The sequence below is a fragment of the Ambystoma mexicanum genome, chromosome 9 (assembly GCF_040938575.1).
Source record: "Ambystoma mexicanum isolate Mex_15411 chromosome 9, UKY_AmexF1_1, whole genome shotgun sequence".
Lineage (NCBI taxonomy): Eukaryota > Metazoa > Chordata > Amphibia > Caudata > Ambystomatidae > Ambystoma > Ambystoma mexicanum.
This window is the reverse complement of record NC_090931.1, coordinates 467,270,517-467,342,247: the sequence shown is the minus strand read 5'-3', so window position 1 is coordinate 467,342,247 and position 71,731 is coordinate 467,270,517.

The window sequence follows — 71,731 nt, the reverse complement described above, 5'->3', positions numbered from 1 at the left end:
CCTGCACTGCTGGGGGGTGGGGGTGATGGGAGACATGAGTGGGGACCTGGTGGAGGCTGCCCATGGTGGCTGGGGGGTGGGGGTGGTGGGAGACATGGGGTGGGGGCCTGGTGGAGGCTGCCCCTGGTGGCTGGGGGTGGGGTGCTGGGAGACATGGGTGGGGGCCTGGTGGAGGCTGCCCCTGGTGGCTGGGGGGTGGGGGTGCTGGGAGACATGGGTGGGGGCCTGGTGGAGGCTGCCCCTGGTGGCTGGGGGGTGGGGGTGGTGGGAGACATGGGGAGGGGGCCTGGTGGTGGGTGCCCCTGCACTGCTGGGGGTGGGGGTGCAGGGAGACATGAGTGGGGGCCTGGTGGAGGCTGCCCCTGCACTGCTGGAGGGTGGGGGTGGTGGGAGACATGGGTGGGGGCCTGGTGGAGGCTGCCCCTGCACGGCTGGGGGGTGGGGGTGCAGGGAGACATGAGTGGGGGCCTGGTGGAGGCTGCCCCTGGTGGCTGGTGGGTGGGGGTGCAGGGAGACATGAGTGGGGGCCTGGTGGAGGATGCCCCTGCACTGCTGGGGGTGGGGGTGATGGGAGACATGAGTTGGACATGAATGGGGGCCTGGTGGAGGCTGCCCCAGCACTGCTGGGGGGGTGGGGTGCAGGGGAGACATGAGTGGGGGCCTGGTGGAGGCTGCCCCTGGTGGCTGGGGGGTGGGGGTGGTGGGAGACATGGGTGGGGGCCTGGTGGAGGCTGCCCCTGCACTGCTGGGGGGTGGGGGTGCAGGTAGACATGAGTGGGGGCCTGGTGGAGGCTGCCCCTGCACTGCTGGGGGTGGGGGTGATGGGAGACATGAGTTGGACATGAGTGGGGGCCTGGTGGAGGCTCCCCCTGCACTGCTGGGGGGTGGGGGTGCAGGGAGACATGGGTGGGGGCCTGGTGGAGGCTGCCCCTGGTGGCTGGGGGGTGGGGGTGGTGGGAGACATGGGTGGGGGCCTGGTGGAGGCTGCCCCTGCACTGCTGGGGGGTGGGGGTGGTGGGAGACATGGGTGGGGGCCTGGTGGAGGCTGCCCATGCACTCCTCGGGGGTGGGGGTGCAGGGAGACATGAGTGGGAGCCTGGTGGAGGCTGCCCCTGCACTGCTGGGGGGTGGGGGTGGTGGTAGACATGGGTGGGGGCCTGGTGGAGGCTGCCCCTGCACTGCTGGGGGGTGGGGGTGGTGGGAGACATGGGTGGGGGCCTGGTGGAGGCTGCCCCTGCACTGCTGGGGGGTGGGGGTGGTGGGAGACATGGGTGGGGACCTGGTGGAGGCTGCCCTGAACTGCTGGGGTGTGGGGGTGGTGGTAGACATGGGTGGGGGCCTGGTGGAGGCTGCCCCTGCACTGCTGGGGGGTGGGGGTGATGGGAGACATGAGTGGGGACCTGGTGGAGGCTGCCCATTGTGGCTGGGGGGTGGGGGTGGTGGGAGACATGGGTGGGGGCCTGGTGGAGGCTGCCCCTGGTGGGTGGGGTGGGGTGCTGGGAGACATGGGTGGGGGCCTGGTGGAGGCTGCCCCTGGTGGCTGGGGGGTGGGGGTGCTGGGAGACATGGGTGGGGGCCTGGTGGAGGCTGCCCCTGGTGGCTGGGGGTGGGGGGTGGTGGGGAGACATGGGTGGGGGCCTGGTGGTGGGTGCCCCTGCACTGCTGGGGGTTGGGGGTGCAGGGAGACATGAGTGGGGGCCTGGTGGAGGCTGCCCCTGCACAGCTGGAGGGTGGGGGGTGGTGGGAGACATAGGTGGGGGCCTGGTGGAGGCTGCCCCTGGTGGCTGGGGGGTGGGGGTGGTGGGAGACATGGGTGGGGGCCTGGTGGAGGCTGCCCCTGCACGCCTGGGGGGTGGGGGTGCAGGGAGACATGAGTGGGGGCCTGGTGGAGGCTGCCCCTGGTGGCTGGTGGGTGGGGGTGCAGGGAGACATGAGTGGGGGCCTGGTGGAGGATGCCCCTGCACTGCTGGGGGTGGGGGTGATGGGAGACATGAGTTGGACATGAGTGGGGGGCCTGGTGGAGGCTGCCCCAGCACTGCTGGGGGGTGGGGTGCAGGGAGACATGAGTGGGGGCCTGGTGGAGGCTGCCCCTGGTGGCTGGGGGGTGGGGGTGGTGGGAGACATGGGTGGGGGCCTGGTGGAGGCTGGCCCTGCACTGCTGGGGGGTGGGGGTGCAGGTAGACATGAGTGGGGGCCTGGTGGAGGCTGCCCCTGCACTGCTGGGGTGGGGGTGATGGGAGACATGAGTTGGACATGAGTGGGGGCCTGGTGGAGGCTCCCCCTGCACTGCTGGGGGGTGGGGGTGCAGGGAGACATGGGTGGGGGCCTGGTGGAGGCTGCCCCTGGTGGCTGGGGGGTGGGGGTGGTGGGAGACATGGGTGGGGGCCAGGTGGAGGCTGCCCCTGCACTGCTGGGGGGTGGGGGTGGTGGGAGACATGGGTGGGGTCCTGTGGAGGCTGCCCCTGGTGGCTGGGGGGTGGAGGTGGTGGGAGACATGGGTGGGGTCTGCTGGCAGGTGCCCCACAGTGCTGGGGGGTGGGGGTGGTGGGAGACATGGGTGGGGGCCTGGTGGAGGCTGCCCCTGCCACTGCTGGGGGGTGGGGGTGGTGGGAGACATGGGTGGGGGCCTGGTGGAGGCTGCCCCTGCACTGCTGGGGGGTGGGGGTGGTGGTAGACATGGGTGGGGACCTGGTGGATGCTGCCCATGCACTGCTAGGGGTGGGCGTGATGGGAGACATGAGTTGGACATGAGTGGGGGCCTGGTGGAGGCTGCCCCTGCACTGCTGGGGCGTGGGGGTGCAGGGAGACATGAGTGGGGGCCTGGTGGAGGCTGCCCCTGGTGGCTGGGGGGTGGGGGTGGTGGGAGACATGGGTGGGGGCCTGGTGGAGGCTGCCCCTGCACTGCTGGGGGGTGGGAGACATGGGTGGGGGTTCTGGTGGTGGGTGCCCCTGCACTGCTGGGGGGTGGGGGTGGTGGTAGACATGGGTGGGGACCTGATGGAGGCTGCCCCTGCACTGCTGGGGTGTGGGGGTGGTGTAGACATGGGTGGGGGCTTGGTGGAGGCTGCCCCTGCACTGCTGGGGGGTGGGGGTGATGGGAGACATGAGTGGGGACCTGGTGGAGGCTGCCCCTGGTGGCTGGGGGGTGGGGGTGCAGGGAGACATGGGTGGGGCCTGGTGGAGGCTGCCCCTGGTGGCTGGGGGGTGGGGGTGCTGGGAGACATGGGTGGGGGCCTGGTGGAGGCTGCCCCTGGTGGCTGGGGGGTGGGGGTGCTGGGAGACATGGTTGGGGGCCTGGTGGAGGCTGCCCCTGGTGGCTGGGGGGTGGGGGTGGTGGGAGACATGGGTGGGGGCCTGGTGGTGGGTGCCCCTGCACTGCTGGGGGGTGGGGGTGCAGGGAGACATGAGTGGGGGCCTGGTGGAGGCTGCCCCTGCACTGCTGGGGGGTGGGGGTGGTGGGAGACATGGGTGGGGGCCTGGTGGAGGCTGCCCTTGGTGGCTGGGGGGTGGGGGTGGTGGGAGACATGGGTGGGGGCCTGGTGGAGGCTGCCCCTGCATTGCTGGGGGGTCGGGGTGCAGGAGACATGAGTGGGGGCCTGGTGGAGGCTGCCCCTGGTGGCTGGGGGGTGGGGGTGCAGGGAGAAATGAGTGGGGGCCTGGTGGAGGCTGCCCCTGCACTGCTGGGGGTGGGGGTGATCAGAGACATGAGTTGACATGAGTGGGGGCCTGGTGGAGGCTGCCCCTGCACTGCTGGGGGGTGGGGGTGCAGGGAGACATGAGTGGGGGCCTGGTGGAGGCTGTCCCTGGTGGCTGGGGGTTGGGGGTGGTGGGAGACATGGGTGGGGGCCTGGTGGAGGCTGCCCCTGCACTGCTGGGGGGTGGGGATGCAGGGAGACATGAGTGGGGGCCTGGTGGAGGCTGCCCCTGCACTGCTGGGGGGTGGGGGTGGTGGGAGACATGGGTGGGGGCCTGGTGGAGGCTGCCCCTGCACTGCTGGGGGTGGGGGTGATGGGAGACATGAGTTGGACATGAGTGGGGGCCTGGTGGAGGCTGCCCTTGCACTGCTGGGGGGGTGGGGGTGCAGGGAGACATGGGTGGGGGCCTGGTGGAGGCTGCCCCTTGTGGCTGGGGGGTGGGGGTGGTGGGAGACATGGGTGGGGGCCTGGTGGAGGCTGCCCCTGGTGGCTGGGGGGTGGGGGTGCTGGGAGACATGGGTGGGGGCCTGGTGGAGGCTGCCCCTGGTGGCTGGGGGGTGGGGGTGCTGGGAGACATGGGTGGGGGCCTGGTGGAGGCTGCCCTGGTGGCTGGGGGTGGGGGTGGTGGGAGACATGGGTGGGGGCCTGGTGGAGGCTGCCCCCTGGTGGCTGGGGGGTGGGGGTGCTGGGAGACATGGGTGGGGGCCTGGTGGAGGCTGCCCCTGGTGGCTGGGGGGTGGGGGTGCAGGGAGACATGAGTGGGGGCCTGGTGGAGGCTGCCCCTGCACTGCTGGGGGGTGGGGGTGGTGGGAGACATGGGTGGGGGCCTGGTGGAGGCTGCACCTGCACTGCTGGGGTGTGGGGGTGGTGGTAGACATGGGTGGGGGCCTGGTGGAGGCTGCCCCTGCACTGCTGGGGGGTGGGGGTGGTGGGAGACATGGGTGGGGGCCTGGTGGAGGCTGCCCCTGCACTGTTGGGGGGTGGGGGTGGTGGGAGACATGGGTGGGGACCTGGTGGAGGCTGCCCCTGAACTGCTGGGGTGTGGGGTGGTGGTAGACATGGGTGGGGGCCTGGTGGAGGCTGTCCCTGCACTGCTGGGGGGTGGGGGTGATGGGAGACATGAGTGGGGACCTGGTGGAGGCTGCCCATGGTGGCTGGGGGGTGGGGGTGGTGGGAGACATGGGTGGGGGCCTGGTGGAGGCTGCCCCTGGTGGCTGGGGGTGGGGTGCTGGGAGACATGGGTGGGGGCCTGGTGGAGGCTGCCCCTGGTGGCTGGGGGCTGGGGGTGCTGGGAGACATGGGTGGGGGCCTGGTGGAGGCTGCCCCTGGTGGCTGGGGGGTGGGGGTGGTGGGAGACATGGGTGGGGGCCTGGTGGTGGGTGCCCCTGCACTGCTGGGGGGTGGGGGTGCAGGGAGACATGAGTGGGGGCCAGGTGGAGGCTGCCCCTGCACTGCTGGAGGGTGGGGGTGGTGGGAGACATGGGTGGGGGCCTGGTGGAGGCTGCCCCTGGTGGCTGGGGGGTGGTGGGAGACATGGGTGGGGGCCTGGTGGAGGCTGCCCCTGCACGGCTGGGGGGTGGGGGTGCAGGGAGACATGAGTGGGGGCCTGGTGGAGGCTGCCCCTGGTGGCTGGTGGGTGGGGGTGCAGGGAGACATGAGTGGGGGCCTGGTGGAGGATGCCCCTGCACTGCTGGGGGTGGGGGTGATGGGAGACATGAGTTGGACATGAGTGGGGGCCTGGTGGAGGCTGCCCCTGCATTGCTGGGGGATGGGGGTGCAGGGAGACATGAGTGGGGGCCTGGTGGAGGCTGCCCCTGGTGGCTGGGGGGTGGGGGTGGTGGGAGACATGGGTGGGGGCCTGGTGGAGGCTGCCCCTGCACTGCTGGGGGGTGGGGGTGCAGGGAGACATGAGTGGGGGCCTGGTGGAGGCTGCCCCTGCACTGCTGGGGGTGGGGGTGATGGGAGACATGAGTTGGACATGAGTGGGGGCCTGGTGGAGGCTCCCCCTGCACTGCTGGGGGGTGGGTGTGCAGGGAGACATGGGTGGGGGCCTGGTGGAGGCTGCCCCTGGTGGCTGGGGGGTGGGTGTGGTAGGAGACATGGGTGGGGGCCTGGTGGAGGCTGCCCCTGCACTGCTGGGGGGTGGGGGTGGTGGGAGACATGGGTGGGGGCCTGGTGGAGGCTGCCCCTGCACTCCTCGGGGGTGGGGTTGCAGGGAGACATGAGTGGGAGCCTGGTGGAGGCTGCCCCTGCACTGCTGGGGGGTGGGGGTGGTGGGACACATGGGTGGGGGCCTGGTGGAGGCTGCCCCTGGTGGCTGGGGGGTGGAGGTGGTGGGAGACATGGGTGGGGTCTGCTGGCAGGTGCCCCACAGTGCTGGGGGGTGGGGGTGGTGGGAGACATGGATGGAGGCTTGGTGGAGGCTGCCCCTGCACTGCTGGGGAGTGGGGGTGGTGGGAGACATGGGTGGGGGCCTGGTGGAGGCTGCCCCTGCACTGCTGGGGGGTGGGGGTGGTGGTAGACATGGGTGGGGACCTGGTGGAGGCTGCCCCTGCACTGCTGGGGCATGGGGGTGGTGGTAGACATGGGTGGGGGCCTGGTGGAGGCTGCCCCTGGTGGCTGGGGGGTGGGGGTGCTGGGAGACATGGGTGGGGGCCTGGTGGAGGCTGCCCCTGGTGGCTGGGGGGTGGGGGTGCTGGGAGACATGGGTGGGGGCCTGGTGGAGGCTGCCCCTGGTGGCTGGGGGTGGGGGTGCTGGGAGACATGGGTGGGGGCCTGGTGGAGGCTGCCCCTGGTGGCTGGGGGGTGGGGGTGCTGGGAGACATGAGTGGGGGCCTGGTGGAGGCTGCCCCTGGTGGCTGGGGGGTGGGGGTGATGGGAGACATGAGTGGGGGCCTGGTGAAGGCTGCCCCTGCACTGCTGAGGGGTGGGGGTGCAGGGAGACATGAGTGGAGGCCTGGTGGAGGCTGCCCCTGCACTGCTGGGGGTGGGGGTGGTGGGAGACATGGGTGGGGGCCTGGTGGAGGCTGCCCCTGCACTGCTGGGGTGTGGGGGTGGTGGTATACATGGGTGGGGGCCTGGTGGAGGCTGCCCCTGCACTGCTGGGGGGTGGGGGTGGTGGGAGACATGGGTGGGGGCCTGGTGGAGGCTGCCCCTGCACTGCTGGGGGGTGGGGGTGGTGGGAGACATGGGTGGGGACCTGGTGGAGGCTGCCCCTGAAATGCTGGGGTGTGGGGGTGGTGGTAGACATGGGTGGGGGCCTGGTGGAGGCTGCCCCTGCACTGCTGGGGGGTGGGGGTGATGGGAGACATGAGTGGGGACCTGGTGGAGGCTGCCCATGGTGGCTGGGGGGTGGGGGTGGTGGGAGACATGGGTGGGGGCCTGGTAGAGGCTGCCCCTGGTGGCTGGGGGTGGGGTGCTGGGAGACATGGGTGGGGGCCTGGTGGAGGCTGCCCCTGGTGGCTGGGGGGTGGGGGTGCTGGGAGACATGGGTGGGGGCCTGGTGGAGGCTGCCCCTGGTGGCTGGGGGGTGGGGGTGGTGGGAGACATGGGTGGGGGCCTGGTGGTGGGTGCCCCTGCACTGCTGGGGGTTGGGGGTGCAGGGAGACATGAGTGGGGGCCTGGTGGAGGCTGCCCCTGCACAGCTGGAGGGTGGGGGTGGTGGGAGACATAGGTGGGGGCCTGGTGGAGGCTGCCCCTGGTGGCTGGGGGGTGGGGGTGGTGGGAGACATGGGTGGGGGCCTGGTGGAGGCTGCCCCTGCACGCCTGGGGGGTGGGGGTGCAGGGAGACATGAGTGGGGGCCTGGTGGAGGCTGCCCCTGGTGGCTGGTGGGTGGGGGTGCAGGGAGACATGAGTGGGGGCCTGGTGGAGGATGCCCCTGCACTGCTGGGGGTGGGGGTGATGGGAGACATGAGTTGGACATGAGTGGGGGCCTGGTGGAGGCTGCCCCAGCACTGCTGGGGGGTGGGGTGCAGGGAGACATGAGTGGGGGCCTGGTGGAGGCTGCCCCTGGTGGCTGGGGTGTGGGGGTGGTGGGAGACATGGGTGGGGGCCTGGTGGAGGCTGGCCCTGCACTGCTGGGGGGTGGGGGTGCAGGTAGACATGAGTGGGGGCCTGGTGGAGCCTGCCCCTGCACTGCTGGGGGTGGGGGTGATGGGAGACATGAGTTGGACATGAGTGGGGGCCTGGTGGAGGCTCCCCCTGCACTGCTGGGGGGTGGGGGTGCAGGGAGTCATGGGTGGGGGGCTGGTGGAGGCTGCCCCTGGTGGCTGGGGGGTGGGGGTGGTGGGAGACATGGGTGGGGGCCAGGTGGAGGCTGCCCCTGCACTGCTGGGGGGTGGGGGTGGTGGGAGACATGGGTGGGGGCCTGGTGGAGGCTGCCCCTGGTGGCTGGGGGGTGGAGGTGGTGGGAGACATGGGTGGGGTCTGCTGGCAGGTGCCCCACAGTGCTGGGGGGTGGGGGTGGTGGGAGACATGGGTGGGGGCCTGGTGGAGGCTGCCCCTGCACTGCTGGGGGGTGGGGGTGGTGGTAGACATGGGTGGGGACCTGGTGGATGCTGCCCCTGCACTGCTAGGGGTGGGCGTGATGGGAGACATGAGTTGGACATGAGTGGGGGCCTGGTGGAGGCTGCCCCTGCACTGCTGGGGCGTGGGGGTGCAGGGAGACATGAGTGGGGGCCTGGTGGAGGCTGCCCCTGGTGGCTGGGGGGTGGGGGTGGTGGGAGACATGGGTGGGGGCCTGGTGGAGGCTGCCCCTGCACTGCTGGGGGGTGGGGGTGGTGGGAGACATGGGTGGGGGTTCTGGTGGTGGGTGCCCCTGCACTGCTGGGGGGTGGGGGTGGTGGTAGACATGGGTGGGGACCTGATGGAGGCTGCCCCTGCACTGCTGGGGTGTGGGGGTGGTGGTAGACATGGGTGGGGGCCTGGTGGAGGCTGCCCCTGCACTGCTGGGGGGTGGGGGTGATGGGAGACATGAGTGGGGACCTGGTGGAGGCTGCCCCTGGTGGCTGGGGGGTGGGGGTGCAGGGAGACATGGGTGGGGGCCTGGTGGAGGCTGCCCCTGGTGGCTGGGGGGTGGGGGTGCTGGGAGACATGGGTGGGGGCCTGGTGGAGGCTGCCCCTGGTGGCTGGGGGGTGGGGGTGCTGGGAGACATGGTTGGGGGCCTGGTGGAGGCTGCCCCTGGTGGCTGGGGGGTGGGGGGTGGTGGGAGACATGGGTGGGGGCCTGGTGGTGGGTGCCCCTGCACTGCTGGGGGGTGGGGGTGCAGGGAGACATGAGTGGGGGCCTGGTGGAGGCTGCCCCTGCACTGCTGGGGGGTGGGGGTGGTGGGAGACATGGGTGGGGGCCTGGTGGAGGCTGCCCTTGGTGGCTGGGGGGTGGGGGTGGTGGGAGACATGGGTGGGGGCCTGGTGGAGGCTGCCCCTGCATTGCTGGGGGGTCGGGGTGCAGGGAGACATGAGTGGGGGCCTGGTGGAGGCTGCCCCTGGTGGCTGGGGGGTGGGGGTGCAGGGAGAAATGAGTGGGGGCCTGGTGGAGGCTGCCCCTGCACTGCTGGGGGTGGGGGTGATCAGAGACATGAGTTGGACATGAGTGGGGGCCTGGTGGAGGCTGCCCCTGCACTGCTGGGGGGTGGGGGTGCAGGGAGACATGAGTGGGGGCCTGGTGGAGGCTGTCCCTGGTGGCTGGGGGTTGGGGGTGGTGGGAGACATGGGTGGGGGCCTGGTGGAGGCTGCCCCTGCACTGCTGGGGGGTGGGGGATGCAGGGAGACATGAGTGGGGGCCTGGTGGAGGCTGCCCCTGCACTGCTGGGGGGTGGGGGTGGTGGGAGACATGGGTGGGGGCCTGGTGGAGGCTGCCCCTGCACTGCTGGGGGTGGGGGTGATGGGAGACATGAGTTGGACATGAGTGGGGCCTGGTGGAGGCTGCCCTTGCACTGCTGGGGGGTGGGGGTGCAGGGAGACATGGGTGGGGGCCTGGTGGAGGCTGCCCCTTGTGGCTGGGGGGTGGGGGTGGTGGAGACATGGGTGGGGGCCTGGTGGAGGCTGCCCCTGGTGGCTGGGGGGTGGGGGTGCTGGGAGACATGGGTGGGGGCCTGGTGGAGGCTGCCCCTGGTGGCTGGGGGGTGGGGGTGCTGGGAGACATGGGTGGGGGCCTGGTGGAGGCTGCCCCTGGTGGCTGGGGGTGGGGGTGGTGGGAGACATGGGTGGGGGCCTGGTGGAGGCTGCCCCTGGTGGCTGGGGGTGGGGGTGCTGGGAGACATGGGTGGGGGCCTGGTGGAGGCTGCCCCTGGTGGCTGGGGGGTGGGGGTGATGGGAGACATGAGTGGGGCCTGGTGAAGGCTGCCCCTGCACTGCTGGGGAGTGGGGGTGCAGGGAGACATGAGTGGGGGCCTGGTGGAGGCTGCCCCTGCACTGCTGGGGGGTGGGGGTGGTGGGAGACATGGGTGGGGGCCTGGTGGAGGCTGCACCTGCACTGCTGGGGTGTGGGGGTGGTGGTAGACATGGGTGGGGGCCTGGTGGAGGCTGCCCCTGCACTGCTGGGGGGTGGGGGTGGTGGGAGACATGGGTGGGGGCCTGGTGGAGGCTGCCCCTGCACTGTTGGGGGGTGGGGGTGGTGGGAGACATGGGTGGGGACCTGGTGGAGGCTGCCCCTGAACTGCTGGGTGTGGGGTGGTGGTAGACATGGGTGGGGGCCTGGTGGAGGCTGTCCCTGCACTGCTGGGGGTGGGGGTGATGGGAGACATGAGTGGGGACCTGGTGGAGGCTGCCCATGGTGGCTGGGGGGTGGGGGTGGTGGGAGACATGGGTGGGGGCCTGGTGGAGGCTGCCCCTGGTGGCTGGGGGTGGGGTGCTGGGAGACATGGGTGGGGGCCTGGTGGAGGCTGCCCCTGGGGCTGGGGGCTGGGGGTGCTGGGAGACATGGGTGGGGGCCTGGTGGAGGCTGCCCCTGGTGGCTGGGGGGTGGGGGTGGTGGGAGACATGGGTGGGGGCCTGGTGGTGGGTGCCCCTGCACTGCTGGGGGGTGGGGGTGCAGGGAGACATGAGTGGGGGCCTGGTGGAGGCTGCCCCTGCACTGCTGGAGGGTGGGGGTGGTGGGAGACATGGGTGGGGGCCTGGTGGAGGCTGCCCCTGGTGGCTGGGGGGTGGTGGGAGACATGGGTGGGGGCCTGGTGGAGGCTGCCCTGCACGGCTGGGGGGTGGGGGTGCAGGGAGACATGAGTGGGGGGCCTGGTGGAGGCTGCCCCTGGTGGCTGGTGGGTGGGGGTGCAGGGAGACATGAGTGGGGGCCTGGTGGAGGATGCCCCTGCACTGCTGGGGGTGGGGGTGATGGGAGACATGAGTTGGACATGAGTGGGGGCCTGGTGGAGGCTGCCCCTGCATTGCTGGGGGGTGGGGGTGCAGGGAGACATGAGTGGGGGCCTGGTGGAGGCTGCCCCTGGTGGCTGGGGGGTGGGGGTGGTGGGAGACATGGGTGGGGGCCTGGTGGAGGCTGCCCCTGCACTGCTTGGGGGGTGGGGGTGCAGGGAGACATGAGTGGGGGCCTGGTGGAGGCTGCCCCTGCACTGCTGGGGTGGGGGTGATGGGAGACATGAGTTGGACATGTGTGGGGGCCTGGTGGAGGCTCCCCTGCACTGCTGGGGGGTGGGTGTGCAGGGAGACATGGGTGGGGGCCTGGTGGAGGCTGCCCCTGGTGGCTGGGGGGTGGGTGTGGTAGGAGACATGGGTGGGGGCCTGGTGGAGGCCTGCCCCTGCACTGCTGGGGGGTGGGGGTGGTGGGAGACATGGGTGGGGGCCTGGTGGAGGCTGCCCCTGCACTCCTCGGGGGTGGGGTTGCAGGGAGACATGAGTGGAGCCTGGTGGAGGCTGCCCCTGCACTGCTGGGGGGTGGGGGTGGTGGGACACATGGGTGGGGGCTGGTGGAGGCTGCCCCTGGTGGCTGGGGGGTGGAGGTGGTGGGAGACATGGGTGGGGTCTGCTGGCAGGTGCCCCACAGTGCTGGGGGGTGGGGGTGGTGGGAGACATGGATGGAGGCTTGGTGGAGGCTGCCCCTGCACTGCTGGGGAGTGGGGGTGGTGGGAGACATGGGTGGGGGCCTGGTGGAGGCTGCCCCTGCACTGCTGGGGGGTGGGGGTGGTGGTAGACATGGGTGGGGACCTGGTGGAGGCTGCCCTGCACTGCTGGGGCATGGGGGTGGTGGTAGACATGGGTGGGGGCCTGGTGGAGGCTGCCCTGGTGGCTGGGGGGTGGGGGTGCTGGGAGACATGGGTGGGGGCCTGGTGGAGGCTGCCCCTGGTGGCTGGGGGGTGGGGGTGCTGGGAGACATGGGTGGGGGCCTGGTGGAGGCTGCCCCTGGTGGCTGGGGGTGGGGGTGCTGGGAGACATGGGTGGGGGCCTGGTGGAGGCTGCCCCTGGTGGCTGGGGGGTGGGGGTGCTGGGAGACATGAGTGGGGGCCTGGTGGAGGCTGCCCCTGGTGGCTGGGGGGTGGGGGTGATGGGAGACATGAGTGGGGGCCTGGTGAAGGCTGCCCCTGCACTGCTGAGGGGTGGGGGTGCAGGGAGACATGAGTGGAGGCCTGGTGGAGGCTGCCCCTGCACTGCTGGGGGTGGGGGTGGTGGGAGACATGGGTGGGGGCCTGGTGGAGGCTGCCCCTGCACTGCTGGGGTGTGGGGGTGGTGGTATACATGGGTGGGGCCTGGTGGAGGCTGCCCCTGCACTGCTGGGGGGTGGGGGTGGTGGGAGACATGGGTGGGGGCCTGGTGGAGGCTGCCCCTGCACTGCTGGGGGGTGGGGTGGTGGGAGACATGGGTGGGGACCTGGTGGAGGCTGCCCCTGAAATGCTGGGGTGTGGGGGTGGTGGTAGACATGGGTGGGGGCCTGGTGGAGGCTGCCCCTGCACTGCTGGGGGGTGGGGGTGATGGGAGACATGAGTGGGGACCTGGTGGAGGCTGCCCATGGTGGCTGGGGGGTGGGGGTGGTGGGAGACATGGGTGGGGGCCTGGTAGAGGCTGCCCCTGGTGGCTGGGGGTGGGGTGCTGGGAGACATGGGTGGGGGCCTGGTGGAGGCTGCCCCTGGTGGCTGGGGGGTGGGGGTGCTGGAGACATGGGTGGGGGCCTGGTGGAGGCTGCCCCTGGTGGCTGGGGGGTGGGGGTGGTGGAGGACATGGGTGGGGGCCTGGTGGTGGGTGCCCCTGCACTGCTGGGGGTGGGGGTGCAGGGAGACATGAGTGGGGGCCTGGTGGAGGCTGCCCCTGCACTGCTGGAGGGTGGGGGTGGTGGGAGACATGGGTGGGGGCCTGGTGGAGGCTGCCCCTGGTGGCTGGGGGGTGGGGGTGGTGGGAGACATGGGTGGGGGCCTGGTGGAGGCTGCCCCTGCACGCCTGGGGGGTGGGGGTGCAGGGAGACATGAGTGGGGGCCTGGTGGAGGCTGCCCCTGGTGGCTGGTGGGTGGGGGTGCAGGGAGACATGAGTGGGGGCCTGGTGGAGGATGCCCCTGCACTGCTGGGGGTGGGGGTGATGGGAGACATGAGTTGGACATGAGTGGGGGCCTGGTGGAGGCTGCCCCTGCCACTGCTGGGGGGTGGGGGTGCAGGGAGACATGAGTGGGGGCCTGGTGGAGGCTGCCCCTGGTGGCTGGGGGTGGGGGTGTGAGACATGGGTGGGGGCCTGGTGGAGGCTGCCCCTGCACTGCTGGGGGGTGGGGGTGCAGGGAGACATGAGTGGGGGGCCTGGTGGAGGCTGCCCCTGCACTGCTGGGGGTGGGGGTGATGGGAGACATGAGTTGGACATGAGTGGGGGCCTGGTGGAGGCTCCCCCTGCACTGCTGGGGGTGGGGGTGCAGGGAGACATGGGTGGGGGCCTGGTGGAGGCTGCCCCTGGTGGCTGGGGGTTGGGGGTGTGGGAGACATGGGTGGGGCCTGGTGGAGGCTGCCCCTGCACTGCTGGGGGGTGGGGTGGTGGGAGACATGGGGGGGGGGCCTGGGTGGAGGCTGCCCCTGGTGGCTGGGGGGTGGAGGTGGTGGGAGACATGGGTGGGGTCTGCTGGCAGGTGCCCAACAGTGCTGGGGGGTCGGGGTGGTGGGAGGCATGGTGGGGGCCTGGTGGAGGGCTGCCCCTGCAACTGCTGGGGGGTGGGGGTGGTGGGAGACATGGGTGGGGGCCTGGTGGAGGCTGCCCCCTGCACTGCTGGGGTGGGGGTGGTGGTAGACATGGGTGGGGACCTGGTGAGGCTGCCCTGCACTGCTGGGGGTGGGGGTGATGGGAGACATGAGTTGGACATGAGTGGGGGCCTGGTGGAGGCTGCCACTGCACTGCTGGGGGGTGGGGGTGCAGGGAGACATGAGTGGGGGCCTGGTGGAGGCTGCCCCTGGTGGCTGGGGGGTGGGGGTGGTGGAAGACATGGGTGGGGTCCTGGTGGAGGCTGCCCCTGCACTGCTGGGGGGTGGGGGTGGTGGGAGACATGGGTGGGGGTTTCTGGTGGTGGGTGCCCCTCCACTGCTGGGGGGTGGGGGTGGTGGGAGACATGGGTGGGGACCTGGTGGAGGCTGCCCCAGCACTGCTTTGGTGTGGGGGTGGTGGTAGACATGGGTGGGGGCCTGGTGGAGGCTGCCCCTGCACTGCTCGGGGGTGGGGGTGCAGGGAGACATGAGTGGGGACCTGGTGGAGGCTGACCCTGGTGGCTGGGGGGTGGGGGTGCTGGGAGACAGGGGTGGGGGCCTGGTGGAGGCTGCCCCTGGTGGCTGGGGGGTGGGGGTGCTGGGAGACATGGGTGGGGGCCGGTGGAGGCTGCCCCTGGTGGCTGGGGTGTGGGGGTGGTGGGAGACATGGGTGGGGGCCTGGTGGAGGCTGCCCCTGGTGGCTGGGGTTGGGGGTGCTGGGAGACATGGGTGGGGGCCTGGTGGAGGCTGCCCCTGGTGGCTGGGGGGTGGGGGTGATAGGGGAAATGAGTGGGGGCCTGGTGGAGGATGTCCCTGGTGGCTGGGGGGTGGGGGTGATGGGAGACATGAGTGGGGGCCTGGTGGAGGCTGCCCCTGCACTGCTGGGGGTGGGGGTGCAGGGTGACATGAGTGGGGGCCTGGTGGAGGCTGCCCCTGGTGGCTGGGGTGTGGGGGTGGTGGTAGACATGGGTGGGGGGCCTGGTGGAGGCTGCCCCTGCACTGCTGGGGGGTGGGGGTGGTGGGAGACATGGGTGGGGGCCTGGTGGAGGCTGCCCCTGGTGGCTGGGGGGTGGGGGTGCTGGGAGACATGGGTGGGGGCCTGGTGGAGGCTGCCCCTGGTGGCTGGGGGGTGGGGGTGCTGGGGGACATGGGTGGGGGCCTTGTGGAGACTGCCCCTGCACTGCTGGGGGGTGGGGGTGCAGGGAGACATGAGTGGGGGCCTGGTGGAGGCTGCTCCTGGTGGCTGGGGGGTGGGGGTGCAGGGAGACATGAGTGGGGGTCTGGTGGAGTCTGCCCCTGGTGGCTGGGGGGTGGGGGTGGTGGGAGACATGGGTGGGGGCCTGGTGGAGGCTGCCCCTGGTGGCTGGGGGGTGGGGGTGGTGGGAGACATGGGTGGGGGCCTGGTGGTGGGTGCCCCTGCACTGCTGGGGGGTGGGGGCAGGGAGACATGAGTGGGGGCCTGGTGGAGGCTGCCCCTGGTGTCTGGGGGGTGGGGGTGGTGGGAGACATGGGTGGGGGCCTGGTGGAGGCTGCCCCTGGTGGCTGGGGGGTGGGGGTGGTGGGAGACATGGGTGGGGGCCTGGTGGTGGGTGCCCCTGCACTGCTGGGGGGTGGGGGGGCAGGGAGACATGAGTGGGGGCCTGGTGGAGGCTGCCCCTGGTGTCTGGGGGGTGGGGGTGGTAGGAGACATGGGTGGGGGCCTGGTGGAGGCTGCCCCTGCACTGCTGGGGGGGGGAAGGGAGACATGAGTGGGGGCCTGGTGGAGGCTGCCCCTGCACTGCTGGGGGGTGGGGGTGGTGGGAGACATGGGTGGGGGCCTGGTGGAGGCTGCCCCTGCACTGCTGGGGGTGGGGGTGATGGGAGACATGAGTTGGACATGAGTGGGGGCCTGGTGGAGGCTGCCCCTGCACTGCTGGGGGGTGGGGGTGCAGGGAGACATGAGTGGGGGCCTGGTGGAGGCTGCCCCTGGTGGCTGGGGGTGGTGGGAGACATGGGTGGGGGCCTGGTGGAGGCTGCCCCTGCACTGCTGGGGGGTGGGGGTGGTGGGAGACATGAGTGGGGACCTGGTGGAGGCTGCCCCTGGTGGCTGGGGGGTGGGGGTGGTGGGAGACATGAGTGGGGGCCTGGTGGAGGCTGCCCCTGCACTGCTGGGGGGTGGGGGTGCAGGGAGACATGAGTGGGGGCCTGGTGGAGGCTGCCCCTGGTGGCTGGGGGGTGGGGGTGGTGGGAGACATGGATGGGGACCTGGTGGAGGCTGCCCCTGCACTGCTGGGGGGTGGGGGTGGTGGGAGACATGGGTGGGGGCCTGGTGGAGGCTGCCCCTGCACTCCTCTGGGATGGGGGTGCAGGGAGACATGAGTGGGGGCCTGGTGGAGGCTGCCCCTGCACTGCTGGGGGGTGGGGGTGGTGGGAGACATGGGTGGGGGCCTGGTGGAGGCTGCCCCTGCACTGCTGGGGGGTGGGGGTGGTGGGAGACATGGGTGGGGACCTGGTGGAGGCTGCCCCTGAACTGCTGGGGTGTGGGGGTGGTGGTAGACATGGGTGGGGGCCTGGTGGAGGCTGCCCCTGCACTGCTGGGGGTGGGGGTGATGGGAGACATGAGTGGGGACCTGGTGGAGGCTGCCCATGGTGGCTGGGGGGTGGGGGTGGTGGGAGACATGGGTGGGGGCCTGGTGGAGGCTGCCCCTGGTGGCTGGGGGTGGGGTGCTGGGAGACATGGGTGGGGGCCTGGTGGAGGCTGCCCCTGGTGGCTGGGGGGTGGGGGTGCTGGGAGACATGGGTGGGAGCCTGGTGGAGGCTGCCCCTGGTGGCTGGGGGGTGGGTGTGGTGGGAGACATGGGTGGGGGCCTGGTGGTGGGTGCCCCTGCACTGCTGGGGGGTGGGGGTGCAGGGAGACATGAGTGGGGGCCTGGTGGAGGCTGCCCCTGCACTGCTGGGGGGTGGGGGTGGTGGGAGACATGGGTGGGGGCCTGGTGGAGGCTGCCCCTGGTGGCTGGGTGGTGGGGGTGCTGGGAGACATGGGTGGGGGCCTGGTGGAGGCTGCCCCTGCACTGCTGGGGGGTGGGGGTGCAGGGAGACATGAGTGGGGGCCTGGTGGAGGCTGCCCCTGGTGGCTGGTGGGTGGGGGTGCAGGGAGACATGAGTGGGGGCCTGGTGGAGGATGCCCCTGCACTGCTGGGGGTGGGGGTGCAGGGAGACATGAGTGGGGGCCTGGTGGAGGCTGCCCCTGCACTGCTGGGGGTGGGGGTGATGGGAGACATGAGTTGGACATGAGTGGGGGCCTGGTGGAGGCTGCCCCTGCACTGCTGGGGGGTGGGGGTGCAGGGAGACATGAGTGGGGGCCTGGTGGAGGCTGCCCCTGGTGGCTGGGGGGTGGGGGTGGTGGGAGACATGGGTGGGGGCCTGGTGGAGGCTGCCCCTGCACTGCTGGGGGGTGGGGGTGCAGGGAGACATGAGTGGGGGCCTGGTGGAGGCTGCCCCTGCACTGCTGGGGGTGGGGGTGATGGGAGACATGAGTTGGACATGAGTGGGGTCCTGGTGGAGGCTGCCCCTGCACTGCTGGGGGGTGGGGGTGCAGGGAGACATGAGTGGGGGCCTGGTGGAGGCTGCCCCTGGTGGCTGGGGGGTGGGGGTGGTGGGAGACATGGGTGGGGGCCTGGTGGAGGCTGCCCCTGCACTGCTGGTCGGTGGGGGTGCAGGGAGACATGAGTGGGGGCCTGGTGGAGGCTGCCCCTGCACTGCTGGGGGTGGGGGTGATGGGAGACATGAGTTGGACATGAGTGGGGGCCTGGTGGAGGCTCCCCCTGCACTGCTGGGGGGTGGGGGTGCAGGGAGACATGGGTGGGGGCCTGGTGGAGGCTGCCCCTGGTGGCTGGGGGGTGGGGGTGGTGGGAGACATGGGTGGGGGCCTGGTGGAGGCTGCCCCTGCACTGCTGGGGGGTGGGGGTGGTGGGAGACATGGGTGGGGGCCTGGTGGAGGCTGCCCCTGCACTCCTCGGGGGTGGGGGGGCAGGGAGACATGAGTGGGAGCCTGGTGGAGGCTGCCCCTGCACTGCTGGGGGGTGGGGGTGGTGGGAGACATGGGTGGGGGCCTGGTGGAGGCTGCCCCTGGTGGCTGGGGGGTGGAGGTGGTGGGAGACATGGGTGGGGTCTGCTGGCAGGTGCCCCACAGTGCTGGGGGGTGGGGGTGGTGGGAGACATGGGTGGGGGCCTGGTGGAGGCTGCCCCTGCACTGCTGGGGGGTGGGGGTGGTGGGAGACATGGGTGGGGGCCTGGTGGAGGCTGCCCCTGCACTGCTGGGGGGTGGGGGTGGTGGTAGACATGGGTGGGGACCTGGTGGAGGCTGCCCCTGCACTGCTAGGGGTGGGGGTGATGGGAGACATGAGTTGGACATGAGTGGGGGCCTGGTGGAGGCTGCCCCTGCACTGCTGGGGGGTGGGGGTGCAGGGAGACATGAGTGGGGGCCTGGTGGAGGCTGCCCCTGGTGGCTGGGGGGTGGGGGTGGTGGGAGACATGGGTGGGGGCCTGGTGGAGGCTGCCCCTGCACTGCTGGGGGGTGGGGGTGGTGGGAGACATGGGTGGGGGTTCTGGTGGTGGGTGCCCCTGCACTGCTGGGGGGTGGGGGTGGTGGTAGACATGGGTGGGGACCTGGTGGAGGCTGGCCCTGCACTGCTGGGGCGTGGGGGTGGTGGTAGACATGGGTGGGGGCCTGGTGGAGGCTGCCCCTGCACTGCTGGGGGGTGGGGGTGATGGGAGACATGAGTGGGGACCTGGTGGAGGCTGCCCCTGGTGGCTGGGGGGTGGGCGTGCTGGGAGACATGGGTGGGGGCCTGGTGGAGGCTGCCCCTGGTGGCTGGGGGGTGGGGGTGCTGGGAGACATGGGTGGGGGCCTGGTGGAGGCTGCCCCTGGTGGCTGGGGGGTGGGGGTGGTGGGAGACATGGGTGGGGGCCTGGTGGTGGGTGCCCCTGCACTGCTGGGGGTGGGGGTGCAGGGATACATGAGTGGGAGCCTGGTGGAGGCTGCCCCTGCACTGCTGGGGGTGGGGGTGATGGGAGACATGAGTTGGACATGAGTGGGGGCCTGGTGGAGGCTGCCCCTGCACTGCTGGGGGGTGGGGGTGCAGGGAGACATGAGTGGGGGCCTGGTGGAGGCTGCTCCTGGTGGCTGGGGGTGGTGGGAGACATGGGTGGGGGCCTGGTGGAGGCTGCCCCTGCACTGCTGCGGGGTGGGGGCGGTGGGAGACATGAGTGGGGACCTGGTGGAGGCTGCCCCTGGTGGCTGGGGGGTGGGGGTGGTGGGAGACATGAGTGGGGGCCTGGTGGAGGCTGCCCCTGCACTGCTGGGGGGTGGGGGTGCAGGGAGACATGAGTGGGGGCCTGGTGGAGGCTGCCCCTTGTGGCTGGGGGGTGGGGGTGGTGGGAGACATGGGTGGGGACCTGGTGGAGGCTGCCCCTGCACTGCTGGGGGGTGGGGGTGGTGGGAGACATGGGTGGGGGCCTGGTGGAGGCTGCCCCTGCACTCCTCTGGGATGGGGGTGCAGGGAGACATGAGTGGGGGCCTGGTGGAGGCTGCCCCTGCACTGCTGGGGGGTGGGGGTGGTGGGAGACATGGGTGGGGGCCTGGTGGAGGCTGCCCCTGCACTGCTGGGGGGTGGGGGTGGTGGGAGACATGGGTGGGGACCTGGTGGAGGCTGCCCCTGAACTGCTGGGGTGTGGGGGTGGTGGTAGACATGGGTGGGGGCCTGGTGGAGGCTGCCCCTGCACTGCTGGGGGTGGGGGTGATGGGAGACATGAGTGGGGACCTGGTGGAGGCAGCCCATGGTGGCTGGCGGGTCGGGGTGGTGGGAGACATGGGTGGGGGCCTGGTGGAGGCTGCCCCTGGTGGCTGGGGGTGGGGTGCTGGGAGACATGGGTGGGGGCCTGGTGGAGGCTGCCCCTGGTGGCTGGGGGGTGGGGGTGCTGGGAGACATGGGTGGGGGCCTGGTGGAGGCTGCCCCTGGTGGCTGGGGGGTGGGTGTGGTGGGAGACATGGGTGGGGGCCTGGTGGTGGGTGAACCTGCACTGCTGAGGGGTGGGGGTGCAGGGAGACATGAGTGGGGGCCTGGTGGAGGCTGCCCCTGCACTGCTGGGGGGTGGGGGTGGTGGGAGACATGGGTGGGGGCCTGGTGGAGGCTGTCCCTGCACTGCTGGGGGTGGGGGTGATGGGAGACATGAGTGGGGACCTGGTGGAGGCTGCCCATGGTGGCTGGGGGGTGGGGGTGGTGGGAGACATGGGTGGGGGCCTGGTGGAGGCTGCCCCTGGTGGCTGGGGGTGGGGTGCTGGGAGACATGGGTGGGGGCCTGGTGGAGGCTGCCCCTGGTGGCTGGGGGGTGGGGGTGCTGGGAGACATGGGTGGGGGCCTGGTGGAGGCTGTCCCAGGTGGCTGGTGGGTGGGTGTGGTAGGAGACATGGGTGGGGGCCTGGTGGTGGGTGCCCCTGCACTGCTGGGGGGTGGGGGTGCAGGGAGACATGAGTGGGGGCCTGGTGGAGGCTGCCCCTGCACTGCTGGGGGTGGGGGTGGTGGGAGACATGGGTGGGGGCCTGGTGGAGGCTGCCCCTGGTGGCTGGGTGGTGGGGGTGGTGGGAGACATGGGTGGGGGCCTGGTGGAGGCTGCCCCTGCACTGCTGGGGGGTGGGGGTGCAGGGAGACATGAGTGGGGGCCTGGTGGAGGCTGCCCCTGGTGGCTGGTGGGTGGGGGTGCAGGGAGACATGAGTGGGGGCCTGGTGGAGGATGCCCCTGCACTGCTGGGGGTGGGGGTGATGGGAGACATGAGTTGGACATGAGTGGGGTCCTGGTGGAGGCTGCCCCTGCACTGCTGGGGGGTGGGGGTGCAGGGAGACATGAGTGGGGGCCGGGTGGAGGCTGCCACTGGTGGCTGGGGGGTGGGGGTGGTGGGAGACATGGGTGGGGGCCTGGTGGAGGCTGCCCCTGCACTGCTGGGGGGTGAGGGTGCAGGGAGACATGAGTGGGGGCCTGGTGGAGGCTGCCCCTGCACTGCTGGGGGTGGGGGTGATGGGAGACATGAGTTGGACATGAGTGGGGGCCTGGTGGAGGCTCCCCCTGCACTGCTGGGGGGTGGGGGTGCAGGGAGACATGGGTGGGGGCCTGGTGGAGGCTGCCCCTGGTGGCTGGGGGGTGGGGGTGGTGGGAGACATGGGTGGGGGCCTGGTGGAGGCTGCCCCTGCACTGCTGGGGGGTGGGGGTGGTGGGAGACATGGGTGGGGGCCTGGTGGAGGCTGCCCCTGCACTCCTCGGGGGTGGGGGTGCAGGGAGACATGAGTGGGAGCCTGGTGGAGGCTGCCCCTGCACTGCTGGGGGGTGGGGGTGGTGGTAGACATGGGTGGGGGCCTGGTGGAGGCTGCCCCTGGTGGCTGGGGGGTGGAGGTGGTGGGAGACATGGGTGGGGTCTGCTGGCAGGTGCCCCACAGTGCTGGGGGGTGGGGGTGGTGGGAGACATGGGTGGGGGCCTGGTGGAGGCTGCCCCTGCACTGCTGGGGGGTGGGGGTGGTGGGAGACGTGGGTGGGGGCCTGGTGGAGGCTGCCCCTGCACTGCTGGGGGGTGGGGGTGGTGGTAGACATGGGTGGGGACCTGGTGGAGGCTGCCCCTGCACTGCTAGGGGTGGGGGTGATGGGAGACATGAGTTGGACATGAGTGGGGGCCTGGTGGAGGCTGCCCCTGCACTGCTGGGGGGTGGGGGTGCAGGGAGACATGAGTGGGGGCCTGGTGGAGGCTGCCCCTGGTGGCTGGGGGGTGGGGGTGGTGGGAGACATGGGTGGGGGCCTGGTGGAGGCTGCCCCTGCACTGCTGCGGGGTGGGGGTGGTGGGAGACATGGGTGGGGGTTCTGGTGGTGGGTGCCCCTGCACTGCTGGGGGGTGGGGGTGGTGGTAGACATGGGTGGGGACCTGGTGGAGGCTGCCCCTGCACTGCTGGGGTGTGGGGGTGGTGGTAGACATGGGTGGGGGCCTGGTGGAGGCTGCCCCTGCACTGCTGGGCGGTGGGGGTGATGGGAGACATGAGTGGGGACCTGGTGGAGGCTGCCCCTGGTGGCTGGGGGGTGGGGTGCTGGGAGACATGGGTGGGGGCCTGGTGGAGGCTGCCCCTGGTGGCTGGGGGGTGGGGGTGCTGGGAGACATGGGTGGGGGCCTGGTGGAGGCTGCCCCTGGTGGCTGGGGGGTGGGGGTGCTGGGAGACATGGGTGGGGGCCTGGTGGAGGCTGCCCCTGGTGGCTGGGGGGTGGGGGTGGTGGGAGACATGGGTGGGGGCCTGGTGGTGGGTGCCCCTGCACTGCTGGGGGGTGGGGGTGCAGGGATACATGAGTGGGGGCCAGGTGGAGGCTGCCCCTGCACTGCTGGGGGGTGGGGGTGGTGGGAGACATGGGTGGGGGCCTGGTGGAGGCTGCCCTTGGTGGCTGGGGGGTGGGGGTGGTGGGAGACATGGGTGGGGGCCTGGTGGAGGCTGCCTCTGCACTGCTGGGGGATGGGGGTGCAGGGAGACATGAGTGGGGGCCTGGTGGAGGCTGCCCCTGGTGGCTGGGGGGTGGGGGTGCAGGGAGAAATGAGTGCGGGCCTGGTCGAGGCTGCCCCTGCACTGCTGGGGGTGGGGGTGATCGGAGACATGAGTTGGACATGAGTGGGGGCCTGGTGGAGGCTGCCCCTGCACTGCTGGGGGGTGGGGGTGCAGGGAGACATGAGTGGGGGCCTGGTGGAGGCTGTCCCTGGTGGCTGGGTGGTGGGGGTGGTGGGAGACATGGGTGGGGTCCTGGTGGAGGCTGCCCCTGCACTGCTGGGGGGTGGGGGTGCAGGGAGACATGAGTGGGGGCCTGGTGGAGGCTGCCCCTGCACTGCTGGGGGGTGGGGGTGGTGGGAGACATGGGTGGGGGCCTGGTGGAGGCTGCCCCTGCACTGCTGGGGGTGGGGGTGATGGGAGACATGAGTTGGACATGAGTGGGGGCCTGGTGGAGGCTGCCCCTGCACTGCTGGGGGGTGGGGGTGCAGGGAGACATGGGTGGGGGCCTGGTGGAGGCTGCCCCTTGTGGCTGGGGGGTGGGGGTGGTGGGAGACATGGGTGGGGGCCTGGTGGAGGCTGCCCCTGGTGGCTGGGGGGTGGGGGTGCTGGGAGACATGGGTGGGGGCCTGGTGGAGGCTGCCCCTGGTGGCTTGGGGGTGGGGGTGCTGGGAGACATGGGTGGGGGCCTGGTGGAGGCTGCCCCTGGTGGCTGGGGGTGGGGGTGCTGGGAGACATGGGTGGGGGCCTGGTGGAGGCTGCCCCTGGTGGCTGGGGGGTGGGGGTGCTGGGAGACATGGGTGGGGGCCTGGTGGAGGCTGCCCCTGGTGGCTGGGGGGTGGGGGTGATGGGAGACATGGGTGGGGACCTGGTGGAGGCTACCCCTGCACTGCTGGGGGGTGGGGGTGCAGGGAGACATGAGTGGGGGCCTGGTGGAGGCTGCCCCTGCACTGCTGGGGGGTGGGGGTGGTGGGAGACATGGGTGGGGGCCAGGTGGAGGCTGCCCCTGCACTGCTGGGGTGTGGGGGTGGTGGTAGGCATGGGTGGGGGCCTGGTGGAGGCTGCCCCTGCACTGCTGGGGGTGGGGTTGATGGGAGACATGAGTTGGACATGAGTGGGGGCCTGGTGGAGGCTGCCCCTGCACTGCTGGGGGGTGGGGGTGGTGGGAGACATGGGTGGGGACCTGGTGGAGGCTGCCCCTGCACTGCTGGGGTGTGGGGTGGTGGTAGACATGGGTGGGGGCCTGGTGGAGGCTGCCCCTGCACTGCTGGGGGGTGGGGGTGGTGGGAGACATGGGTGGGGGCCTGGTGGTGGGTGCCCCTGCACTGCTGGGGGGTGGGGATGGTGGGAGACATGGGTGGGGGCCTGGTGGTGGGTGCCCCTGCACTGCTGGGGGGTGGGGGTGGTGGGAGACATGGGTGGGAGCCTGGTGGAGGCTGCCCCTGGTGGCTGGGGGGTGGGGGTGGTGGGAGACATGGGTGGGGGCCTGGTGGAGGCTGCCCCTGGTGGCTGGGGGGTGGGGGTGCTGGGTGACATGGGTGGGGGCCTGGTGGAGGCTGCCCCTGGTGGCTGGGGGGTGGGGGTGCTGGGAGACATGGGTGGGGGCCTGGTGGAGGCTGCCCCTGCACTGCTGGGGGGTGGGGGTGCAGGGAGACATGAGTGGGGGCCTGGTGGAGGCTGCCCCTGGTGGCTGGGGGGTGGGGGTGCAGGGAGACATGAGTGTGGGCCTGGTGGAGGCTGCCCCTGGTGGCTGGGGGGTGGGGGTGGTGGGAGACATGGGTGGGGGCCTGGTGGAGGCTGCCCCTGGTGGCTGGGGTGTGGGGGTGGTGGGAGACATGAGTTGGACATGAGTGGGGGCCTGGTGGAGGCTGCCCCTGCACTGCTGGGGGGTGGGGGTGGTGGGAGACATGGGTGGGGGCCTGGTGGAGGCTGCCCCTGGTGGCTGGGGGTGCAGGGGGACATGCGTTGGTGGGCAGTAGTGCAAGTTGACATGTGAGTTGGCTGGGGGGCATGGCCATGGTGGATGGGGTGCCTGCAGGACATGTGCAGGGTAGGCCCCTGTGGTGCCGTGGAGGGTGTAGAGGGAACACCTGGGAGGGCCCACACGTGCAATTCACGTGTGGTGCTCCCCGCGCACCCCTGAAATACATGTACCCTGCTGGAATCGCGTGTGTAACTTCCCCTGCACCCTGAAATACACGTACCCTGCTGATATCGCGTGTGGAACTTCACGTGCACCCCTAAAATACACGTACCCTGCGGAAATCGCGTGTGTAACTTCCCCTGCACCCTGAAATACACGTACCCTGCTGATATCGCGTGTGGAACTTCACGCGCACCCCGAAATACACGTACCCTGATGGAATCGCGTGTGTAACTTCCCCTGCACCCTGAAATACACGTACCCTGCTGATATCGCGTGTGGAACTTCACGCGCACCCCGAAATACACGTACCCTGATGGAATCTCATGTGGAACTTCCCGCGCACCCCTGAGATACGCGTACCCTGCTCGCACGGGCCCAATCGCATGTGGAAATTCCTGCGCACCCCTGAAATACACGTACCCTGCTGGAATCGCGTGTGTAACTTCCCCTGCACCCTGAAATACACGTACCCTGCTGATATCGCGTGTGGAACTTCACGTGCACCCCTGAAATACACGTACCCTGTGGAAATCGCGTGTGTAACTTCCCCTGCACCCTGAAATACACGTACCCTGCTGATATCGCGTGTGGAACTTCCCGCGCACCCCTGAAATACGCGTAGCCTGCTCGCACGGGGCCAATCGCGTGAGGTACTTCCCGCGCACCCCAGTGATACACGTAGCCCGCTTGCTGTGCTGGTACAGGGTTAGCGCAGCCCTTTGCGCTGGATTGGGTATGTTGATGGCTTTTCCCTGCGCGAGAGGCGTTCTTGGGGGCGTAACTGGCGCTGCTGCAGGGTCGCTGCGCCACTGTGCGCCACGGCTGGTTTTGGTGGCTGGAATCCATGAATACGCTGTGCGCGGAAATGGATTTTGGCACACGCGGCTGGGCAGGGATTCGCACGCGCACACTGTGCGCCAGCCGCGTGCGCCACTTGTGTGCTGAATTCTATGAATTACCCCCTAAGTGGTTTACTTTGCCAGCCTGTTTATAGGGGAGCAACATGGCGAATATCAGAGAGGAGACATGACGCTTTGCCATGCTGGATGTTGGTGTAGGCGTCGTCGCTTGCTTACTTATTTTTAAAAAATGCATTTGCATTGTCGAACTCATAAAGCTCACCACTGTGATGATCAGCTTTGTTGTTTGTTTGTTTTATTATTTATAATGCGCACCAGACCCGAAGGTATTAGGGCGCAGAAGAAGGAAAAGAGGATTGTTCAGCTTAGGTTACATTGCTGTGTGTTACAATACAATATATTAATAAACAGTGTTGGCATATGTCATACAAAAGAACAAATGGTAGCAGGAAACATCAAGCAACAATAATATACAATATATAAAATTAAACACAGTAGTGGGCAGTAGTGTGGCAGTATGGCAGGTGTCAAATGTCATGCTCCTTGATCCATTGGATGAGGTTAGATCTAAAGCGTAGGTAGGGCATGTCTTCTCTTAAAGAGGGTGGGAGTGAGTTCCAATTTTGGGCAGCTTTGACCGGGAAGCTACTACCACCAGTCTTCATACGTTTGAATCTAGAGACTTGAAGTAGGTTAGCAGTAGCTGTTCTGGAGGGGCAGTTGGAGGATTGTCTCCGGAATATGGAAGTGAGGTAGGCTTATTTAAGGAGAATTTTATCTTTGGTGGAGAGCCAGTTGTTGGATCTTCTAAAGTCTGATATGTGGGCTTTCTTGGGAATGTTAAGGGCTGCTCTCAAAGCATTATTTTGTAAGATCTGGATCTTGTTTGTAATGTATTTATTGCAGCCTAAGAATAGGGCGTTGCAATAATCCAATTTAGATAAAAACAAGGCTCTTGCTAGAGTAATGCAGTTGTTAGGTGTAAGGAATGGCTTAGCTGCTCTAATTAACTTACACGTGTAGGCGGTGGCCGAGGCCATAGAGTTTACTTGTTTTTTGAAGGTGAGAGTGGAGTCTAGGTAGAAACCAAGAGTTTTCACTTCCTTGGCTACTGGGTTGTTGTTGTTGTCTATGGTGAAGTTAGAATTTAAGTGGCCTAGTTTATTGAGGTTAGCCGTGGTGCCCAAAATGAGGAGTTCCGTTTTGTCATCATTCAGCATAGTCAATGAGAGGCCATCCATGCCTGGATGATGAGACATACTCTGTTCACAATGGCCAAATCCTTGTTGTAATCTCCCGTCAACGGGATGAGGATCTGTGTATCGTCTGCATAATTAGTGTAGGTGATACCCAGGCCATCTAGATCATCAAAAGGGGCTTCGTGAAGATGTTGTAAAGAGTGGGTGAAACACAAGAGCCCTGAGGCACACCGCAAGTGATAGGAATCGGGTTTGCAGCTGCTGAAGGTGCGAAGACCCGCATAGTTCTATTAACTAAGAACGATTGAATCCAACCTATGGCTTCTTGTTAGAAGTGGGTGGCTGAGTCTAAGTGGTGGCAGAGAGTCTTGTGATTGACCAAGTCAAACGCCTCTAAAAGGTCGAGCAGTAGAAGTAATGCTGTGTTACCGTTGTCTCTCAGGGTGTCTATTTGTGCTTTAAGGTCGATCAGTGTCGTTTCCATTCCGTGTTCCGGTCTAAAACCTGACTGACGTACTCCCAGGAGGTGGTTGCATTCCAGATATTGTTGAATTTGGAGGTACGCTACCTTGTCCAGAATTTTAACCAGGAATGGCATTGTCGTAATGGGGTGATAATTAGTGGGAATGGACGGGTCAAATGTTTGTTTTTTTAGAAGTGGGAGGACCCACGATTGTTTCAGGTTGTTGGGAATGGTACCGGTGGAGAATGAAGCATTTATGAGTTTTGTTATGAATGGGGAAAGGTCCCTTGCAGCATCCTTTTTGATTTGTGCAGGACAGGGGTCGCCGTGGCAGTTAGACGGTTTGAGAGTTAAGATGACTTTTTCAACTTCTAGAGTGGATACTTTCTTAAAGTTGAAAAGGGGTTTAGGTAATTCGGGGGGTGAAGGGTGAAGTGTCCAAGGGCACAGGGGCCATGATGTTGCTGGAGTTGGAGACGAGCAGGAGGGATTCTTTTTTGTTGTTGATTTTAGCCTGCAGGGTTGTTATTTTATTAGCTAGGGCGTTCTGAATGCTAGTGCACCAGGTTTTGTCCTTTAGGCAGGTGTCAGGCAGGTGTCAGGGGCTTGGATAGGTGTTTCCAATTTGCTTGTATTGGAGTTAGCTTGAGTGATGCGCACATTGTAGGAGTCTTGTTTAGCAAGGATTATTTCATTTTTGTATAGGGAGACTAGTTTTAAGAGGTTATTTTGGTTAGTATCAGAAGGGTTTAATCTCCATATCTTTTCATATTTGCGTTTCTCAAGTCTGATGGCTTTTAGATGGGGAGAGAACCATGAGTTAACATGTTTTTTCTGTTTGCATTTTCTGATTTTCAAGGGTGCTATGGTATCCAAAGCGGTTAACATTGCCTTATTGTACTCTTTGACTAAGGTAAGTGGGTCTGCAGAGTCAGGGAGGGAGTTCAAGGTGGAGATGATCAGCGGAATTAGCTTGTCAGCTGTAATGTTCTTTTTATTCCCAGTGGGAATAGCAGGAGCTATACAATGGCATGAAGGGGGGGCTGTGACTTCAAGGGAGAAAGAGATCAGGTGGTGGTCAGACCAGGGCAGAGGCTGCAAAATAGTCTGGTAGCTATGTCAGCACTTTGAAGAAATACGCTTTTACTTCTATGTGGTACTTCTATTGTGCCTTAATCTACAACTAACAGGATCCAAAAATTATTAATGCTCCATGCTTGACAACATGTGCAGATACAGATAATCAATATCAGTATCTCCCAACAACTAAAGAGTCACAACAATATTCGCACTTAGGGGAACATACCCTCTTCCAAGGCACAGCTGTCTGAGTCTTCTCACAATGCCAGACTGAATCGATATGGGATGTGCTCCCCGTCGCACCACTACATACATGACCACACAACCTCACAGGGTACTAACCACTCGTTCGGTGTAGCATCAGCCATCTTGGAAGAATCTTTTCCACGGCCATGTAATATAAGGTCAAGGTCATTATGCCTGCATGGCAGAAATCATGATTTTAAATGGCCTCATGTTGCATGGCTTCATGTCGTAAGGGGCAGCCACTCATCTAGATCATAAAATGTGGGTTTCGCACCTGGCCGTAATACCAAAAGTGCCAATTGTGCAACCTCACATGGGAAAGCCCTCCTCCTCAGTACAGCCTCTGCCATCTTGTACACGTAATTCTATTATGTCCTTGGTATTTGGACCAACCTCATTTGTAGCTTAATAACAGAAGTAATGATTTTCATCCAGTTCATATTCCATAATGTTATGCCACAGCTGGTAGTTACTCCACTACCAAATGAACATTTATCAATGAACAAGAATCATCCAAATGTCCACTTAAATCTTTAGTGCAAAGAATTATGTTAACTAGTCAGCACACCAATGCAACCACAAAACCTATTTTATTGTTGTCTGGCTTAACTAGGACAGGCACGTACATGGCAACAAATGTATTTGTTTTAAATTGCCCTAAGGGACGTCGCATTGGCTTGTGGTCACATCTCTTTTTTTTACTAGAGCCATCGTATAATGGATATCTCTATGCCAACACAGATCCATTCCATAGAATTCCATTACATTTCATTTTGCTCTATGTCTCAGCAAACAGACCAGGGAATCAAATAGTACATTTTTGGTAGATCATAAAATGCAATATATTGCCAATTGGTAACTCTAAGAACGACAGGTGCTGCCCTGGAATCCCCTCATTAAGACCCCCTTGTGTCTGGCTTCAGTTTAACTATCCAATCTTGTGCTCCTAACATCCATAACCTATTGATATCACCTCCTCTGGCAGGGAGTGTTTCACTTTCTCAATGATTGTCCATTTTAGTTTGTTTTGTGAGTGGGATTTCTCAATGAATTGCGCAACCATAGGGACATTTACTCTCTTGGTTCATACACACAACTTTTGTTACACAATCCGTTGCTTGATTTTCCTGGCAGTCATGCACACATATTTTAAGCCACATGGGTATGTAATGAGATAAACCTCGTTTTGGGTGTTACAGTTTGTAATTGTAATTGGTTATTTATAACATGCTTAATACCCAGAGGTTTCCAAGCACGGACCCGGGTATCGGACCTGTGTTGCACTGAGTCGTCTTGCTTCCAAGGCAAGCACATTGCCCCTGAGCTATCCTCCCGGATCTTTGTAAAGGATTTCTGTGCTCATGGTGTCCTCCATCCGTGTCTATTGATTGCCTACAGGATGTTTGGGAACACACTGAGCATGTGCCACACAGTGCGTGACCCAAAATCCGGGGTAAGTACCATAAAGTGGTCTGTTTTTGTGCTTCTTGTTGTGGATCAACTTCATAGCTACTTACAAGAAAGTCACATAGATTGTTTCTTCTCTTTAATGCAAAACATGCGTGACTGATGTTACCTGGACCCATATTTAGTATAGGCCAGAGTCAATGTATTCATTTTTTAAATTGGTTCACTAGAGGGGAATTGCTCAGAACTGCTTTGATGTTATCATCTGTGGTTTATCTATGTGGATGTTTCTGTAAGATAACCTCCTGTAGTATATTGCGGGCCCTCTTCTGGGCTTGATCTTTCTCGTATACCCTCTTGCTAGTAATTTCTGGCTGAGCTCTTTTCATTGCAGCTCATAGTCATGACAATTTTTTTTTTGTTTTTGTTTTTTTTTGTTTTTATAATCTAAAAGATTTTTTAACAAAGATTTGAGGTTGATTGCGCTTAAAAGTTCCAGAGCGTCGAGGGCGTCTCGAGACAGAAAAAGAGAGGTATCCTGCATGTTTGGTGGTCTTGTTGATGGGGCTTATCATGAAGCCTGAAGCGGAAGGAGCACGTTGAAAATGTAAGACATGATATTTATTGTTGCAAGCTGCCATGACTGTTTGTCACCATCTATCAGTTTGTTCCAGCACGATTCTTCGTCTTGCAAGGTGAAGTTTGTGAATATTTCTTTCAGGTAAGTACGGCGGATGACCGTCGTTATAGGGCAAGTCAGGAGAAGGTGCCGTATGGTTTCCTTTGCCGTGGTGGATTTACAGAGCCGGCAGGTGCTGGTAGAGGATAGGTGTCTGATCGCTAAAATTTCATTTGTTTCCAAAAGGTTGAGTCGAATTCTTAAATAGAAGTTTCTCGCAAGCCTATTTGGAAATAATTTCAGGTATGGTTGGACGGAGTCAAGTTTCTTGCAAAAGGCTGGAAGATGGTTAGTGAGTTTGTATCGAGCAGCTGCATCGATGGTGGTAATCCAGTCCAGTTCCTTGATTTTTTTGGTAACTCTGACTGGGTTGTAAATGAGATCCTCCGTGTTGCAGGCAACTGCGTCCAAGATGGATAGGATTTTGGTTTCCCAGCGTGTGAGCATTTGGCAAGTTCCGAGGCGGAGTTCTTTACTTATCAGTTTGTGGGCGTATAAGGCGTCTTTCAGTCATGACAATTCGAACAGTTTCTGCGCAACTGCAGAAACTGGCCAAAGGGAACATGCGGTCTGAGGCTCCAAGGATGGTAACTGGAGTAATGAATTTCAGTCAGTGGGTTTATCGTACACTGTGGTCTGTAATCCTCCCTCACTCATCGTCACCCACAAGTCGCCTGCTTACTCTTAGTTATAGTAAAGTGTAAATGTGCATTACATGTATTAAGCCATTGGTAAAAGAGATTCAGTTGCTGTTCATTGCCCATAAAGATGATAAAAATATAATCAATATAACAATGACTGGCTTCCAAATGATGTCTAAATGGATTATTGGCATATATACAGCCATCTTCAAAGGCACTCACATATAGATTGGCTAAACTGGGGGCAAATGTAGCCCCCATTGCAGTACGTGAGGCTTGCTGGTTGAACTGGTCTTCGAACGAAAAAAAGTTCTTTGTCAGTGCAATTTCCATAAACTGCAAAATCAACTGAGTTGGAACATCAGGTGGAGGAACACATGCTTCAAGACCTTTTTGAATTACTATCAATGTATCCTGCTGGGGTATCTTGGCATATAATGGCTCAATGTCTAAAGTAACCAACCATTGTGTTTCAGAGTCAAAAGGTCTTGCATTCAGAAGATGTAACATAGCCATTGTATCCTTAAAATAGAACCTTCATTTTGGTACTTGTCCTCTCAGAAGGTTGTCCACAAATTGGGATAACCGCTGTAAAAGGGAGCCAATCCCAGACACAGTAGGTCTGCCCGGAGGAGGGTTTATCCCTTGGTGGATTCTTGGTAATGCATACAAAGTTGGATTTAGTCAGCGTCTATGCCCCGGTGCTCTTGTGCCCTGTGCTCCTGTTAGAATATTCCTTGCTGAAATATGTGACCTAAAATCCAAGACATCTCAATGTCAATTAAAATGAAGCATTGGCAAAGCCAACATCTTTGACTTTTCCAAAGGCAGACATGCTCCCTCTAATCAGATATTTGTACCTGTACTACTTTTATATAAAATAATATTACAATGTTTTACAAATGATCCCAATACACATATTAACATGCTGCACATTTTATTTCCCTTGCTTTACAAAGCAATAACAACATGCTAATACAAATTTTATATTTTCCATAAAAAAGAAAAATAAATGAGAACCATGCTTTAATTTAGAGCTGTGTGTTGGAATGCTGTATTGCTTAGCAATTAAGTGGCTCAAGGTCCCTGTGATCAAAACTGGTATTACAACAGAAGCTGTTCGCAGGCAGAGATGGATGTTCAACACTTTTAAATGTGACATAATTCTGGGCAAGGATCACCTGATTAGCTGCAATTAACCCATTACCTTTCAGATAATTCTCTCTGCAGGTAGTAATAACTGTTACACCATGGCCGGCCAATATATCAAGGGCTGGAGATAATAGAAGAGCATGCTTAGAAGTGCCCAATTACAAATAATCAATATAATTTGACAATCAAATGACTTATTACAGGCTAGGTCAACATGCCCAAAGCATTATATCACTTCTCAAATTCCATCAAAGTATCCCTTGTACATAAAGTTTTATATACCATTATTTTTATCTCACAAGGCTGTCCCTAAAGCAACATCTATGAGTCAAACCTAAAAAGAAACCTGCATCAAACTCCAGCTCTAAAAGTCATCCATTGACTCCTAGTAGAACAAAAATTAAGAAATTGTTTTCTGGAGAAGGTTCTCCACCCATCTACAAAAAACTTGGACTGACAGAGTGGAAGGACAAGACAGAAGAAACATGGGGACTGAACCCTCATGTTGTGGACCAATATGAGTCTGAACCTGAACATCGATGTCGATGGTCACTAAGTAGTGTTAGCATGTGAAGTGTTCACAGTTTTCAGATGTGTGTGTCTCTGGGCAACACATATCGTGCATTACACCTTCCAGTGTTTTGAAGAATTGAAGGCAGTTTATTCCTGTAAGTGGATGGTGGGTGGGTGAGGAGTTGATGTGGGCAGTGAAAGTGTTGAACATGTCTTCCTATTAATTTCAATTGTGTATTAAATGAGGACGAACTCTGCTTCATGAAGCTAGGGAGCACTTACTTGGTTATATGGGGATGCGCACATGGATGTGAGCACTAGGCAACGGAGTACAGGCAAATATGCAGCAAGGAATGTTCATGTAAACACATGAAGTCGCAGGGGGATGAGATGGGTCAATGTCAGGTTAGGTGGGGAATGGAGGGTGTGTGGAGGTAGGTGTGGCGGAGGAGCCATTCCTTGTAGATGATGTTATTGGGTTAATTCCTGAGAGGTAGGAGTGTGGTTTGCAAGTCAGATGTGGACAACGAGGGTGTTCCAGGGTTCTGTGGGCATGTATGGAGAAGGCCTGTGTTTTGGTTCCTCCCTTCCTGGCCCAGTTGGGTGGAAGTCTGCACATGTCCTTGCTTCTGGTGGGTTATATGGCTGAAGAGATGCATAGTTTATCTGCAAGGTTGCTTAGGAATTTGAGGGAAGCATCCTTGGAGATGGTGCATGCTATTTTGAAGGCGACATGTCTTTGAGGTGGGAGCCAATGGATGTTCTCAGAGGGTTGGTTTAGCTGTGTTAGACTTATCAGTCCTTTGATGAATAATGCTGCAATATGTAGGACACTTCTAAGGTTTATACAGAAAGTCTTTCCGGGGGCATATACAACATCCAGGTGGAAGTTATGTTATGTTATATGGCACTTGTATAGCACCCAATGCCATCAAAGCACTGTCGGTGAACCAAAGTCCGAAGTATGAGAACTGGTAAGAGGATTTTAGAATGTATGTGTGCATTTTAGCCAGTACAAAGGTAGGTAGGGGCTGAGGTATGGAGATCTGGGTAGTCCATGGGTGCTGTGATGGGTTTTCGGGAAATTATACGTGTCGAGAAAGACTTATTATGTGCCCAGCTAGACCAAATTTATTCATGGTACTCAGCTGCATTTCAGTGCCAGAGGTGATATGCAATATGAGTTTGAGCAGTGGATTGTTGCAGATGTATGCGGGTGGGTGACCATGCCCTAGAATGGGTACGGCTATCTACCATTAAAATGGAGTGTGAAACATACCAGTGAGTCAAGGCTGATATGTCGCTGTGATGAGGGGTTGTAGATCATATCATACGTATCGGCTGGAATCCTTTCTGTGCGTGCTCGGTACTGTCTTATTGACTCCTTACGTGACTCATCGATATCGCCACCTACCTGTCTGGGAGTGATAGTTCACCCATGAGGGAGAGTCTGGTGGAAGGTCTTAGTGGGAGGGCAGGGGCATGGTCTGGGAAGGTCAGGGGGGTGTGATCTCCAGGGGAGGCCAGGTACAGGAGGGAGAGGTGGTAAGTAGATATGGGGTCTGGATGATGGTGTGGAGAGGTCTATGGTGCACCAGAGCACCTCTCTAATGTTGTAGCTGCTCGGCATGGCAGAGGACCTGCAGCCTCAGCCCAAAGGGACAGAAAGGTATGACTGTTGCAAGGGAGACGCAAGTAGCTGCAGTCAAATATGATGTCTGAGCTGGCTGAATGAGGGTGCAGGTGGATCTCTTATACGAGTACAGTGTAGGCGGGCGTAGGGAGGAGGAGAAGGGAAGGGATGTGAGTTGAGAGAAAAAGCGCCTAACTCCAGTGGAAGTAAAAGCAAGCATACGGCACTATCCGTGTGGAAAAAGATACAAGGTGGTGGCACAAAAGAGTAGCTTGATTTGAAATGCGGGCCTATGGCACTATAATTGTGGAAAAGATGCAAGGTAGCAGCACAAAACAGTAGCTAGATTCGAAATAAATACAGGCCTATTGCACTATATATTCCTCAAATGCCTACAAGAAATACTGGTACCAGTCCTGTGGAAAAGGAATGCAAGGTAGCGGCATAAAACAATAGCTAAATTCAATTTACAGACCTAGAGCACCAAACAGTTGCTAGGTTTGAATTACAGGCCTACAAATGGGGCACCTTGGTGAACAGGCAAACAGGTGATGGAGGTGCCCTTTGCCATGGCCCTTAGCCAACTGCCTGGGCAAGGTTGTCCTGGAGTTTCTAGTTATGGCTTTTCTTTCCGGGAACCGTGACCCACTGGTATCCAATCCAAGTTGGGAAGGGTCGGGTGGGGACCGGTGCACGGAGGGCTGGTGAAAGGAAGGACAGAAGAGCACTGATTGTGCTTTAGAGGTATTGCTATCCTTTTTCTAGGATCTAACGAGCAAATGGCAGCAGGGGGTGTGGGGTCTGTAGTACCAGACCCTCACCTCACTTCCGTTGAGTGTGGCATCTCTGAAAGGTAGTAGAAGGGTAATGGTGGAAGGGACAGGAAGAGAGGGGAGAAAGATCTGTGCATCTTGCTAGTGTCATAGGAGCCATAAAATGATCTGAATAGGCTCTTCTTCTGGGTTCTTCTGAACTTCCACCAGTCTGGCCAGAGGCAAACAGTCTGAGTTCAAAAGATACAAACTGTTCACATTCAACAAAGAGATGGGTGTAGCCTTGAACCCTAACATTTGTATATACCACCATCAAACTAATTTCTTGAGGCTAATTGTGGGCTGTAGGCTCATTTCAAACTATATGTAGGGTACTCACACCCATTAGGATCTTCACATAGATTAAAATGACTGGCTCACAAAAGTCCTTGCCTGCATCAGAGACAAGTAGATCTGTGTTAATGGCAGCAAGGCCTATGGACTTCTTCAAGTCTATGTTCAATTTCTTATTACTCATTGTTATCACTCAAGTGGGACTTTGGTTGGGACAGACTTGTCATTCGAACCTCAAGGCGATGATCAAGATAGTGCACTACCAACTTTATAAACTGGCATTATGGTTCATCCACATGCACCCTAATGAACATCAACACAGGTGGCTCTTTGTTAGTACTCTTCACGACTTCCCGCTTTCAACAACAGACACAGTCAGCTTGAACGTCATGTCACTCTATCCCAAGAACAGTCAGTCTTCATATGGAGATTTCACTGACTTGCTTACCATAATTTTTCTCAATATCCCCGACACCTTCTTCCTCAGTGTCATGAATATTCATGGCAATCATAGATTTAATTGTGTGAATTAAGGTGTCCAGTGCATTCTCAACACTCTGAACCAGACACAGTACACAATAGAGCCAACTCACATGAAAAGGTTCTACCCTCTTCCACACCATGAACACCCTCCACCTACTCTGATTTGGGGTCCAATCACACTGTACCTGTTGGTGAATGTGACAATTGACGTTCACATTAGTCACACCTCCCCAGTCTATTACATCCATCACAAAGGCAACAAACAGGCATTTGTATCATTCACTCGCTTCCCAGTGTTCGATATGGTTCTATGTAAAAAAAATGATGCGGCCAAAAACATTGCGTCACAAAACAAAGATGCAAGGGAAACTGAAAACCTGAAAAAATGCGAATGAAGTACATACGTAATAATCCCTTTGATCATCTGGTCACACTTTACACCTACCCGCTATCCCTTGTGCCTTACTTACCTGTTCCTCCGCTTCCATACTTTCTCTTCCCAATCTCGATTTGTCCGTCTCCCGGGGTGGAAGTTTTCTAACTCTAAAGTTGGTCTGGACTTCCGCCACAAGCATTTTTGTTAATGCCAAATGTGCCGTAAATGCGCATTCAGCTTTTTTATTCTTTCTTTTGTGGCAATACCTTAGATATTAGGGTAGACCTCAGCAACATCCTCTTCACATGGGCCAATGTCATTGAAAGTACTGTGACTGCAACTCGCTTATCAAAACAATGCACAACGGTCTTGATGACAACCTCAACCATCATGCACCTGTGTGTCACCACACCCGGTAGCCTTGACCTTCTACAGCCTGGAACAGCAAAGGCCTCAACCACTAAAATGAAGTCATCAGTACAGAAGGAGTGACTTAGGCAGCGTCCAGCATCGCATCCATGCAGGTCCAGTTCATGTAAGTGTGAGCTACAAACAGAGAATTGATGAACAGTACCAAGGCCAAATAATGAATGAGCACCATAGGCAATGAGAGCTGGCAAACTATCAGCCAAGAATTAGTAGAAGAAACTAATATTTATCAACAGGACTCTTTACAAAAAGAACTAAAAAATGGAAGACATGAAAGAAAAACTGGGTTAAAAAACGAGGGCATTGGAAATTAGCCAGGCTAGTCTGAATTAATCTAGGGAACAGCTTGTATAAAGTAAACAACAGGTGATTAAAGACCTGATTTCTATGTGAGATACAGAGCAATACAGAGGAATTAAAGTGAGAGGACAGGAAGATGGCACACTTAGCATCTCAGGAGTAGTCAGAAGAGGAATTGAGAACGCATCCAAACAGAGAATTAGTTAGTCAAGATATGAAAATGAGTCAATGGAAGAAGAATGACAATGTATGATTCAACAGGGAGCACACAGCCCATTTGGCTAACACTGAGAGACAGATAATACAACCTAAAAAGGCATATTAAAAGCCCCTATCTTTGCAAGTGACTATGGTGATGCCCCAGAGTTGCTAGGTAGATTGGGAAACACAGAGTTTGAGCAACAATATGATGATATGCTGTGGGATACATTGACCCACTCAGCAGAATTCCCATCCATAACTAAGCTGCACTTCAGCAGTTAACAGGAAAATGGCAGCGCTGGTTCCTTTGAGCACCACTGCCTCGCATTAAAACTGCATTTTGCAAGTACAAAATGATGGCTGCACTGTTTTGCCAAGCACCATTGGGCAAGTTGGAACAGGGAGCACCCAGAGAAAGGCTGTCATGGTGTGTTCTGGTGTGTACTATAGAAGCAGAGTAAAAACACAGTGCTGGTTTGCTGCTAGCCCAAATCTTCCCATTGAAAAAGGGAAATATGTAACATTTAAAATGATGCCGCTCTGATGTTCTTTTCATCTGTTTACATTACTCTGCTTTTATCAGTGAGGCCCTGCCATGCTCATACATGTTCAGATTGTTCTCCAGCAGAAGAGAGCATTATCCCACAATAACAGGCCTTGTCAGACCAAATCTGGGAAATCAACAGAAGCTTTACTTTCAGGTGCACGGAAACACGCTTGACTTTTGGGCTACAAAATGTCAAAAATCAATGCTTCAGAAGAAACCCTAGCTCTAAGGGCATTTGTCAATGTCAGTGGACCTGTGCCTTAAACAGATTGCTGTATAAGTGAAACTGACTAGGGCTGCAAAACAATGTTGGGAAGTCAGAAGGAAGAGAAAACCTTTTGAAATGGTGAGCCCAGCAGACTTCACCATGTGATAAAATGTGCTTTTGCAAATAAGTAAAAATGCCTGTTTTAAAAGTGTAATGTTGAAAGAAGGCCCTGTCTTGGCCTAGCAATGTAAAGGGGGTTTTGCTGGGAAACATATAAGGGATGTTTTATTTCAACAGGCTTGCTGTTGATTCAGACAAAATAAAATAAAAAAATAAAGGCATTGGCTATACTGGAAAATTAGACAAACAGGGTTCTACTATGGCTCAATTGACAAGTGGGGGCTGGGGGGCTTCCACCAACAGGAGCCACAAGTGATTTCTGGGACACCTACATGTTATTTGTATCATTTTGAAACTTTGAATGACCAAGAGAAAGAAATATCAGACGCTTGTCAGACTTCTGTCAGGGCTTCAGCTTGAGACAATAGATCTGGGACACCTACGTGCAACTTTTGGAAGTCACAACCACCAGTCACTCAAAGTGGGGAAGCTCCAGAGCAGACCTGGGCTAAACTGACATTTGGTGGTAGCCTGAAGAAAAAAAATGGTCCCAGTGGAGAACAAAGGCCAGCCCATTTTAGCTCAAAATACTAGTTTATTAATAAAACTTTGAGACTTTTATCTCTGCAATGGGACAATGCAGAAATGCAAAGGTTTCACAGTTTAGATGCAATTTTGGTGGCTATAAATTAAGATGTGGTAGCCTTCACTGGGCTACTATTCATATAAGGAACAGAAATGGCAGATAATTGGATATTCTGAGGAAAGTGTATATGGTGCCACTTTGAAATTCAAGATTAACATGCCTTATGATAATATGTACACATGTATAACGTTATAGAATTTTAGGTATGACATTTCTCATTGAAAATGATGAAAAATGATTACTTGGGAGTTGGACTGACATGCTCTGCGTGATATATGTAATCTGCTTATGTAATTGGCAAAAGTGCCACAACTGTACAAATATGTGATTTATGTTAAGATTGATTTTTGGCAAAAAGGACTGTGGGATGGGTTTGCAACTCATAAAACACAACCCCCTAAACTGAATCCTCTCCTTGAGGAGGCGACCAACAAAGGCTGACCTACCTGGTTCTTGGGGGTAGGTCTAGCTTAGTTCTACCCAACAATAAAATACTGTGATGTCACCCGTCTTGTAAATAAGAGAGGCTGACACATACTCTAGACACACTTTCTCCTGAATGTCCAGCGCCTGCGTATCCAGACATTTCAGATCCACCTTTGCAAGATTCCAGACCCTACTGCCTGGCCAAAGCATTGCTGACCCTATCCCAACAAGGCCATTGATCCAGAAACCCTGCTAAAATCCCAATAACAAAGGGAAAGAGCTGTGGTACCCTTTGGGAAGTATCCTGTGACCAGACCGTTTTCCCACTACCTGCATGCCCACCGTACCCTTGCCATCAAGTGACCAGACTTGCCCAGCTGTTTGCTGTCAGGAGAGCCACCTCGCTGTGACTAGAATCTTGTGAGTCCAGAACCCAGTTGGCTGCCCCAAATCCCAAATTCAAGCGTGGAATGTGGGAATTTACCTATCCAATAGCCACACATAATCTACCCTATCTTGATACTTTGTCTTTGTTCTATTTTCTAAGTAATCCTATCCATACTCTGGTAACTTTTTTAAGACTGTTAGAATGTTATGTATACACTGTCCTTGATCTCCCAGCGTTAGCGCCACTTTTCTATTCATTTCTGTATTGCATAGCTCATAAATCCGTAGTCATATTTTGAATAATCCAATTAACTCCCACAAAAAGTTGAACGCGGGGTGAAAAGGTTGACGTTGCGAATCAATCTTGGAGTGTACCCTGTCTTTCTTTAACAATATACTCTCTATAAAATCTAGTTTAAGTAAAACTTGCCTTTCTTTCCAAATCGATTTTCTCTCTTTTGAACTGCTTTATTTTACCAAAAACCGAATTTCTTTCACCTTGAAAATCCCATTCAATTTTTTAGCTGGAGTCACTCTTTCACTTCTATATCGTCCCTGTGATGTGCATCTCTTCCCCAGCCTAAAAACTGCATTCTAATTCTGTGTATTTCACCCATTAAAAAAAGCTGAAAAAGGTGAAAATGCAACTATTACATGTGTGATTTTGACTGCACTGGGGTTTCTCACTTTCAAATTGCTTTTGGACTGTATGCCTTTTGTGATAATCTTGCCTTATAGTTGCTAGTCATATTGCATCCCTGAAACTGTGATAAAACATATGTACCTCATTATTTAACCTCACATATAATTAATTATGTGTCAAAGTCTGAGTGTCATTTTAGGCAATTGCAAAGGGTCTTGAAATTTAGGGGGGAAGGGCGGATTTGGATTCTGTTTGCTGCATAATATCCCTGACTCCCTGCTACTTCATTCTATCCATTCAGAATTCGATTAATTGTGGGTTGAGGGAATATTGCAGGGGGAAACCTTAACTCGGGTGTTATCTATCCTAATTGAAAAAGTGCTCCTATTCCCTTGTGCTTTGGATATTTTCTTGTAGACGATCAACCAAGTGTATTTGAGTGGTTTTCATTGTAATTATCACCCCATTGGTGATTGCTACCCAATATAAAATGTGTGTGATTTTCTTTGAATTTAAAATAAATAAATATTATGTTACAACCCACCGGCCTGGTTCATGGTCCATTGTCACCCGGGGTATTTCTAAAAGGGGGTGTGAGACGGGTTGGATATCGGCTCAATTCAAATTCATAGAAAATAAAGAAAAAGCATTCGAATCGCGTGCTACATCAAAGGATACGGTCAAAGGCCCTGGTTTGGTGTGTGACGCCCGATTGGAATCCTTCACAAATTGGGGGCTTGTCCGGGATTTGGGATTGTTTATTCACCTGTGACAGCTTAACACAGCAGGCTAACCTTCAAGGTAGTGATACTTTGTGTGGTTGGAACACTGTGTTATGCTGTAGAAGCGCCTCCCCAAAACAAAAATCCCAAGTATCAGGCTTGTGTTTAAAATTCAAGCTGAATCAACTCCAAAGTACACAAAAAGCAACACAATACAGATTACCATTACATAAATAAATGAATAAAGAAAGAACACTTTCCAAAATGACCACAGTAGAGATCAAGATGGCTAGGGAGCACCTTCTGCACAAGTTATTTGTTGGAGGGGAATGGCCAGAGCAAGATGAAAAAGTCTGGCTAGAAGAAATGATGCAACAGGTCACCGACATGGACATGGACATGTGGCAGGACAGTAGCCTATTACATCAAGCTTTGAGCGAGTTGTACATGACTCCGAAAATGAAAGAGGAGCAGATTAAAATTGTCAGAATCATGGTATACGTCTATCTCCATATGTGAGTGATACAGGAAAAGCATGAAGAAAATACAACTCTTGCGCAAAAGCAACTGTGAACTCATAACTAAAATTCAGACTGAGCTAAAATTAGCGGAACAAAATTTGCAAAAGAGCCAAGATTCTGAGGTCCAGGTTGAGAATTACATTAAACAGCTAAAAGAGGACTTGGCTCTACAACAGCAACACAATGCAGATCAGGAGGCCCAATTAAATACCTTAGGAGTGGAGTGTCAAGAAACGGTTGACTCTTTGGAAGAGAGTCAACTGAGATCAAAACAAGTAAGATACAATATCACCAGCATAGAGCAAATGGCCACTTTACAGAATCAGATAAAGAAATTGGAAGCGGAAAATAATACATTAATTATGAGAGACCTCCACTTTCAATCAGAATTTGATGAAGAACGTCAGAAATTAGGCACCATAACACAACAAAGGGATGTCCTGGCTGAACAAAGGGGCGCTCTGTGTCAGGAGAAAGAGGCTCTATACCAGGAAATGTGCAGTTTTAAAAACAATTTGGAGAGAACGGAGTCAGACCTCCAGGGACTGACTGGTATAAAAGAAGAATGTGATACATTAATGGGACATAGGAGACAAATGGACCTCGAGTTAGAGCAGGCCATGGAGGGTCTAAATGTGCAGAAAAAGGAGGTTTATCTCCTACAACAGAAATTGTCTCATATTCCAAAATCATACAGGAAGTGCAAAAAGACAATGAGGCCCTCTGTGAGGAGAAAGAGTTGCTCCACCAGTAGGTGGCAGCTCAAGAGCGGGTCATTGAGGCCACTAAAGCCTTGATAGCTGAGCAAAAGGCTTAGATCTTTGCCTATTATCAAGAGGTAGGAAATTAGCGAGGTTGGAGAAAGAGGGTGCTAGATTTAATCTGAACTGGAGAGACCCCGAACAGGTAGAGAGGGAGTGGGTAACCCCTGATCCGAGTATGATGACCTCTGTACTAAGGGACTCCAACCCCTTTAATACTGTGTACACTGCTGACTTCATGTCTACTGGTTCGCATGAGCCAGAAACCATGAGCCCGGCAGAATTAAATAGTCCTAGCATAATGGAGCTGACAGGTCAACGCCCCCAGAAATTGATGGACGGGTGTCCCTGAATGTATACAAAAATATTAAGGCTGATGTCTCTGACAAGGAAGTCTCCTATGAGGAGAAAGTCAGGGAATTAGATTTGCAGAAATACTACCTCCAAAGGGACCAGTTGGTTCAATTTGCAGAAAAACAGAATGAAATGAGGCCCAAAAAGAGCATTTTGAAGACCTCCACCCAATCAGGGCAGAGAGGGGAATCCACCGCCAACCCAGAAGACTACTCTTCTGTGCTCCACAGGGGAGAGGAAACTAAGCCCCACCATTCTGCAAGCCCCTCCCAAGCTCACAGAATCAGGGAGCGCCTGGAATATCATGAGGGGTCCACCAACAGTAGCGCCTCAGAGTCTGAGGGCGAATGGACCGAGGTAAAGCGGCAAAAGACGGCAAATAAACTAAAGAGAGTTCTGGTGAAAGACCCCATTAGTCACATCAAGGCCATCAGGAATTTCATAACCCTGTACCACAAAAACGCAAAAATACTCTGGGAGCATGTGGAACTCTATGAACAAATGATGGACACTTTTCACATAAAGGACAGCCAGAACTGCATACAGTATGCTAAATGGACATTCTCTCCGGAGTACTCCAGCTTCTTTGCTGGACTGGAAGACCAAAACCATTGAAGATGGTCCACCTACAGGGTGGCCATCTTGAAACACTTTTACGCCCACAGAAACCTCCAAGAGGCTCGCAAAGCAGCCTACAATCTGCAATGGGGAGAAGATCAGGCCCCATGAGAATTTGTGCAGTAGCTAAAAGGTCCCTTTGCATAAACCACTAGGAGTGTGCGCACGGATAGCAGAGAGTTTATAACTACCTACTTTCATGCGCTCCCAAAATATATCATGACACAGCTGGTGAGGGATTTCCATGATAAAAGATCTCTGGACTGGGTAATGGAGTAGGCTACCCACATCTGTGTGGTCCATATACCTGCAGAAAATAAACACCAGATAAAAAACCTCAAACCAACCAACACCCGTGATTGCCTCCATTTTAGACATAGAAATGGGGTGTGCCTAAAAATGTACCTACCCAAAACCATCCAAATTAGAGGCCAAGAAGGCCTTTGGCCCAATCAGCAACAGGGGGCAGTCATGGAGGTAATCCCACCAATGGGACCCTTAACACCCCTGGTTATTTCAGTCCCAGATGCATGGGCAACCAACCTATCTTGGGGTATGTATGGACTCCCCCAGCCCAAGGGGGTGTCCTACCAGGTAATTACTCCCCCGGGAAACTTCCCTTCTAACTTCCCTCAGGAGGACAGTAATTCTCCAAATCCTGGGTTCAGTTTCTTTCCCCGGTATCCTCAAAACTCCCACCTACAGGACAACCCTCCATTCTTTCCCCGGTTTCAGGAGCCCAGACAACCCAATTTGGATGAGGGGAGGCAAACGGTGGAGGGTTACCAAAATCCCCAGTACCCAGGGTACTCCAGGAGAAGGGATAGTTACCCTTATTGTGAACCCCCTGGGTACAAACAAAGACCCCTGTACCAGCTGGAACGGGCGTCCCAACTGGAGCGCCAGGTCCAGAACCTCACACCGGATCTGGGTCGAAGGTTCAGGGCTCAGCAGAACCCTCAGACGAACATGGCGGCTCATAACCCAGCAAACCAAGGGTCTGGCAACCCAGAACGATGATGGGGAGAGAACCCTGATGATTCACCGGTTTCTGAGGAGGATGCATAGGGTTAAGTGGGTGTAAAGCCTTAGAGGAAGCCTCCTTCCTCACCCGTGAAAAGACCCTGGACACACTGGAACTGGAACTAAAATCTCCTGCCCCTGAAAATCTGACACCCAGGAAACAGAGGGTGGGTAGGAGACATAAAGACCTCAAGAAGTCCCATTTTGGGGAGGAAGTTAGCATCCTCCAAGTTGAACAGGAAGAATCCTTAGAGGATTCTGGTAAACCAATCTTCTCCTTCAGGGATGGGGAAATTCCTCACCAAAGAAAAATGGGTCCCAAGAGATCCGAATGAAGACTGGGTGGGTGTTGGGACTGGTTCAGAGTCGCCCATCCCTGAACCCCAGAATTCCCATTCTGATAATAAAATAGTAAAGGAGGGATCCTCCCTACAAACTGGTCCTAGTGACTGCCTCCAGGTAAAAGGTGGCAGCACAGAGTTAGGGGAAAAAGGGGATTCCAAAATCCCACCTATTTCAGGATGTAACATTTTTATTACAGATTCTCAAACTCTGACACTGAAAATTCTCCAAAATGCCACTGTGTCAGAGTCAAAAATAAAGAAATTGACCACCCAGCATGCCCTAAATGCCCATTACCTTTGCCCACTTGAGGAGAAGGAGGGGATATTTTATGCCCCTGTTCAAGTGCAAGGGCAATATGGTAACAATTCAGCACTGGTGGACACTGGATCCCAAGCCACTCTTCTGTCCAAAACGGCCTTTGAGCAGCTACATTCAGGAAGGGGGGAGAGACACCAGATCCCTCTCACCCCTCAACCTGGACAACTCCAAAACTTCAACAGGAATGAAATTCCTGTCAAGGGGCCTGCAGATTTGGGAATAAAAATTGGGCGACACATGGAGAAAGACCGATCATACTCGTGACTCCAGAGGGAACACCCTGTCTACTAGGGAATGACATCCTCTGCAGGTTGTCTCCCCTAATAGACTGTGTGAACAAGGTACTCTGGACCATGTTAGTTTATATGGCAAATACCACATAGTTGAACAAAAATCTGATCATATTGAGTTTCATTTCCAGAACAATCAAATACCTGACGTGACAGTGATTGCTGTAGGACAACAAACTGGTGATGGAAACTCCTCTCCATTCCTGAAAATCAACCTTCCTTCCAGTTTAAGTGGCATTCCACACTGGAGGGAAATACTTTGAAAATGTATACTGATTCACAATCTGAAAATCCCAATTCTATAGTCAAAAGTGATGAGAAACCAGCTCAAAGTTTAGCTGACATTCAGAAAATTAGAGAACAGTTGTTCATCCCAATTCAGTTAAATGAGGGGAAGGAGTCTGTTCTCGCCCGAGTATGCATAAACAACGGAAAGAGCTTCATCAGCGAAGTCATGTTCAGAAAGCTCCCAAATGATCCAGCTATTCCTACATTTAAATTGATCAATAAGTGGGAAATGGGTCTGGAAACTCCCAATTCCAAACAGCTCCTGCCTATGTATGCTCAAAATTTCTATAGGTAACAAAACCATAGAACATAATTGTTGGTTCGTGCGAGATGTCCCTGCTGCATTCTATTTAGGCAGTGACTCGGTTTGCAATTAGTTTGCACCTGATAAATTACAAGGCCTGGTCCCGACTCGGGGGCAATCCCATAGGCTTTGATGATTCTGAAAAAGCATGTTGGTCAGCCCAATTGCTGCCGTATGAAGTTGTAGTTCAAATTGGAGAGGAGGTCACCATCCCAGGACAGACACGACTATTCCCACTTGAATGAAAAATTAAAAGACGACAGAAACTGCAAAATCCTGACGCATATGTACACCTCAATGCCCATCTCCAACAGCAGGGGTTGGGGTTATACCCAACACCATTACTCAAGGTAGAACACAACAACATTCCAATATTGATGGATAACAGTGACCTTAGGAGTATCACTCTGGGTGCAGGCACCATTATTGGAATGGCGGTTGATGACCGACATTTTTCCATGGATCTAGGAAATGGACCAATCCCCAATTACTGTTTTGACAATCACAGTGACAACGACATACCACCAGACAAGATATTCACCCGGCAAGGGGGGAATTTCCTGGTGTACTCTTCCTGCCCGTACGGGGAGGAAGAGGTGACTTGTGACATCTCCTACCTGAAACCCTCTGTCCAGGTCAATACTATAACCAGAGACCTCTCCACTCAATTGGAGGAGGCCGCTGAGATAGCAAAACCCGAAGTCTTTCCAGGCTTCAGGTAAATGGTTGAAGAGCGGGTCAACCTAGCTGATGCCTGTGAGACTCCGGAGCAAAAGCAAAAGTTGAAACAAGTGTTCTTAGATTTTCAAGATCTCTTTGCTGCGGACTCATACGACTGTGGTCGCACCAATATCCACACTACAACAATTCCCATGGCCCCTGGAATGACACCTGTGTTTGTGAAGCAATATCACTTGACTCTCGCATCCATGGAGTCCCTGACAGAAATCATCGAAAACCCGTCCCGTGGGATAATTCATCCAGTCCACAGCACCTTTAATAATGCGGTGCTGGGGATTTTAAAACCAAAATGGCCAATGGAGACTCTGTGCAGACTTTAGGGAGCTAAATAAACAGGTCCACATGTCCCAATGTCCTCTCCCCTACATTGACCAGGGGCTGGCCCAGATCCAGGGGTCAAAGGTATACACTGACCTGACAAACGGGTACTGGACCGTGCCTGTCAGTAGGGAGGACCAATACAAGCTGGCCTTTACCTTTGGGGTCAGCAGTACACATGGGCCCAGACTCCCTTCGGATACATAAACTACGGCAACAAATTCAACATCTTCTTACATAAGGCCATGCCCGACTTTCGTGAAAGGGGTAACCTGGCCTATGTGGATGATGTCCTGATAAAAAGCTGAACTGTGGAGGAGGAACACATAGTGGAAATCTGTTATGTTCCGACCCAGTTGAGGGTTGCCGGAGCAAAACTGTCCTTCCAAAAGGCACAGTGGTGCAGAACCCGTATCAACTTCTTGGGACATGAAATAACTCCTGAGGGTCTCTGTCCCCAGGAGAAGAAAGTGGAAGCACTCCTAAAACTGAAAGACCCCACGACTCTGCGTGAGCTAAGAAGCCTCCTTGGACTGACTAACTACAGTGGGAAGTTCATTGAGGATTATGCAGAGATCACAAGACCCCCGATCCATCTGTTAAAGGGAGGGTCAAGTTGGAGTGGGGCCCAGAACAATCCGAGGCAGTAAAACAACTCAAAAGAAGTCTCTCACAAACGCCTTGTCTATCTTACCCTGTCAAAAACAAGGAGTTCTTCTTGGAGACAGGGTTCTCGAATACATGCTTGACAGCAGTATTATATCAAAAGCATGACAAGGTCAATAAAGTCATCTCCTATGCAAGCAATACTTTATCCTCTGTGGGGGAAATATTCAATGATTGTGAGAAGGCACTCCTGGCAACAGTGTGGGCACTGAAAAATTACCGCCCGTTCATCCAGGGGGAGCACATCATAGCGGAGACTCCACACCAGCCAGAAATGTGAGTAATTCCAGAATTAAAATGTATTCTGTCAATGCAAGGCTTTCCTGTGGAGGTCAGATATGGCCAAAACAAGAAGTGTCCCCTTGTGCAAGGTCTGGCTGACTTGCATGATTGTGCCAGAGAAAACTGTCTTGAGGACGAAAGTCTTAAAACCCAGGACAATATGGAGGCGTACCTGAATTCCCCGCACAAAGTCTATGAAGAATACAATTGCCAGGGGATGCCCACAGTTTATGTGAATGGGTGCTCCTGCCATGTTGACAACAACGGGGAAAAGGAACTGGTGGCTGGCGTTGGGAATGCCTGGGTATATGATGCACCAGAACACTTCGCTGGGTACAAATTCTGTCACCGCAGTAGTCAGGTGGTGGAGTTGATGGCAGTTCATCAGGCCATTTTCACTGTCGTCCAACACCAACTCCACAAACTGGTCATATTCACCGACTCAGATTATGTCCGGAATGGGTTCGTGGAGCACCTGGTAAATTGGAAAACCAGAGACATGCTATGTGCTAATAACAAACTACTCAAACATGGCAAACTAATACAAAATATTGATGAGCTGGTCACCTCTAATGGGATGACCATAGGTTGGAAGAAGATAAAGGGACATTCCAGAATAGAGGGGCCAGACAAAACTGGAAATGACCTCGCTGATCAGCTGGCCAAACCCAGAGCCATCCAGGGGGATCACCTTGAGATCGAGTTGGGGGAAATCCAGGTCACTGCGGTCACTAGGTCCCAGACAAATGCTCACAATGAACTCTCAACTGCCCAGTGGAGAAAGGTGACCCCAGATGCTGATTTAATCACGGCACAAAAAGGGGATCCAATTATTGGGACATTTTATCAACACATTGGGGACCCTGAGAACTTTCCTCTGACGGATAATGATTACATTGGGAAAGAGGACCTTAGGGTGTTGATGAAGTGTCCCAAAATGTTCTGAATCCAAGACGTTTTTTTGGTAAGGAGATCCATATCTGGTTGTGACCAGTGGGTGGTACCTACCTCATTCCGGAGCCTGATGCTAAGTCATGCCCATGACGCGGCCACAGCCGGTCATCAGGGTTTCATACTACTCTAGAAATCTTGCGGGAGGTTGCATACTGGCCACACATGGGGCAGGACCTCGACCAATATTTGAAGGGGTGTCTTGTGTGTGCACAATTTCAGCCAACTTCACTCAAACACCGAGCTCCCCTCCAGAAGAGGGGGATGACACTGCCTTGGTCAGATTTACAAGCAGATATCATTAGCCCCATGATTCGCTCCTCTAGGGGGAACAAGTACATTTTAACGGTAACATGCTTGTTTACCAAATGGGTGGAATGTCTCCCAGACCCAAATTGCAAGGCAAAAACAGCAGCTGCCCTGATCATCAACCACATCGTCTCGCGTTTTGGCCTACCCCAAAGGATTGAGTCAAACGAGGTAGTCACTTCACCAGTGAAGTGATGACAAAGATGTGGGAGATACTTGGGGTAAAAAGGAAACTTCACACTGCATACCGCAGTCCTGTAGTTGGGGAGTTGAGAGGTACAAGAAAACCATTGTGAGCATTCTAAAAATGTTTGTGGCAGATTCTGGGCCAAGTTGGAACATCCAATTACCCCTTGTCCTGATGGCCATCAGATCTACACCTTCTTATGCGACCAAGATGTCTCCATTTGAGCTAATGACTGGGTGAAGGATGGTGCTACCTCAGCATCTGCTCTACAGAACACAAGAGCAGACACTGATAAACGCCTCCATAACTTATGAGTATGTTGAGAATCTAAGAAAATACCTTCAACATGCTTTGCGTATGCTCAGTGGAATCTGGAAAAATCTGCAGAGGGGACGAAGACTCAATATGACTTACAAAACAACCAAAAAGGAATACCAAGTAGGAGACAGGGCCAACTTGTACAATTTCCAAAGCAACCAGACCAAGGAGTGGACATTTCTCCCCAGCTGGTTCAGTCCTTTTGAAATTGTAGATAAAATATCACCTGTCGCCTATAGAAGCCGCATCCCCAAAGGAGAGTTGGGAGAAGAGAAATGAGTCCATAATAATCAGTTTAAGAGTTGTCACCCCAGACATACTTTGCAGCGGATTGAGGAGCCAAGAGAAAGTGAAAGAGAGGAGACATCTGGAGAATAAGAACAAGAAAAAGAAGAACCAGAAAGTAACAGGAAGGTTTATAGGTATAATTATTTAACAGGGAGTATTTTTCTTCATTGGCAGTACAAAAGGGATCCTTAAAAATGTTAGTAAAACCAATAGTTATCTGTGTCTTGTGAGTGATTATTTGTCCTTATCGTCTAAGTACTGTAATGATCGCAATGCATGTGTATCCCACTGCTGTCAACCTTCTGGGAAGGCAGTCAGTGGGAAAATGTAGTAAACGTTTCTTATTTATTCACTAGATTCGTACTGGTTCCACCCATTCAAAGATCAAGGAGGACCTCCCCGGGGACCTGGAAAGGAAAGATCAAAGAAAAATCTGCGGGTGTCACTCCACACCACAAAGAAAGACCTAAGGGAAAGCCGTGGGTGTCACTCCACACTCCAACGAGAGACAACGGGAGGATCATGGCGTACCGCTCCCTGATGGAAGAAGGACTCCACCTGATGAAACCCACTTTGCTGTACTGATGAATCCCACTTTGCCCTACTCTTCGTCAACATGAAGTTTTAGAAGAGTCGGGGGGGGACTTGTGGGATACATTGACCCACTCAGCAGAATTCCCATCCATAACCAAGCTGCACTTCAACAGTTAACAGCAGAATGGCTGCGCTGGCTCCTTTGAGCACCACTGCCTCGAATCAAAACTGCGTTTTGCAGCTACAAAATGATGGCTGCACTGTTTACCAAGCACCATTGGGCAAGTTGGAACAGGGAACACCCCGCGAAAGGCTACCAGGTTGTGTTCTGGTGTGTAATATAGAGACGGAGTGAAAAAGCAGAGCTGCTTTGCTGCTAGCCCAAAGTTTCCCATTGAAAAAGCTCTGATGCTCTTTTCATCTGTTATACATTACTCTGCTTTTATCAGTGAGGCCCTGCCATGCCCATTCATGTTCAGATTATGCTCCATCAGAAAAGAGCATTATCCCTGAATAACAGGCTGTGTCAGACAAAATCTGGGAAATCAACAGAAGCTTTACTTTCAGCTGCACAGAAAAACGCTTGTCTTTTGGGCTAGAAATGTCAAAAATCAATGTTTATGTTTATGTTTCAAGATGTATCGAACGCAGCCAGGTACAATAAGGCTTAAGGGCGCTAACATAATAACAGCAAACTAAACAGAACAAACATCAGATGCAGATAGTGTCACTGGCCATACGAGAGAAACACAATCTATCTAAGCATTTTGCAGAGTGTAAGGAGTTCAGGAAAAGAGTACAGTTTTGAGCTTTTTCTTGAAGACATCAGTGGATGCAATAACTCTCAATGAGGGCATTAATGTATTCCATGCCTGGGGGGCTGCAGAGGCAAAGACAGCTTGCTGGCCTTCTTGGTCTTACATCGATGGATAGTAAGAAGATTCGAATCATCTGATCTAAGAGCTCTTGTACTGTGCTTTAAGATGATGACTTCTTTGAGATACACAGGCATTTGGCCCTGTACACATTTATGGGTAATGAGAAGCAGCCTGAAAGAAACCCTGGCCTGAACGGGGAGCAGGTGGAGGCTTCTTCTTGCTTCTGACACGTTCTTTTTTCTGAAGGCATTTAACGACTCTTACTGCTCTGTTCTGAATTACCTGTAGACAGTGGAAATCTGATAAGGATAGTCCCACCAAAAGACTGCAACAATAATCTAATTTGGAACCTATGATTGCCCTCGCAAGAGTCTCAGAATTTTTTTCAGATATGAACGGTCTGAGACTACGGAATAATTTAATAAAATACGATGCTGAGGAAGTCAGACACTTGACCTGGTCTTTCATATTCAAATTTTTATCTAAATAGATGCCCAGGGTCTTCACCTTACTTATGACCTCGATAATGCAGTTTTCTATGTTAAAGTCCTTATACATTGGTCCAAGTTTCTCGAGTTTGGACTCTGACACGACTAGTAGAAGCTCTGTTTTAGAACTGTTAATGGTTAAACCATTAGCCACCATCCAATGTTGAATCTTTTGATAGATTCCATTAATGAGTTTTTCGTCCTCCAGGTATGATCCTGACATGGGTAGAACACACTGCGTGTCGTCCGCGTAGTTCGAGAATATGATCCCTTCCTGTTCCAACATCTGAAAAAATGGGATCATAAAGAAATGGTAGAAACAGGGTGACATGCATGCTTCCTGTGGCATGCCATAAATAAGGCTAGTAGGTTTGGCTTCTGCAAGGCCACTTGCTACCCTAACTTGCCTCCCCTTCAGGAAGGAAGAAATCCAATTGGTAGCTGCAGAGGAAAAATTGGCATTGTTCCTTAACCTGGTGGACAAGATGGAAGGGCCTACCAGGCCAAAGGCTGCCGAGAGGTCAAGAATCATAAGTAGGGACATTTGATCCCTATCCATATTCTGAAGAAGATGAGACTTTAAGGCCAACAAGGCAGTCTCGGTTCCATGGTTGATTCTGAAACCCGATTGATAATCATGAAAGATGTAATTCTGTTCTAGAAAAACTGAGACTTCATGGTAAGCCACTCAACAGAAAGGTGGTGTTTATAATGGGTCTGTAATGGGTCTGTAGTTCGACGCACGCTGAGAACAGAGGTTAGGCTTCTTTAAGAGTGGGGTAATCCAGGCATTTATGATATTGTCTGGAACCCTGTTAAGGGCAAAAGAGGAATTAATAAATTTAGTCAGAGCAGGGATAAGAATAGGGGAGCATACCTTTATCAAGATAGATGAACATGGGTCCCCTTTACAGCTCATACGTTTAAGCTGCATAATAGTTTTAGCCAATTCGTGTTCTGAAATTGGCTGGAAATTAAAGATAGGCTGATCCTTATCGTTGGTTGCAGGAGGTTGTAAGTTGACCTCCAGATCTTGTATTGGCAAGACAAGTTTTTTCTCCTCGATTACCAATCAATTTATTAAACAAGGCCTGCTGAATTTCAGTGCACCAAGACTTGTTTTTCAAAATAATATCTTGAGAGGGTCCAGGTGTGTGCGATTGTTCCTTTAAGATTTTAAAAAGTTTTCTGCTGTCAGATTTGGTGTTCACTATTCTGGTGTTCAATGACTCTGGCTTCAAAAGAAACCATAGCTCTAAGGGCATATGCCAATTTCAATGGAGCTGTGTGTTAAACATATTGCTGTGTAAGTCAGAAGGAAGAGAAAGCCTTTTGAAATGGTCAGCCCAGCAGACTTCGCGATGTGTTCAAATGCGCTTTTGCAAATAATGAAAAATGCCTGTTTTAAAAGTGTAATGTTGAAAGAAGGCCCTGTCTTGGCCTAGCAATATAAAGGGGGTTTTGCTGGAAAACATATATGGGATGTTTTATTTCAACAGGCTTCCTGCTGATCCAGAACAAAATAAAACAAAATAAAGAAATAAAGGCATTGGCTGTACTGAAAATTTGTCTAACAGGGTTCTACTATAGCTCAAGGGACAGTTGGGGCTGGGGGCTTTCTCCAACAGGAGCCACAAGGGATTCCTGGGACACCTACATGTTAACTGTTGCCTTTTGAAACTTTGAATGACCAAGAGAAAGAAATATCACACGCTTGTCAGACTTCTGTCTGGCCTTCAGCTCGAGACAATAGATCTGGGACACCTATGTGCGACTTTTGGAAGTGACAACCACCAGTCACTCAAACTGGGGAAGCTCCAGGGCAGCCCTTGGCTAAACTGACATTTGGTGGTAGCCTGAAGAAAAAAATGGTCCCAGTGGAGAACAAAGACCATCCCATTTTGGCTCAAAAGACTAGTTTATTAATAAAACGTTGAGACTTTTATCTCTGCAATGGGACAAATGCGAATGTTTCACAGTTTAGATGCAATTTTGGTGGCTTTAAAGTAAGACCTGGTAGCCTTCACTGGCAGATAAGGGACAGAAATGTCAGAGAATTGGATATTCCGAGGAAAGTGTATATGGTGCCACTTTGAAATTCAAGATTAACATGCCTTCTGATAATATGTACACATGTATAAAGTTATAGAATTTTAGTTATGACATTTCTCATTGAAAAGGACGAAAAATTGTTAGACGGACGAAATAAAGTCCTACAAACTCGGGAGTTGGACTGGCATGCTCTGCGTGAAATATGTCATCTGCTTATGTAATTGGCAAAAGTGCCACAACTGTACAAATGTGTGATTTATGTTAAGATTGATTTTTGGGAAAAAGTACTGTGGGATGACTTTGCACCTCAAAAAACACAACACCCTAAACTGAGTCCCTTCAGAGGACAGCCTGTGTCAGAGGCAACCAACACAGGCTGACCTCTCTGGTTCTTGGGGGTAGGTCTAGCTAAGTTCTGCGCAACAATAACATTCTGTGATGTCACCTGTCTTATAAATAAGAGAAGCTGACACACACTCTCTCCTGAATTTCCAGCGTCTGCGTATCCATACATTCCAGATCCACCTTTGCAAGATTCCAGATGCTACTGCCAGGCCAAAGCATTGCTGACCCTATCCCAGCAAGGCCATTGATCCAGAAACCCCACTAAAATCCCAAAAACAAAGGAGAAAAGCTATGGTACGCTTTGGGAAGTTTTTGCTCACTACCTGCATGCCCGCTGTACCCTTGCCATCCAGTGACCAGACTTGCCCAGCTGTTTGCTGTCAGGAGAGCCACCTCGCTGTGACCACAATCTTTTGAGTCCATAACCCGGTTGGCTGTCCTAAACCCCAAATTCAAGCGCGGATTGTGAGTATTTCTCCATCCCATAGCCACACATAGTTTACCCTATCTTGATACTTTGTCTTTGTCCTATTTTGTAAGTACTCCTATTCATACCATGGTAACTTGTTTAAGACTGTTAGAATTTTCTGTGCACCCTGTCCTTGATCTCCCAGCGTTAGCGCCACTTTTGTATTAATTTCTGTCTTTCACAGATCATAAGTCCTTAGTCATATTTTGAATAATCCAATGAATTCCTAGATAAAGTTGAACGCATGTCGAAAAGGTTGACGTTGCAAATCAACCTTGGAGCGTACCATGTCTTTTTTCAACAATATAGTCTTGATAATCTAGTTTAAGTAAAACTTGCCTTTCTTTCCAAATCGATTTTCTCTCTTTTTAACTGCTTTATTTTACCAAAAAATAAATTTCTTTCACCATGAAAATCTCATCCAGTACTTTAGATAGAGTCACTCTTTCAGTTCTATATTGTCCATGTGATGTGCATCTCTTCCCCAGCCTAAAAACCGCATTCAGATTCTGTGTTTTTCACCCATTTAAAAAAAAAAAAAAACGTTTTGACATTAAAAGCTGAAAAAGGTGAAAATGCAACTTTTACACGGGTGATTTTGACTGCACTGGGTTTCTCACTTTCAAATTGCCTTTGAACTGTATGCCTTTTGTGATACCTTGCCTTATAGTTGCTAGTGATATTACATCCCTGATACTGTGATAAAACATATGTACATCATTATTTAACCACACATATAATTAATTATTTATCAATGTTAGAGTGTCATTTTAAGCAATTGCAAATAGAAATGTAGCATCTTTTGAATTTCCATATCTTGACCGTCAGTGAACAAAAACACCTGGCCTAAATATGTCAGTGAACAAAAACAACTGGCCTAAATATGTTATGTCATCAGTGATGTCATCAATTACATTTGTGATATCATCTTTGATGTCAAGGGTGTTAGTCTTAGCAGTGCACGGTGGTGACGCAAGTTACGGTTGCTTTGCTTACCACAACTCGCACATTTTTGGGGGGTTTTCATTTTACTTGTAACCATAACGTGTCCTTGAACAACTTTTTAAATTTAATTTGATAGGTTTTTATTAGTGCAATTTAACCATAACCATAACGTCCCTGTTTTTTCAGTGAGATATATATATATAAAACAAAAGGTTATTCTAGTTTGCTTCGCATGTGCAAGCTGAATTTGCAATTCTCCATGTATTAGCAGCATGGCCTGAGGGGGCCCCTGCCTTGCTTTGAAGCTATGGAATGGGGAGGTCAGATGCACCAGCACCATTCATGAATGAGCCCTCTGGGCTACGCAGGGTCAGTCCTGGTTTCTGCGTGGATGGGAGTCCTGGATGGCTATGGCTATCATGTCACTGATAGGCCATGCATGGCCAGTGATTTTTATCCCCTGACGTCACTGTAACTGTAAATATATATTTTTGATTCCATAACCGGGGCTATGAACTACAAATACCCTTGTTTATACCCTCGGTTAGAATTGTGTAGTCCTTATACCCACGGTTATCTGGAAAAAGGCAAAAGAAAAATGCTTCCTTGACCCGCAAGTCCTCACCAAGAGCCCCCCTCATCTCTGCTAGTTCCCCCCACACCCCAGATGCCCTCCTCACCTCCCCTTCCCTCTCCAATTCTCCCCACAGCACACTCTGTTTCTGTGAAGCAGTGTGATTTGTGATGACGGCTATTTGAGGCTATGGCTGAGGTTACATAAAAGCTTTTTGTTGCAAACTCAGTCCAAGGACACCCTCCAACTCCCAAATTTAACTTGGTGTCCTCTTGCTCCCCCCACCTCTAGCCTGATGATATTTGCATGTTTTTTTTACCTGCAATTGGCTTTTTTCTGCATTTCCTTTTTTTTCAATATCCTTGCTATAGCTACAGCTATCTCTCTCATCGATAGTGGGTGTTTTATTTGTATACACCCAGTTTCTTGGCAATTTACCTCAGATATAGATATCTATTTTGGAAAAAGGAACAGCTCCCTTTACATAAAATATTTTTAAAACTACTGGGCAGAATAACCCCAAACAACAAAAAGCACTCAAATCAATGCTTCATGCCCAAGTTGTTTGGCACCTGGTACAAATCCATCCAGCAGTTTGGGCTGTGCGTTGCGGCAAAAATGGACCTTTTTGTTAATGGGAAAATGAATGAGGACTGTGCTGCAACGTTCTTTTTTGTTAATTTTTTTTGTTTTCTTAATAATAAATTAATATCTTTTAACAAATCATTCCCTAAAATGTGTAGTCTGACATAGATTCCCATGGCAGCGGTTGTTGACTTCCTGTCCTTGCAGCCATAGTGTGTGATTATATCTTCTTGTCCTGGCTCTGAATTAATATGATCCCTCGCATACCTGTTGATATGCTTCATTTTCATACAATTTTGTATAACTTCTCCAAACTGAACACTTCACTGTTCCTTGAAATGGTTTGAAGTGCATTTTTGCAAATGTTTGTTTGGTTGTTTGTTTATTTATATATATAGAACACCGAACCCTCAGGTATCTGGTTGCATTACAGAGTTACATGGTAAGTACAGGCATGGATAAGGTAAACAGTCGCTAAATTACAAAACATAGGAAGTATGCAAGCATAGGTAATAATATACATGTGTTAACTTACAAAACACTATGGATATGTACAATCAAGGCAGGTAAATGCATTCATTATGCAACCACTACAGACATTTGCAACTATCACATGCCATTAGCACCCAATTCCCCAATCTGGCTGAGGTTCCCAAATGTCCCCCCCTTCAGACCAACGTCTTTCCAAAACGCATCCCGACCAAGGTTACCGCCACACTATATCAGGTCATGAATGGTGCCGGTGCATCCGTCGAGGTCTGCTCGTGGGTGCAGTTCTGCCCGCCAGGTCAGACCTGCCGGGCTGTAAGGCACCCACTCGCAGACCTCGTAGTTTGCCGGCCCGGTAACAACGGTACCGGCAAGCTTACCGGTACCATTGTTACCAGACCGGCAAACTTATAATGAGGCCCATTGCCTTTGTTCTCTGCTTTAAAAAAAAAGTAGACATAACCTTCAAATCATGCTTTTCAGGTGGTGTTTACTAATCAATTCCTGTAGAATCCTTTTACTCATTAGCAGTAGCTAATGCGAGGCAGATGCCATAGGAATCCATTTGTTTTACACCAGCATGAAAACCTCATGCAGGTGTGAAATGGAATGCTCACCCAAGAAGGAGGAGGAAAGCAATGCCGAGATGTTGCCTCCGCTCCTTGCCCATCCTCGTGTCAGCACGAAAATGGAGCAGAGCGGAATATTGAGTCGTAAAAGCAATATGCCTTGCTTTTATGCCTACACTTTACAGCTCTGTACAGTGCAAAAGTACCCCCAGTGTGTGTGCTTTGTGATATTTATCCAAAACATGAAAATTGAAAATCTTTCACAGTTGTGTACATTCTCAGGATATGGCCGTAGGGATTAGTGACCGTGACAGAGCTCTAAAGTGACCCTCTGTTCAGGCTGTTACACTTCTTTGTCATTAAAAATAATCAATGACTAATTTAACCAGCTGAACTACTCCCCCTATCCAATGGATTGCAAAAGAAAGTTTACATTGAACATGAACCCTTGTGAAAACTTTGCAAGGTTAAGAGCAGCCCACTGTGTGTGATGAACATAGTGGGCAAGAGCCCTAAAGCTGCATGAACGTTTTTTGGGGAATCTGCCCAAAACGTTTGACCAAGTAGATGTGGACTATTTAACAAGGAGAGTGGCCTAATACAGTACTTGTCTGGGAGGACAGCTCAGCAGCAACATGCTCGCCTTGGAAGCAAGACGGCACTAAGCAACACAGGTTCGATCACTGGGTCTGCGCTTAGAAACCTCTGGGTATGTAAGCGCATCATAAATATGCAACTAAGACAAAAAAAACAATTATGCAACTAAAAAAAAAATAATACATTCCTGTAACAGCACCTTGATGCCCACAGGCTTTGTGAGCACTTTAAAAATGCAAAAAATAAATAATATAAAATGAACATTTTCAAAATCAGATTGTACCATATGCACCCTTTGCCACAATGCAAGGTCCTTTGTCGTAAGAAGCAGACTCTGACATATTTATTTACTTTCCGCCGATTACCAGTGGCCCCCTGTGTACGGTAAGGAGTCTCCTGACCCTCTCCTCCCATAATCCAATTTGGAAAATAAATATATGGCACTTAAAAGCACCATAGCACACTGGGCATGTGGTTTCTCTCCCTGTGGCCGCCTGCTTCCTGGTTCCCCTTTTGCCCGCCTTCACTCCTCCTGATTGGTCAATTTTTTTTTTAAAAAAGAAGAAAACACAGACCATATCGAGTACCTGCACCAGCTGATCCTCCTCATTACCAGTGGCCCTCTGTGTACGGTAAGGAGTCTCCTGACCCTCTAATCCCATAATCCAATTTGGAAAATAAATATATGGTGCTTAAAAGCACCATAGCGCACTCAGCACATGGTTTCTCTCTCCATGTCTGCCCGCTTCCTGGTTTCCTTTCTGCCCACCTCTGAACCCGCCCACGCCATCCTGATTGGTCCACATACTCCACATCAAGGACATTCCAGGCTGCCCTCTGCCCGGCAGCCCCTGCGACCAAGGACCCCGAGACAAAGGGCAGTTCCTAAATTGGCGGCTCCAAGATGTGTCGGCAGGTGTCTGTAGGGGAAGCAAAGGAAGCAAGCAGCCAACAGACACCAACAAAACTGTAAGTGTGGCATGGGTGGGGTGTAGAGAAATTACTCTACCCCAGAAAGCCCTCGCTACTATATCTTACCTCTCCATAACACAGACTGCCATAGCTTTGCAACATGCATGCTTAGAGCGATTAGTGACCACCAGTCAAAATCCATTCTTGGCTGGACTGTAAATGTTGCATTGCATCACGCACTAACACACTAGCCAATGTCAACCAGTGCTACACCTATAGAGAACAGTCAAGATCAACCTGCGTCACCTTTAGACAGGGGCAATAATGTTAACGTGTGCCACACTTAGCTGAAAGTCTTAACCTCAGCTTGGTCACATCTAAATAGAATTGTGAATGTTAGCATGTGCCACACTTAGCTGAAAGTCTTACCCTCAGCTTGCGTCACATCTAGCGAGAATTGTGAATGTTAGCATGTGTCACACTTAGCTGAAAGTCTTAACCTTAACTTGCGTCACATGTGGATAGAATTGTGAATGTTAGCATGTGCCACACTTAGCTGAAAGTCTTAACCTTAGCTTGTGTCACATCTAGACAGGATTATGTATGTTAGCATGTGCCACACTTAGATGGAATAGTGAAAGATAGCAGGCTCCACACCCAGACATAATTGCAAGCACAGCAATGCCAACTAACCAATCCACTAACAATTTCATCCCTCTGCATACACCTCTCAAACTCTAACCAAACACAACCACAATCGTTAAACACAGCAAACCGCACAAACTTCACTACACTGCAACAACAAAACAAACAGCACATAGACCTGCACAACAGAACACGACGACTACCGATCGTAAAAAACCCCAAGCCCAGCCAACGGACCCACCGCGCTGAGGCCGCCAACAGCACATCACTGCTATCTTGCACCTTTTCAGCTCATTCCCACTAACTCAGCCCCCTCCCTTTTTCAGAGCCGCAGGAGCGCCACGGGGCCAATCCGGTGGTGATAGTGCACGGTACAAATATCCTTTAACATTAACATGACTAAAAGTCCTAAAAGCAACCTCACCACACCTCAACCAATGGCTCCTCTCCACTCTCTAAACTGTAAGGCCCTAGATGCAAACTGCACTGCCCATGGGCAAAGATTGGCCATACCAAACATGTCACTTTATCTACTGTCCTGCAGAATAGGAATAGAATGCCATTAGAAAGATGGTGCCAAGCACATGGTGATGTACTGTGCTGTTCTTAGGCTTATATACTCTTTTAAACTCTTCATGAGCAGGGCATTGGTAGCTTAAAGGCATAAGCACGTGACCTTGGAGCCGAGTTTGAGCCTCTCATTCAATTAAGTTTTTTAATGCAAACTGTTCTGGTCCAACATGGTCTTTATTAGACTACAGTTAAAACAAAATACTAATAATAATCGAATGAGCTAGACAACGTATACTTTCCCAGCTGAAACTAAGGGATGCTTGGCCAGAGACTAAAGGCTCTGCAAGGCACGCCATGGAAGACCAGGCTGCTGATATGCTTGTGTGGCGAGATTAGCAGAGGTTCCCACGCCCTCGCCCATAGACCCATAGATGATTATACAACATAAGTGGCCAAGGTTCTTGTTGATTTGAACTGTGTGCTATTGTTTGTTCAACAGATTGGCCAAATACAAAATAAAAACGAGGCTATAAGGGATTGACTACATCGAGGTGCTGAAAGAGAAGAGCAGAAGTGACCGCTGTATAATGGCCTAAAATGAACAGTGGAGCTGTTCTTTACCCACTGCGCCCACTACGCGACCCTCTGGGGGTAATTCATGGATTATTTGCGCTGAAAAAAACGGCATTTGTGCGCCATTCTGCCCGCAAATCCCTGTTTAACAAATGGGGATTTGCGGGCAGAATGGCACACAGATCCCATTATTTTTGGCACAAATAATCCATGAATTACCCCCTCTGTGTTTTCATAGGTCCAGGCCAGGTCCAAGGTTTGATGCGTTATGGGCCAGTGCCAGTAGTGCCCTTGCTGTGATGTCTTTCTCCCAATATATACTAGTACTGACTGTGGCACCCCACTGATATGGAATCGCTGTTATAAAACCATGTGTTAACCTCCTGAAAAGGGCCTAGTACTGCTTCTAGCCTTTTGCAAGGGGTTGAGCTGCATCTTTGCACATGGGTGATTTCTGTGTATACAGGATGCAAAGGCCAATTAGCCCTGATTATTAACGTGCCACATCTTGATAGATGTACGCAAGCTGGTACTCTATGAAATATATGTACCCAATCAGCCATTTAAAAAACCCTCTTGAAGAATGAATGCATTCTTTGGGCATTGCAACTTGTTAGGACAATAGACCCGTGATACCAACTGGATCTAGTAAAATCTCCCAACACCTTACAGCACGCAGTAGTGTAGGAAGGCTTCCCACACAGGTGCAGACCTGGTGGTGAGAGTGATGGTCCATGAGAGGACTGGGGTGAAGGACAAATGAACAGTTGCAAGTCTATTCCCAGAATTCATTCTGTGGGGTGTTTGATTCACAATGGGAAGCTCTCCCAAATTCAGTATGTGATAACCACGCCCAGAATGTGCCCATAAGGTCACATTACAGCAGTGTTACTGCGTTCGGGCATAGGTACAAATACAAAAATGCACAGTGGCCGTGTTGTGTCATGCTAAGGACCATAGCTTGCATATGATCTTATGCCATGGAAAGTGCTGTATTTTTGCCCTGCTTTTGTGTTCACTAAGTGAGGCAACATGTAAACTTGTTGCACAGGATGACGTAAGGTCTACACAGCAATATAGTTCAAAGGTACCTTGGCACAATTGTCTGTACTTTTTTGCCTTATCCTTTCGCCGTTCTTCACGGACAATTTACCAGTTGGAGAAGGTGTGCCCAGATCAGCAAAACTACCATTTTACACTGATTAAGACCTTTCAAACTCCCCTTCTACGATCATTGTTACAATATGGAGAATTCTCCTACAAAACCCTAATGCAGCTTTTGCCGTTTGCTATATATGAGCTGCTGTTCTGCTTATGATGGGAGTTAGCATGACTGCCAATGGTGTGTACTCCAGAAGGTACCAATAGGGGACACATTTTCACTTTTCACTTTGGGTGCCCAAACACGCGTCTGCATATGGGCTGGACTCATTATAGTAAACGACATCCTTTTTCTACCATTGTGACTGGAAAGCGATTATTTAAACAGTTGGTTTATAGTCTTCATTTGTACAGCAGTTTTGATGGGGACTTGGTGAATGGAGGTGGGATCTGACTGCACCATACTGTATGTTTTTATATGTAGTCATTCGTACACTGTAAATAGTAGTTTTACTTGACCTGCAGTTCACCAGACCTTTAGCCTACAACTCACATCTCCCCTCACTATAGATAATACTGTCTGGAACTGATCAGAGCTGTAAGAGCCGTGGACCCTTGCATCTATACATATAGGAAATAGTTTCAGGAAAACACACTGGATATAGGCTATTTGTATTTACTAATTTCTATTACTAGACAGGTGGATGACGTTTATATACAGGCAGCATTCAATGTAAAGGTTTGGAGTAGAGAAGGTGCCTGTCTTCTCCCAAAGCCATCTGGCAATTATGTTGTCGACATGTTGCCTATCCCTGATGTTTAGTGTTGTCAAGAGATGTGATTTTGATTTCCTCAGGTCTGACCCACAGCCCACACGCACACACATACATACACGCACACACTTTTATTGTTTGCTTTCTGTTTAATTTACACATATTTACTCCCTGTGAATTTTGTTATACATAAATAAATGAATACATCAATAAATACATGTGTTCACATTCATCATGGGGTGTTTATTAATAAAGATGCCATTGTGTGTTTTTTTTGGTGGTAGTCATTAAAGATTTGTTGTTTGTTTGTGGGGAGTTAAACCTCCAGTTTGAGCCGTTCAGTGTCATGGTAGAGTTTCAGGAAGACAAGGACCTTAGATGGTGTGTGGGAGAACTGGTCGCGGATCACCCTGGGAGAGTACCTAGATTTGCGTGTGAAGGAGTGGGTGTGTTTTTAGCGCTTGGCTTCTATGGTATGTATTCCAACTGCAGTTTGATAGACTACATTTTGGTATGTGTGGAAGCTTGGGGCCATCTTCTGGATTTTAGGCTAGTGAGGAGGGCGTAAAGCAACCGCAGTCCTGTTGTAGACTTAGTCATTTGGTCACTTTTTGGTGTTAAAGGAAGGCCGCAGTTGTGAGTCTATCCCAATGAATCCAGGAGGCGAAGTGAGGCGCCCCATCAAATGGCACGCCCTGGACCTTGAGTTGAAGGTGCCAGGCATGTAACCATCAGGCCCTTGTTGCAATTTTTCTGTCATAGTGAGATGTCTAATGTGGACTATTTATTATGAGCACACGAAAGTATTGTAAGTTCATTGGGTAATAGTTTGAGTAAGCGACGGCATACTATTGGATGAAGGGTTAGGCATAGTACATCTTGGTATGATGGGGACTGCCGAGCAGCAGCAGCAACAAATATGCTAATTGATTGTGCTAGGCATTATGTTGATGCTCAGAAAGGTAGGGAACACTGTCCGTTACAGGACACTATTCCTGAGGCGGTTTGGGTTTCCCATTTTGGAACTCTATAGAGATGGGATAGAGTTTCTAGTAGTCTGGGATCAGTGGCTATTTCCCATAGTCCAGGTGAGACGACCACTGCTCCGCTGGTTTTGTTGATGAATGATATTGAGATGGCCCTATTAACCCAGAAGTTGGGGAAATCCCCAGGCCCAGATTTGGCCCCCATTGATTGGTTCAGACAGGAGCTGACCATATGTCTCCCTTGCCTGCATACGCTCTTTAATGCCCTTTCGGCTGCGAACAGGGTCCCTTATTCCGGGACCCAGGCATTCCTTGTCCCCATATTTAAGAAGGGTGGCAGGGGCTGCCAGGCAAATTACAGGCCCATTTCCTTCCTGGATGCAGGGGGAAGTGTTTGCCAAGGTGCTACTGGACCATTTGGAGGCCTGGTGCCAGGGGATGGGGGCTATACATCATCGCCAGGCTGGGTTTCAGCTGGAAGTTACTTCGATTAACCAGGTCCTGCGGCTCTCCCTGATACTGCAGAAATATGCTGTGTTAAAATTTATGAAGATCTAAGTGGTCTTCGTTGATCTGAAGACCACCTTTGACAGCCTGACAAGGGCAGGCCTGTGGGTCGTATTGTCAAATTTGGGCCCACCTACGGTAGTTTTGAGTGCAATTCATCCTTTGTTTAATAACAACGGAGCAGTCATCAGGTATTCATCGGAGGGTCAGCTCTCCTCTAGAGTAAAAATTGAGGCTGGAGTTAGGCAGGGCTGTGTTCTTGCTCCAATCCTGTTGTGTCTCTATAGTAACAGAGTTATTGATCTGCTGTTGGCTGAACCCAAGGCTGCTATGTCTTTAGCACTGGAGAGAATCCATATCCTTCTATTTGCTGATGACGCTGTGATGCTCTCTTTAACCCTATCAGCGCTACGGAAGCAATTGGTAATTTTTGAGGGCTTTTGTGTGGACAATGGACTTGAAATTAACTTGCAGAAAACTCTGTACAGGGTGTTTGGTATGCCACCGGATAAGATATCCTGTCTGAAAGTGGCTTTGAGTGGTGACCCCATTGAGCAGGTTGCAAGCTTTGACACCTGGAGATTCGTCTGATGGCAAATTGTGCTTGGACTGAAGAGGTGAAGCAAGTAGTTCTGAAGCTGACCAGGAACTGTGCAGCTATATCTGGATTTATACAGGCAAATGGAGTGGGTCCGGCCCATGTAATTCTGCAAATATACAAGAGTCAGGCAAGGCAGGCATCCCTCTATGGGGTATCTGCAATCCATTAGGCCTTTAGGTTGTGGAGCAGACATTTTTTAAATTGGTCATTGGGCTCCCAGTGAATGCACCAAATATTACGGTACTGTGGGATCTGGGCGAGCAGATCATCAGCTTTATTTCTGAGATGAGGCCGTATTTTTTTGGGCTAGTCTGTGGTCTAATAGCAAACTGGTCCATTATCGAAGGGTGGTCAGCGATGTACTAACCTTCCTGGGAGGTCCAGGTTTGCCCTTGTTTCGGGCCATACTCAGGGAGCTGACCACGGTGGGGATGGAAGGCTATTGGCTGCATCCTGATTCTATTCCAAGGAATTTCAAAGTATTATTTAAGAAAGCCGTAAGGGACAGATGGGAGAGAGATTCTAGAGTGAAACTTGCGTGCGCCTTTAGTTTAGCTCTCTATTTATCCAGGAAATCGAACCCTGGTTTTGAATGCTATCTTGATAGGATGCGTCAAAATGAAAGAAGCATTGTATATGAAGTCGTGCATTGGCATTTTGCCACTGGCCAGTCAAAAGTATATTCGGAACGTGCCTCACTTGCCTGCCTGTCCATTTTGCCCTAATGAAGACGAAAGCATTGGCTTTGCTCTGTCCAGCATACAAATACGCTAGGAGGAAATATTTGTAACGTCTAGCTGGGTTTTTTAATGTTCACAAGGACAAAATGATGCTGCACTTTTGTAACTTTTGTCTGACTGGTGCTGTATGGTATGGGGCACTTCCTACTGTTGGCATGAAGGAAGCGGCTCAAGTATTTAACTGCAGCCGAGCCCGATCTATGAGTCCCTTGCGTCCAATGGGCTACTTTTTCCTTTTAAACACAATCTTGTTTTTATGTATTGTGCACTTCTGTATTTTATTTATGATGCATATTTTATTTGTGTATTTTACTGTTTTCATGCACTTTTACGACCTATTATTGGTCGAAATAAAGTGCTTTTGAATTGAATTGAGTTAAAGATTTGAGGCATGTTGTGTGCTTGATAGAGGTGGACGAGAGAGAGTGAGACAAGCTTGACTAACAGGCGATGGATGTGTGCAATGGTAGCCAGGCATCACATAAAAGATCATTGTCACATGAATATAAGTTGTATCATGCTCAACATCTACTTTTTTGTTTTAAATCATTTACTGTACAACAGGTTTAAAATAAATCTTAACACCACCATCAACACAGTTAGCCACAATCTTATTAGAGAAGTACAAACGTCAGTTAGATTTGGGGAGCATTTGATATAAGGTGGAATTGTACTTTCCTCAGGTATTTGATTTTGATAGGTTTAGGATATGGATAGACAAGAAAGATGCCTATCGTTTAGCACCTGACCCCAATGGTACGCCCTTTTCTACGGTCGCTCCAAGTTACTGTGCAAGGGGATTTATGGAAAAATCAATTTCACTCAGGAATGCTTCATTTATTTTTCTAAAATGACCTTCTCAAAATCGCTTCTCTAAGATTGCACCTGGTGTTCTCTTCAGTAACGTACTTAATTTTTGGAATCAGTGTACACTTTGTGAGGTTTGTTTTAGTATTTAAAGATGTTAACACAAATGCACCTATTATAAGGGACACTGGTGTGCAGTTCGGCAAGCCTATAATAGCTTTCAAATGTGTCCCATTTATTGTTAATACATTGTAATGATGGTGACTAATGAAAGAAAACCCCCTTTGTTTATAAATCAGAGCCCTGAAAATAGCTGCCAGTCGTGTGGCTCTGTTAACTCATTTGTTCATGAACTCTGTTTTCATTAAGTGTGTCTGATGGATGCTTTATGATTTAGTGCTAATCCCAAGTATTTGTAATCCTTGACAGCCTTGAACTGAGTATCCCCGAACGTCACTTTAAAAGATCTGATTGGTGTTAGCAGGTTATATTTGATTCAAGCATTCATCAGCCTCCTCCATAAGCAATCCTACATTCTGCGTCGAATACAGCAGATATATCAATACACGCCACACATATGGGTCTTGTTTGTTTCTTAAGGCGATTTTGATGACACTGTTGCGAGTCAGTAGATTATAGGAGGTAGAGCAGAACTTTCTGAAACCAGTTATTTAAGAGGAACGTACCTACGGTTTTCTGTTTGCACTGCTGCCATACTATGGGAGGGGCTCACCTTGAGGGCTCGAATCAAACTCTGAGTAGCAGATGCTACTGATGAAATGCAGCTCAAGGTACCCTTGATTGACCAAATGCTGTTGCTCTGATAAGTACTCCTATTGTGAGGGAGGAGCTTACGGTGAACAACGATATTACTGAAGTTGCTTGTGTCTACGGATCATTGACACTTGTGTTGGAGGAAGGAGTCAACTGTGAAGGGCAACCTCAAATAGGAGACATTCCGCTATAGGCCCCAGTAAAAAAAAACATGGCCAAGAATTATTATTTACAATGGGTCGGGAGGCAGAGCCAGACAAAGATGAAGGAAAGGGGCATTGGTTGCCTACAGGGTGTCAATTTTCGATAGCTGGACGGATTATATAGCATGACTTTTCTGGTTCCATAGCCAACATTGATCACCTAGCAATGAACGGACAGGGTTGAGGCCAAGCGTATGAGTTAGGCTATACAATTCCCTTTGACTACTGCAGTTCAGTTTTTAATTACCTGAATTTTACATAGTCATTTGAATGGAGACACGTTTTTATGTTCTGCAAAGTTGCGATAGATCATTGCACCATAAAACCAAGAAAAACCCCAACTGACTGGCAAATTTAATTTTTAAAACACAGTCCAAAAGCAAAAACAAAATAAAATGTCATGCCCAGAATAAAACAGTGATGGAGAGGATCAGACCCACAGCTGCTGGTCCCAAATGTGGGTTCAAACATCTGGTGTACTTAACTTCTGGCAATGATGGCTGCCTCTATGCTTATGTGCCTAAGAAGGATGAGCCCTTGCTTGTTGTGCATAAGACATGCACGTGGTTATACCACTTCCCCTTGTCAAGGAAACAATGGATGGCAAAATGGTAGAGAGCATCTTGCATGGCTGTATCTAGTGAACATCACAGATCAATTGGGGCCAACATAGTGATGCGATTTGTTGATCAAATAGCCTTTTCTGGCAATATATGAGTGCAATATGTACAAACTAGCCATGCCCGTCACAGTGTTCTGAAGCAAGGGACGTTGTCAGACTGGCCCCCTCGGCATCAGTGGCACCATCTATGCTTGGCATACTAGTTTCCCATCCAAGAGGGTGCCCTGCTTATACAATCACATCACTTCCTCTGGCACCGTATTACCTCCAGGGGAAAACTGCAGAGCCCGCAATCACAACTTCCTGAATTTCTTAGATGATGGACGCTAGTGGATCTTTTCCTTGTCTTCATTTCTCTCAGCTGATTTACATTCCTTTGCCCAATGCCTTTGGGTCCCTCAATAATTGAACCCCCCTCTGCAGTCCTCCCTTCGCCTCCCCCCTGGCTCCTCCCAGCTTTTCTGCCACATCTATCTTCTTTGCTGCAGCACTCCAGAGCCTTGCACTCTGCACTGCTTCCTGGCAGGATGCCGGTGTGTCCCTGCTCTTTGCTGCTGCTGTTCTTTGGGCACTGGATTTCTCATTGCATCTCCTCCACTTTCCTTCAAACTGCCACCTCCTAACTTGCCTGGAATGTCACCAAGTATTTCCAGCTCAGAAGACAAAGCTACCCGAACTGCATAACAGCATTACAAGAAAGAGGGTTTTCGCTTTTTGGGCGGTTTTCTTCTGCTTTTTTGCCTTTTGAGTCTTAGCTTCAGTTTGCCAGTTTATTCAAACCCTGGCCAAATAATGGCTTGCAGGCAGTGGGGGCTGGCCTAGAGAGACCACTGGCGATTTCCATGTGGGCCTCTACTCCATTGGGCTCTTTTGTGTGAGTAGCCTGATTTCTGACACTCTTCCTTTCTCTCCTGGTCACCAAACCCCTTTACTTCCATATCTCAACAAATCCCACATTCATTGGAAGCAAAGAATTTGTTATACATGTTACAATATATTTTTCCTAAATGTTAACAAATATTTGTATCTATATTCTGTTATATTTCACTACTTTACAAGGCCTATTTAGGGACAAATGTGTTTTAAAATTCACCCCTTGGACTATTTTTTAAATGCTTTCTTGGGCATAGAACTATCAAGCTAGATTAGTGGGGTTCGGCTTTCTCTCACGGTGTAACCTGGTGGCACTTTAAAAAACATTTTCCGGGCCACATTTTGTTCTCATTCCATGCCTGCTTCCGGGAGCGCGTGCCCATACCCCCACATCATTTGACCCAAAAAAGATACGCCCTTTCCCTATCATATTCTGCGGCATCAATAATTATTGCAGACTTTGAGAAACTCATTGTGTTGTTTCTCACAGCATGACTTGATTTCATCGGTATATTTCCGTCTTTGTGGCAGATAGATTTTCACACTGTGCTGTGTAATGGTTGACTTGAAATTGAGCAGGAAATGATGGGAAAGGCTGAATCAAGAAACTCGAGGAAGTGGAAAAAATTAAAACCAGTAAGGGTATCATTATCCAAAGTGTAACAAAGGCTTGCTCTTTACTGTAATACATAAATAGCTACAAAATATACTTCATGAAGTTCACTTTCATAGCAAAACAGTGGAGCATTCATGAACAAAGGGGTGAAACCATGTCAAACTGTAATGGAACGCTGATAAATGATGTCAAGATCAGCTAAAAAAAACACCTCTTGTCACGCATTTTCTTTGTCCAAAAAACGTTTAATTGGCAAATGCGAGAAGGAACATTTTTCACCTGCAATCAAGAAGTAACAAGTGCGGCAATCTGGAGGTCCAGAAATGGCACTGAAATAATTAGTAACATTATAGCCATACACCCAATCACGTTTTTAATGGTTTGTGGTTTTGAGAAGTCCCCAGCTTCCAAAGAAATAGCACTAACGTGGCGAGTGCACTGCATTCTTAGAAATAAAATGTGAATAACTTCCTCACATGTGGATAAAAACTATTAAGGCAGAGCACATGAGAGTCTACTTGCCTTGGACATCCACTCCTCTGTTTTAATCAGTCTGATTTTTAGGTGGACGGTGGGCTTCATTACGAGTTTGGCGGCAGCCATGGAGCTTTTAGCTAATTGCAGGGAATCTCAATAAGGTGAGAACAGAAGGGTTTCCCTGTCCAAGTTGTGGGTAAGCTTGGGTCAGATATGCTACAAAAGCAAAATAATACACTCTAGTTGATCGTGCTCGAAACCGGCTGGGTCTGCTAACATTATGGACACATTGGCTTGAAAAAGTATCAGGGTGGAAATCAATGGGTAACATAAACAGTCATCAAATATCACAGTTAACTTTAATAAAAGAATGTACGTAGAGTATAAAATAACAAATAGACAGTGTATCCTCACTCTAGATGTGTAGGCAGTTCATGCCCAAGCTCTGCTGCTCTTGAGCGAGTAACCATTGGATGTCCTCCACTCTGCAGTGTATGTTCAAAATTGTCTTGCTGCTCCTCTTGCTGAGGATCGTTGGTCCTGTCGTTCTTGTTGTCAGGTGAGGCCTCAGCTTGTAGTGCTTGATGTCCATGATATGGTTCCAACCCGTCTTTCCTTCTAATCTCACAGCCCTGTCGGCCACCGCCTCAACAATGTACGTCCCAGTAAATCTGGGTGAGTCCGAACTCCTTATGAAATTCCTTAAAAGTACAGTGTCATCAATGCTAACAAGTCTTTCTGTCACAGAGTACTTTAGTTAGTTGTCACTTTTGCTTTCTCCGCTGTCTTCGGGGCCTTCCCAGTGTCGTTGTATCTGGCGAGAGATAAAAGAGGCACTAGCAATCGTGGAAGTGATGTAATCAAAAACGTTTTGTCTTAATACAGTTGCATTAATCTCAGCATCTTTTAACAGGTCCAGGGGAAGCTGCATGCGTCGTCCTGTCACCACCTCATGTGGGGTTAAATGGTGGTTGGACTCGGGTTTATTGTGCAATGCAAAGAGTGCCAATGGAAAGCAATGGAGACAGTTTTTGTTTGTACTCTTTTTGGTTTTGGCTGTGCTCTCCTTCAAGAGGCCATTGAGGCATTCACACACGCCATTTGCTTGCTGGTGGTACGGACAGGAACATTTGTGTTGCATGCCCAGCAATATTGTAATGTACTTGAACACCTTTTTGGCGAAGTGAGGGCCATCGTCAGATCTGAGAACGTCAAAATGTGAACAGGGGTCTGCCTCAATCCACCGAGTGAATGGGCACACAACCACTATCATGAAGTGGTATCCTTGGCAGACTTGGATCATGTCAACAAAGTCGACATGGAGATGTTGAAATGGACCAGCTGGGTGAGGTATGGCTACTCTCACAACTCTCAATGTATGACCTGCAGTAAACTCTTTACATGTCAAGCAGTTGCTCACAAATTCAGCCACAGTTTCAGCCAAGTTAGGACAGAACCATGTTTCTCCAATATGGGCGGCAATGACCTCCTTCCCTGTGTGTGTTGGATAATGTAACTGTGTCAGTGCCGTGTGCAATAATGCTAATGGCATTACCACTTTCCCTGTGTTGTTCTGCTGCCATAGGTCGTC